This window comes from Ovis aries, chromosome 1 (genome assembly GCF_016772045.2).
Source record: "Ovis aries strain OAR_USU_Benz2616 breed Rambouillet chromosome 1, ARS-UI_Ramb_v3.0, whole genome shotgun sequence".
Classification (NCBI taxonomy): Eukaryota; Metazoa; Chordata; class Mammalia; order Artiodactyla; family Bovidae; genus Ovis; species Ovis aries.
This window is the reverse complement of record NC_056054.1, coordinates 66,544,234-66,605,181: the sequence shown is the minus strand read 5'-3', so window position 1 is coordinate 66,605,181 and position 60,948 is coordinate 66,544,234. Positions and strand designations below refer to the sequence as shown.

Below are 60,948 nucleotides of genomic sequence, written 5' to 3'. Positions count from 1 at the left end.
GTAGGTAATTAATAGATAATTATTGAATAAATTGTCTTATTTATTCCTCAGACTATTTTAAGTTCTTGATCTAATTAAAATTCATTTAACTAGCTTAACTTCTTTAGGGAGTCATGATTGTTGAACGGTTAAAAAATCAAAACTTTCTTCCATATAGCATGCCCTTTCTCTCATCTAGTACACTATTAGGCCACGTGGGCATGCATGGATATTTCCTCACACTGGGAAATGAAATTAGAATTATGGAAAGAATTTAACTGTTAAAGATATGAGTTGTTAGATGGTACACAAAAGTAAGCATCCTTGAAGTAGAGAAAGCACCATGCTCTATTCTAGGGCACCTACAATCCTATGAGTCTAATATCATAACTCCTGGGCTGCTTACATTATCTGCTGTCACTGAATGTTGCTTTCCCCCCTTCTGTTGCAGGTTTCCATCTGGGCTCCACAGTGCAGTTTGAAACGAAGGGCATCTGGACGTGGTGTGTGCCTCACCCCTCCAAGGAGAGCCACACCCTGGTCCTTCTGGACACTGAGGGTCTGGGGAATGTAGAAAAGGAATTTTTTAAAGTTAAAATATAAAAAATAAAATAAATAAAATAAAATTGAAATATAGTTGACTTATATATATGTAATATATATGTTCAGATTATTTTCAACTAGGTTACTATAATATATTGAATATAATTCCATTTATACAATAAACCCTTACTGCTTATATATTTTATGTATAGTAGTTTGTATCTGTTAGAAAGGCAATGCAAAAGAATGCTCAGACTATCGCACAATTGCACTCATCTAAAACGCTAGTAAAGTAATGCTCAAAATTCTCCAAGCCAGGCTTCAACAATACGTGAACTGTGAACTCCCTGATGTTCAAGCTGGGTTTAGAAAAGGCAGAGGAACCAGAGATCAAATTGCCAACATCCGCTGGATCATGGAAAAAGCAAGAGAGTTCCAGAAAAACATCTACTTCTGCTTTCTTGACTATGCCAAAGCCTTTGACTGTGCGGATCACAATAAACTGTGGAAAATTCTGAAAGAGATGGGAATACCAGACCACCTGACCTGCCTCTTGAGAAATCTGTATGCAGATCAGGAAGCAACAGTTAGAACTGGAAATGGAACAACAGACTGGTTCCAAATAGGAAAAGGAGTCCGTCAAGGCTGTATATTGTCACCCTGCTTATTTAACTCCTATGCAGAGTATATCATGAGAAACGCTGGACTGGAAGAAACACAAGCTGGAATCAAGATTGCCGGGAGAAATATCAATAACCTCAGATATGCAGATGACACCACCCTTATGGCAAAAAGTGAAGAGGAACTAAAAAGCCTCCTGATGAAAGTGAAAAGGAGAGTGAAAATGCTGGCCTAAAGCTCAACATTCAGAAAATGAAAATCATGGCATGTGGTCCCATCACTTCATGAGAAATAGATGGGGAAACAGTGGAAAAAGTGTCAGACTTTATTTTTGGGGGCTCCAAAATCACTGCAGATGGTGATTGCAGCCATGAAATTAAAAGACGCTTACTCCTTGGAAGGAAAGTTATGACCAACCTAGATAGCATATTCAAAGGCAGAGACATTACTTTGCCGACTAAGGTCCATCTAGTCAAGGCTATGCTTTTCCTGTGGTCATGTATGGATGTGAGAGTTGGACTGTGAAGGAGGCTGAGCGCCGAAGAATTGATGCTTTTGAACTGTGGTGTTGGAGAAGACTCTTGAGAGTCCCTTGGACTGCAAGCAGATTCAACCAGTCCATTCTGAAGGAGATCAGCCCTGGGATTTCTTTGGAAGGAATGATGCTAAAGCTGAAACTCCAGTACTTTGGCCACCTCATGCGAAGAGTTGACTCATTGGAAAAGACCCTGATGCTGGGAGGGATTGGGGGCAGGAGGAGAAGGGGACGACCGAGGATGAGATGGCCAGATGGCATCACGGACTCGATGGACGTGAGTCTGAGTGAACTCCAGGAGATGGTGATGGACAGGGAGGCCTGGCGTGCTGCAATTCATGGGGTCTCAGAGTCGGACACGACTGATTGACTGAACTGAAGTGAACTGAATTTATCCCATCCCTCCCTCCCTTTCCCCTTTCATATCCATAAGTTTGTTTTTTATGTCTCTAAGCCTGTTGATCTTTTGTATATAGATCATTGATGTTATTTTTTTAGTTTATACATATAAGTGGCATCATAAAATATATGTCTTTGTCTGACTTAGTATGAAAATCTCTGGGTCTGTACATGTTGCTGCAAATGGCATTCTTTCTTTCTTTTTTGTTGCTGAGTAATATGCTGTTATATATGTGTGTGTGTATATATATATATATATATATATATGTAGGCTTCTCAGGTGGTGCTTATGGTAAAGAACCCCACTGCCAGTGCAGAAGACATAGGAGATGTTGGGTTTGATTCCTGGGTGAGGAAGATCCCCTGGAGAAGGGCATGGCCACCCACTCCAGTATTCTTGCCTGGAGAATCCCATGGACAGAGGAGCACAGCAGGTTATAGTCTATAGGGACGCAGAGTCAGACATGACTGAAGTGACATAGTGTGCGCAGGCGCGTGCGGGTACACACACACACACACACACACACACATATATATGTGAAAGTGAAAGTGAAAGTTGCTCAGTTGTGTCTGATTCTTTGTGACACCATGGACTGCCCATGGAATTCTCCAGGCCAGAATACTGGAGTGGGCAGCCTTTCCCTTCTCCAGGGGGTCTCCCAACCCAGGGATCAAACCCAGGTCTCCTGCATTGCAGGCAGATTCTTTACCAACCGTACTATTAGGGAAGCCCCATATACATATTATACACATATATAATATATATGTATGTAATATGTATAATGTATACATATGTAATATGTATTATGTATACCTATGTATAATGTATATTATACATATTATAATATGTAATATGTAACATGTATAATTATATACATATATAATCTATATATTTTATGCATTTATATATTTATATTTACATATATTTATATATACATGTAAAATTACATACCATGTCTTCATAAACCAATTATCTGTTGATTAGGTACATGGGTACTTGGGTTGTTTCCATGTCTTGGATATTATAAATAGTGCTATTATGAGCTTTGAGATGCAAACATCTTTTTGAATTAGATATTTCAAGATATATGCCTAGGAATGGTATTGCTGAATCATATACTAGCCCCAGTTTCAGTTTTTTTTAAAGAAACCTCCATACTGTTTTCCATAGTGTTTGTACCAACTTACAATTCCACCAACAGTATGGAATTGTAACTTTTCTCCACATTTGTTATTTGCAAATTTTTTGATGATGGCCATAGCCGACTAAGGTCCATCTAGTCAAGGCTATGGTTTTTCCTGTGGTCATGTATGGATGTGAGAGTTGGACTGTGAAGAAGGCTGAGCACCGAAGAATTCATGCTTTTGAACCATGGTGTTGGAGAAGACTCTTGAGAGTCCCTTGGACTGCAAGGAGATCCAACCAGTCCATTCTGAAGGAGATCAGCCCTGGGATTTCTTTGGAAGGAATGATGCTGAAGCTGAAACTCCAGTACTTTGGCCACCTCATGCAAAGAGTTGACTCATTGGAAAAGACCCTGATGCTGGGAGGGATTGGGCCTAGAAGGAGAAGGGGACGACAGAGATGAGATGGCTGGATGGCATCACTGACTCGATGGATGGGAGTCTGAGTGAACTCCAGGAGTTGGTGATGGACAGGGTGGCCTGGCATGCTCTGATTCATGGGGTTGAAAGAGTCGGACATGACTGAGCGACTGAACTGAACTGAACTGAACTGATTCTAACTAATGTGAGATGATACTTCATGGTAGTTTTGATTTGCATTTCTCTGATACTTAGTGACATTGAACATCTTTTCATGTGCTTTTGGCCATCTGTATGTCTTCTTTCTGGAGAAGGAAATGGCAACTCACCCCAGTATTCTTGCCTGAAAAATTCCATGGGCTTAGGAGCCTGGTAGGCTGCAGTCCATGGGGTCACAAAGAGTCGGACATGAGTCTTCTTTGGAGAAATGTCTACTTAGATCTTCTGCCCACATTTTGATTGAAATGTTTGTTTTTATGATATGAGTTGTATGAGCTGTTTGTATATTTTGGAAATTAAGTGCTTATTGGTTGCACTATTTATAAATACTTTCTCCCAGTCCAAGGGTTGTTTTTTTCATTATGTTTGTGTTTCTTTTGTTGTGCAAAAGCCTTTAAGTTTGATTAGGACCCATTTGTTTATTTTTGTTTATATTTCTTTTGCCTTGGAAGATTGGTCATGTATGGATGTGAGAGTTGGACTATAAAGAAGGCTGAGCACTGAAGAATTGATGTTTTTGAATTGCGGTGTTGGAGAAGACTCTTGAGAGTCCCTTGGACTGCAAGGAGATCCAACTAGTCCATCCTAAAGGAGGTCAGTCCTGGGTGTTCATTGGAAGGTGTTCAGCGATGTTGAAGCTGAAAGTCCAATACTTTGGCCACCTGATGCGAACAACTGGCTCATTTGCAAAGACCCTGATTCTGGAAAAGATTGAGGGCAGGAGGAGAGGGGGACGACAGAGGATGAGATGGTTGGATGGCATCACCAATTCGATGGACATGGGTTTGGGTTGACTCTGGGAGTTGGTGATGGACAAGGAGGCCTGGCATGCTGCGGTTCATGGGGTCACAAGGAGTCAGACACGGCTGAGAAATGGAACTGAACTGAACTGAACTGAACTGGGAGATTGGGCCAAGAAAACATTGCTATGATTTCTGTCGGAGCATGTTTTGCTTATGCTATCTTATAGGGGTTTTATGGTACCATGTTTTATAGGTCTTTAAATGATTTTGAGTTTATTTTTGTATAAAATGTGACAGTGTTCTAATTTCATTGGTTTACATGAGGCTGTCCAGCTTTGCCTACATGAGTTTTTAAAGAGACTATCTTTTCTCCTTGTATATTCTTCCTTTCTTTCTTGTAGATAATGAGCCATAGTTGTATGGGTTTATTTGGGGGCAATTTTTTTTCCCATTGATCCATAAGTCTGTTTTTGTATTAGTACCACACTGTGTTAATAAGTGTATATTTCAGCATAGTCTGGAAGGGTTACATCACCAGCTTTATTTTTTATTTCCTTCTATATCCACATTAGTGAGAGGTTTTTTTTTTTTTTTTTAATCATGACTGGATGTTGAATTTTATCAAACACTTTTTTCTGCATCTATTGAGGTGATCATGTGGATTTTGCCATTTTAATTACAATGTATCTTGGTTTAGTCTCTTTGGGTTCATCTGTTTGGAGTCTTCTTTCCTTCCTGTACCTGAATATCTGTTTCCTTCTTTAGGTTTGGAAAAATTTGAGCCATAAGTTCTTCAAATGCTTTTTAAATCCTCCTTTCTCTTTCTTCTTAGATCCCTACTCTGGGTAGATTGGCATGCTTTATATTATCTTATAACCCCATATATTGCTCTCCCCCCCCCAACCACCATTTTTCTGTCTGCTGTTCTGACTGGGTGATTTTCATTATTCTATCTTTCATATCACTTACCTTTTTTTTTTTGTATTATTTAGTTTGCTATTTATTGCTTTTAGCTTAGCTTTTATCCTGGCAAATGAGTTTTCTAATTTCAGCTGGTCCCTCTTTGTAGTTTTTAGTTTTTTGTTATAGGGGTCTGCATTTTTATTGGTAGTCTTTCCTGATTCCTTTAGCATTTTTATTGCCTTCTTCTTGAACTCAAAGTCTGGTAGACAGTGAAACAAAGAATTTCATTGTTCTTTCAGGGGAATTCTCTTGATCTTTTAATTGGGAGTGGTTCTTCTGCTTCTTCATTTTACTTTTCTCTGAACGAATGAGAACTTCAATGAATTGAGAAGAATTCAGAATTCAGTTATCTGCTGTGGTCTAGAAGGGCCGTTTTTATGTGGGAGAGTTCCTGTGTGGCTGGCATGCGTCTAATGTTTCTGGTGAGAGTGCTGTTCTTCGCCCTGGTGCCTCCATCTTTCCTCGATGAGTGGGGCCCGTTAAAGGGCATGTGATTAGTGTTGTGGTGAACAGAGCCTGCACTGGATGTTGAGTGTGGCCTTCTCTTTGCTCTGTGGTTGTCACGGCCCTGCTGGGGGCAGAGTCTGCTCCCCAGTTGTTGAAGTTGAAGCCATCTGTTTCTGAGATGTGGCCTGTGTTAGGAGGGGCTGGGAGAAAAGCCAATGAGTATTCCTCTGCTGGACCTTTCCACCAGGGAGTACACTCTGTGGTGCTGCCTGCCATCCACTGCTCTGGCTTACAGGGAACACTGTTCTTGGCACTGCTCTTGGCCCTGCCTCAATGATGGAGATGCAGGCTATCAGCCCAGGTGCCCCTCAGGTGCTGTGCTGACAAAACCAGCAGTGCAGATCTGTCACCATAGATTTTCTGAGGTCAGGCCCCAGGACTGCTGTCATCACATACCTGGACCTGCTGTGGAGGCGGTGGAATCAGCCCAGATCCCAGGTTCCCCCTCAGTGTGCAAGCACCCACAACACTCACAGCTGCTGGCATCAGACCCACCCCAGCCATGGGAGCACCAGTAATCTACTTGGATGTCCCACAGGTGCTGAGTTTACAAGCAGTGTAAATCCACAGATCACAGGGCTGCTGGGACAAGGGTCAGATTTCAGCCCTGCCTCTGCCTGTGGTCAACTCACAGGTACTGATGGGTTTCCAGAGCTCTTAGAGATGGAGGTCACCCACTGTAAGCAGGCAGGGATTGTGGCTGTGGTGGTGGGCCCTATGTCTCAATATCCAAGCTGTAACAATAGGGCTTCTATGGGGGATCTGGGCTCCTCCCTGCAAACACTCTTGTGTTTGCAGCTTGTACCACATTCCTGCCCCTTCAGGCTGTATTTATGAGCCAGTCCCAGTCTTCTCCTCAAGTCTGTCCACCGAAACCCGAGTTTCCTTACCCGGCCTCTGTGTGCACCAGCCAAGGCATACCTCGGGAGGGGGAATGCAGTGATGGGCATGGACCCTCTGTGCTGGTCTCCCTCTCTTCTGCCTGCTGCAAGCTTGCTGGTGCTCTCTCCTCTGAGCCTCCAAAACTCCCTATCTGTCCCAGTTGATCTCCTGGCTGGTTAAGGGTGTTCCCAGGGTGAGGGAACATTTCCTCTTTCACAGCTTCCTCCTAGGGCTGCAGTTCCTATCCTGATTCCTTTTTTTCTTTCTTCCTACTTGGCACTACTTGGTTATGTGGTGATCTTTCTTACAGTGTTGATTGTATGAGATCTTCTTTCAGGGTTCAGTAGGCAGTCTGCCAGAACTGTTCCACAGCAGATATATTTTTGAAGTGTCTATAGGAGGAGGTGAGCTCCACATCCTTCTATTCCATTGTTTGTTCTCCCTGACATATTCATTGTTTTTATTTGATACACTACTGCTAAGTTGCTTCAGTCGTGTCCGACTCTGTGCGACCCTGTAGATGGCAGCCCACCAGGCTCCCCTGTCCCTGGGATTCTCCAGGCAAGAACACTGGAGTGGGTGGCCGTTTCCTTCTCCAATGCATGAAAGGGAAAAGTGAAAGTGAAGTCACTCAGTTGTGTTCGACTCTTAGCGACCCCATGGACTGCAGTGCACCAGGCTCTTCTATCCATGGGATTTTCCAGGCAAGAGTACTGGAGTGGGGTGCCATTGCCTTCTCCATAATGATTATCAATTTCATTGCTGAGGTTCACTGCTAATATGTAAACCCTTTGAATATATTGTCATCTTCATTGTATTTGTTTTTCAAGTGTTTTAAAATGTTTGTAAATATTATGAGATAGTCTTCTTGAGTGTATTCATTATCATATTTATCTGCTTTTTATAACTAATAAAGATAAGTAATGTTTAGTAACAGTACATAGACATTTAATTTAATTAGATCTATTCTGAGCTTTCAGTTGTGACTAGGAAAGTATACATTGTGACTTACTTTTTGTTAAATGAATATGTGATGTTGCTTATTACTGAACAATGAATTGTTTAAGGCACTCTATGTTGTTTTTTACTCTCTCATTTTATCCCATTCAGGAAAAAAAAGGAGGCTCTTTGTGGAATGTATTATCAGAATTCCTTTTTAGATGAGGAAACTGAGGGCACAGGAAATGTCAATGTAATTGACAAAACTCAGATTTTACTTTTAATTCTGTTTTCAAGGTTTTTTCCTTTGTATCAATACTTTACTATCTGAAATAACAAATGGAAAACTGATTAAAGAAATAAGAATGAATTTCTGAAGAGAAGACTGCTAGTGCTTGCTCTAATATGTTTTCCAGGGTGATCTTTGCCCTAGCTGTGCTTCTGAGCAGTTCTCTGGTAAACAACAGCATGAGCACCATCAACAATGATGCACTGGAGAAACTGCAGTATCCTTCCCAGTTTTATTGAGAAATTGATGAGAATGGAGACCGAATTGGATTTCCCTTCCCTGTGGCTGAGTTGCCTTTGTGGAACAGTGGGGACCAAGGGCAAAGGAGAATGTTTATAATCATTTTTATGAGGAAAATGTGGGAATTGTGTGTAGAAATTTCTTTTTCCTTAACCAAGTCCTAGCTATGTGTCAGAGCTCACAGAAATCACCAGGGCCAAGTCCACTCCAAACTGGATGAAGTAAAAAATTCCACAGAGTATATGAATTACTTTCCAGACTTTATCTGGGCTGTATGGGATTTCACCCTGAAGTTGAAGGTACATGTTTATCCTATCACAGAAGATGAGCACTTGGATAATGCCTTGAAGCTGATTAGAGGTATCAGAGCATGATCTAGGCAGTGAGTAGTCAAGTAGAGGGTGGGATCTACTAAATACTGTCCATCATCTCTGGGGTTGCTTTTATATTCGAAACTAGTTCAAGGGCCATAGAAATGGTGACTGTGATCTAGGTTGTTATTCCTTGATAAGTTCTAGTGACTACAGTTACGCTCACCCAAGAAGAACAGGGCTTAACAAAGTGAAATTATTCAAAACTAGTTTGTACTTAAGATAATTTGTACCTTAACATTCAGATACAATAGGAACTAAGACTTTTCAAGAACCAGATGCTTGCTTCCCTTATTATGCTTCTCCTTTCAAAAGCAGAAGAGACATTACTTTGCCAACAAAGGTCCGTCTAGTCAAGGCTATGGTTTTTGCAGTAGTCATGTATGGATGTGAGAGTTGGACTGTGAAGAAAGCTGAGCGCTGAAGAATTGATGCTTTTGAACTGTGGTGTGGAGAAGACTCTTGAGAGTCCCTTGGACTGCAAGGAGATTCAACCAGTCCATTGTGAAGGAGATCAGCCCTGGGATTTCTTTGGAAGGAATGATGCTAAAGCTGAAACTCCAGTACTTTGACCACCTCATGAGAGGAGTTGACTCATTGGAAAAGACTCTGATGCTGGAAGGGGTTGGGGGCAGGAGGAAAAGGAGACGACAGAGGATGAGATGGCTGGATGGCATCACTGACTCGATGGATGCAAGTCTGAGTGAATTCTGGGAGTTGGTGATGGACAGGGAGGCCTGGCGTGCTGCAATTCACGGGGTCGCAAAGAGTCGGACACAACTGAGTGACTGAACTGAACTGATTATAGTTGAGAAAAACAATGATAATTGTTAGGCCTAAAATAATAATGAAAGATATATTTCCTTAGTTTTTATTCTTCTCAAGGAAGGGTATAACTTTCTGGAGTGTGGATAGGAAGGCCATAACTTTCTAAAGTGTGGATAGGAAGGCTATAACTTTCTAAAGTGTGGATAGTTGTATCTTCTACAACAAGTGATTTTAAACCTTAAAAAACCTGATGATTTTTCAACCTATACTTTTTCATTATTTCTAACAACCTGATCTTTCATTTTATTTTCCTCATCATATAATTCTTTTAATTCTAACATATTTAGTCACCATTTAGTCATATTTACTTACTTGGTCACTATTTTAAATTAGTAAGTCATTGTAATGAATTACATTTAAAGGTGGGTGAGTACTGGAAAAAACTGCTGTGCTTATGGGGTAGTGGTAAGTTCTTCAAATTACATTTAGGTTCCTTTTAGTCTTCAGAGTTTCTACCCAAAATGGCTAGTCTTATTTGTATTATGTGAATTTAATCAATGAAGTTTTCCTTAACTGAACACGGTATGTATGCCCCATGTTAATCATTACTCCATTACTTTTGTTTGTAGTTTCTCTTCATTTTGTTCCTAAGGTTTACTTCCAAGATGAATTGGAGTAAACCAGAAATTGATATTATTATCATTCATTAAATCTCTTATTTGATAAACATCTAATGAACTGAGTACCATGTGTATTTATGTGCTTTGAAGATGTAAGTTTCTTATTCGGAGCTGCTGTTTCCAAAAATTGCTCTCCAGGGATATGCCATCCTTGGGAGTTTCACTTTTAATTTTTATGTATATGTCAGAGGAGTTCTATGAGAATCAGTTCAGTTAAGTTCAGTTCAGTGCAGTCACTCAGTCGTGTCCGACTCTTTGTAACCCCATGAATCGCAGCACGCCAGGCCTCCCTGTCCATCACCAACTCCCAGAGTTCACTCAGACTCAAGTCCATCGAGTCAGTGATGCCATCCAGCCATCTCATCCTCTGTCGTCACCTTCTCCTCCTGCCGCCAATCCCTTCCAGCATCAAAGTCTTTTCCAATGAGACAACTCTTCACATAACGTGGCCAAAGTACTGGAGTTTCAGCTTTAGCATCATTCCTTCCAAAGAGATCCCAGGGCTGATCTCCTTCAGAATGGACTGGTTGGATCTCCTTGCAGTCCAAGGGACTCTCAAGAGTCTTCTCCAACACCGCAGTTCAAAAGCATCAATTCTTCGGCGCTCAGCCTCCTTCACAGTCCAACTCTCACATCCATACAGGACCACTGGAAAAACCATATTCTTGGCTAGATGGACCTTAGTCGGCAAAGTAATGTCTCTGCTTTTGAATATGCTATCTAGGTTGGTCATAACTTTCCTTCCAAGGAGTAAGCGTCTTTTAATTGCATGGCTGCAATCACCATCTGCAGTGATTCTGACACTGTTTCCACTGTTTCCCATCTATTTCCCATGAAGTGATGAGACAGGATGCCATAATCTTCGTTTTATGAATGTTGAGCTTTAAGCCAAATTTTTTGCTCTCCTCTTTCACTTTCATCAAGAGGCTTTTTAATTCCTCTACACTTTCTGCCATAAGGGTGGTGTCATCTGCATATTTGAGGTTATTGATATTTCTCCTGGCAATCTTGATTCCAGCTTGGGTTTCTTCCAGTCCAGCATTTCTCATGATGTACTCTGCATATAAGTTAAATAAGCAGGGTGACAGTATACAGCCTTGACATACTCCTTTCCCTATTTGGAACCAGCCTGTTGTTCCATGTCCAGTTGTGACTGTTGCTTCCTGACCTGCATACAGATTTCTCAAGAGGCAGGTCAGGTGGTCTGTATTCCCATCTCTTTCAGAATTTCCACAGTTTCTTGTGATCCACACAGGCAAAGGCTTTGGCATAGCCAAGAACGCAGAAATAGATGTTTTTCTGGAACTCTCTTGTTTTTTCCATGACCCAGCGGATGTTGGCAATTTGATCTCTGGTTCCTCTGCCTTTTCTAAAACCAGCTTGAACATCAGGAAGTTCACAGTTCACATATTGCTGAAGCCTGGCTTGGAGAATTTTGAGCATTACTTTACTAGCATGTGAGATGAGTGCAATTGTGTAATAGTTTGAGCATTCTTTGGCATCGTCTTTCTTTGGGATTGGAATGAAAACTGACCTTTTCCAGTCCTGTTGGCCACTGCTGAGTTTTCCAAATTTGCTGTCATGTTGAAATTAGAAGACTCCAAAGATAAAAAAATTTCCCCACTTATAAAAATTTTAGTTGCCTTATGCCAAGACTCTACTGTTTTCTTTCTTCTTCAAGTCAGAATTCCAAAGTTAAAAATTCCAACATATCCAGGGAGTGTATCAGGCATCTTTTTTCCAAAATGGAAATGTTTCATCTTTGACCAGCCATACATGAAAAGGAATTCCTAGCCCATATTGAGGAAATTTTGGAAAGACAAGTGGATCCTAAATTCAAGGAACAATCAAATAATTTCTGTTCATGTATCTTGATCCATGCAAGGACCAAGACCCTCAGGGAAGGGGTGAAGGTCACTGGAAATGGTGAGTTTGCTTTTTCAAAGTTATATTTCTGTGTGGCCTGTTATGTGTTGACTATTTATAATATGTTTTCTTTAGTAGTTTTGTTTCATATGTAGAAGTGTGTAGTTATTTTAAAAAGTGTCATGCCTCAGAGATAAATATGTAAATGTTTTAGAAATTCGTTGTCATTTTGGGATCAACAAATTCCTTTCCAAAACCCTTGTCACTGCTATCTGGGGTTGCTGAATTTAAGAAAAATCCCACCATTGGTAATAAAATCACTAGCTGGGTATGAAAATAGAGGACATTGTCTTCTCAGGGAAAGTTCTATACTATGTCTTTTTCTCAAGGAGACTTCTTAATAATTTAAATCAGTCCAAAGTAACTATTAGTTTCTGAGTCCCTGAAAATCCATGAACAGTTTAGGAATTAGGAATAAACATTATTTTTATTATCCTGTAGAATTTATTTGTGCAGTTTCTGTTCTTCTTTTAATTTGTGTTAACCTGAAATAATTTTTCTCAGATACCTCTAATTATGTTAGATGAAGATAGATATTTAATATTTTTAATGTTATGAACTAGAGAATAATAAAGATTGTGAAAATGAAGGTGATGACAGTGGAAATAAGTAGGGGTGTGTGTGTGTGTGTGTGTATGTGTGTGTGTGTGAATGTGTGTGTCTGGTTTAAGAATTGTAATTTCACAACCTTGAATCTCACTGAGTGAGAACTTGATATTTATTCATATTTCTACTTTATTCAGGGCTGGCTACTCTGGTGGTAACTTAGGTGGATGCTGTTAATACTGGAACAATTCCTTGTTTGGAGAATGCAGTGACAACTCTGGCCCAGCTGGAGAACTCAGAAGTTGTGCAGAAGGCAGCTGATCACTACAATGAGCAGATAACCCAGGGAATGAGCCTCCCTGCAGACATGCTCCAGGAGCTGCTGGAAGTGCAAGTAACCTGTGAAAGGGAAGCCATTGTCATCTTCATGGGGGTGCTCCTTCAAGGATGACTGATAGAAATTCCAGAAGAAGCTCATGGTACTTTGTCTTAGTATTTGTCCTTTTTGATTCTTACCCTTCTAGAGTGATGCCTGGGGTTTATCTGCTATTCAGGGAAAAGTAGTCTGGATTCTCATGAGAGAGAGAGAATGCTAGAGAACTATCTTTGCTTCTTTTTCCTTAAAGCTTGGGAAAGTTTTCAGGATCTCTCTGATTTCTCAAGCAAAAGTAGCGTTGAGCATTGATTTCTCCTTTAGTGATTGTCGCATGGTTCCGGAACTCCACTAAGTCATTCCTGAGATGGTTGTTCGCTGGGTATAATCATTCCTGTTCCTAGATAGGAGACAGAGGTTGAGATAGTTGGATGGTGTCACCGACTCCATGGACATGAGTCTGAGCAAACTTCAGGAAATAGTGAAGGACAGGGAAGCCTGGTGTGCTGCAGTCCATGGAGTCACAAAGAATTGGACATGACTGAACAACATTCCTTGATACTTGATTTCCATGGGCAAACTATCTTAACAAAAGCAAGTTTGTTATATTTACTTTCTTTATTAGTTGTCTTTCTATTTACTTTCTTTATTAGTTGTCATTGTTTTATTGAAGACAGAGCCATGGGATGCTATAGCTACTAGGAATGATAGAGAATAGATAACCGCAGTATTTCACAGATCATACTCTTTCAGTGTGTGCATGCCTGGTTAGTCTCTTCAGTTGTGTCCGACTCTTTGTGGTCCTATGGACTATAGCCCACCAGGTTCTCCTGACCATGGGATTCTCCGGGAAAGAATACTGGAGTGGGTTGCTATGCCCTTCTCCAGAGGATCTTCCCAACCCATGGATTGAACCCACATCTCTTATGTTTCCTGCATTGGAAGGCAGTTTCTTTACCACTTGTGCCACCTGGGAAGCCCGCAGAGGTTTCAGAGTTGGGAATAAACATCTGTATTTTGGCTACATTGCTTGTCTGGCTCCACTGGAATGGTTTTCTCATGAGGACCACCTTAGACCAATTCTTCTACCATATTCCTTGGAAATTTATCTTCTCTGTTCCTTGCTTCTGGTGACATTCCTCTACATTTACCCTGTAGGCATTTAAAAAGAATAAGGAAGTTTTACTGCTGCAGAATGAAGAGGCATTTACTAAATACTGCCAAGCTAAACTTGATCTACTTTCAAAGGCCCTAATGAAAAGTATTTCAGAAGGAAGTTTCTCTGCTTCTGGAGGGAACAAACTCTACAGGAAAGCAATGGAAAGTTTGCAATGGGACAATTTCCATGCACCCAGGAAAGGAGTGAAGGTGAGGAACAAGGGGAGCATGGGGAGCCTACAGAATAGAGTCCGGGGGTCTCCTGAAAATCTGAGAGCAAAACACCATGTGTGGGTAATGAGAGAGCATAAGAAAATCATGACAGCTTTAGTTTTTAAGGCCCACTACATGGTATTTATCCCTTAGGAGAAATGTCCATCTCCACCCCACCGAAATGGATTTCTAAAATCACAAGAGACAGAACAGAAATTATTCATTTCTTCATATAACAAAGTAACATTTTATATGTCACGTTGAGGATTTATGATGCAAAGTCAGAATCTTTGTATTCAAGGCTGGATCAAAATGCAAGAGGAAGTCAAATAAATAAACAATTGCATATAGAGGGATAGCACTTTACATAACTGTGATCCTGGGCTTCACTGGTGATGGTGATAATAAACCTAATGATAATAGCACAACAGAGTATATTGAACCATTATTGCCTAGAGGCATACTGCTAAGCTGTTTCTCTATACAGTTTAATTTAATTCTGGTAAAAATGTTCCATAATGCTTATAAAAAATCTACTTTTATAGATGTTACAGATCTAGGAGGCACACGGTGGCTAAATAACTTGCCTAAAGTTACACACCTCACAAGAGGCAAGAGAGAACAGCAGCATATATTAGAGTCTGATTTTCACATTGGGCACATAGTTTAGGAAAATTCCCTGGAAAACGAGGGGGATATAAACTGAAATGTTTGTATATGTTGTTGAAGTTGAGATGTTATTCAAAGGGAAGAGTCCCAAGTAAATGTGCAAACATATGAGACTGTGAGTTTGTACAACTGCATGTAATTCTGACTCCTTGATTCCTGGAGCAGATGAAAGGAAATAACACTGGTCAGGGGACTGGAGGGTTGCCATTTCCTACTCCAGGGGAGCTTCCCTAGCAGCTGAGCAAAATTCACACCCTAATGGTGTGTGAATGTTAGTAAGGTTGGGAACTATTCTTCCTCTCACTGTCCAGATCTAACTCAGAAGATATTCTCTGCTGTAAATATTATCCTTTGATGATCTAACACTGCTGCTGCTGCTAAATCACTTCAGTCGTGTCCGACTCTGTGCGACCCCGTAGACGGCAGCCTACCAGGCTCCCCCGTCCCTGGGATTCTCCAGGCAAGAACACTGGAGTGGGTTGCCATTTCCTTCTCCATGATGACCTAATAAGAGAGAATAATTATATGTGTCAAACAGATAATTTAACAAAGTTCTTAAATATAAAATCTGATTTTTGAAAAAATAAGATTTTTCAAACCTTGCATTTTCCTCTTACGTTCCTGTTTCAGGTTCAAATCAAGGTTCAGATCAATCTGCTTATTGAAGGATTTAGTGGGAAAGCTGAGGGGATGAAAGCAGAGATGAATCATATCAGAATCAATTGAGAAGAGTAAAAAGGATAAAGCTCCCTGGATTTCACAGAGCTTGGACACAATTGCCACTGAAGCACTTGCAATTCTGTATGCTCCTGCTAAACTAATTGGCCAGGGTCTGAAGGACCTGAACTCACTGTTTAAATAGGATTAGCTTTTACAGACAAAGGTACAGAACAGTTTACAAAGTCTAGAGATAGAGACAAACACTTCTAGAAGCTATCTTGATGATTTTATTTCATATTAGTGGGAAATAATGAACTGTTGAATAAATCATGTTAAGACAACTTGACAGCCACTTAGAAAAAAAAGATGATATATTATTTATATATATACATATGTGTATATAATGGCAGAGTAAATTCCAGTTTTCCTACATTCAAACATGAAAATTAAAATTATACAAGTTGGTTAACACAAACAATTGTGAAAATCTCAGAATGTGGTAGTCTTTTCTAAGCAAGACACAAAAGCCAGACTACATCAGTTCAGTTCAGTTCAGTCGCTTAGTCGTGTTCGACTCTTTGTGACTCCATGAACTGTAGCACGCCAGGCCTCCCTGTCCATCACCAACTCCTGGAGTTTCAGTTCAATTCAGTGCAGTGCAGTCACTCAGTCGTGTCCGACTCTTTGCGACCCCATGAATCGCAGCACGCCAGGCTGCCCTGTCCATCACCATCTCCCGGAGTTCACTCACAGTCACGTCCATTGAGTCCGTGATGCCATCCAGCCATCTCATCCTCGGTCTTCCCCTTCTCCTCCTGCCCCCAATCCCTCCCAGCATCAGAGTCTTTTCCAATGAGTCAACTGCTCGCATGAGGTGGCCAAAGTACTGGAGTTTCTGCTTTAGCATCATTCCTTCCAAAGAAATCCCAGGGCTGATCTCCTTCAGAATGGACTGGTTGGATCTCCTTGCAGTCCAAGGGACTCTCAAGAGTCTTCTCCAACACCACAGTTCAAAAGCATCAATTCTACGGTGATCAGCCTTCTTCACAGTCCAACTCTCACATCTATACATGACCACAGGAAAAACCTTAGCCTTGACTAGACGGACCTTAGTCAGCAAAGTAATGTCTCTGCTTTTGAATATGCTATCTAGGTTGGTCATAACTTTTCTTCCAAGGAGTAAGCGTCTTTTAATTTCATGGCTGCAGTGACCATCTGCAGTGATTCTGGAGCCCAAAAAAATCTGACACTGTTTCCACTGTTTCCCCATCTATTTGCCATGAAGTGATGGGACCGGATGCCATGATCTTCATTTTCTGAATGTTAAGCTTTAGGCCAACTTTTTCACTCTCCTCTTTCACTTTCATCTCAAACTCATATCCATTGAGTCAGAGATGCCATCTAACCATCTCATCCTCTGTTGTCCCCTTTTCCTCTTGCCTTCAATCTTTCCCAACATCAGGGTCTTTTCAAATGAGTCAGTTCTTCACATCAGGTGGCCAAAATATTGGAGCTTCAGCTTCAACATCAGTCCTTCCAAGTGCATAAAACTGAAATAAATCCTTTATGTTCAAAAAACCAAAAGACAAAAGGCTCTCTGAAAATGCATCTTCAACTTTTATCATCAGTTCAGTTCCATTCAGTCGCTCAGTCATGTCCGACTCTGCGACCCCGTGAATCACAGCATGCCAGGCCTCCCTGTCCATCACCAACTCCCGGAGTTCACTCAGATTCATGTCCATCGAGTTGGTGATGCCATCCAGCCATCTCATCCTCTGTCATCCCCTTCTCCTCCTGCCCCCAATCCCTCCCATCATCAGAGTCTTTTCCAATGAGTCAACTCTTCGCATGAGGTGGCCGAAGTACTGGAGTTTCAGCTTTAGCATCATTCCTTCCAAAGAAATCCCAGGGCTGATCTCCTTCAGAATGGACTGGTTGGATCTCCTTGCAGTCCAAGGGACTCTCAAGAGTCTTCTCCAACACTACAGTTCAAAAGCATCAATTCTTCAGCGCTCAGTTTCTTCACAGTCCAACTCTCACATCCATACATGACCGCTGGAGAAACCATAGCCTTGACTAGTCGGACCTTTGTTTGCAAAGTAATGTCTCTGCTTTTGAATATGCTATCTAGGTTGGTCATAACTTTTCTTCCAAAGAGTAAGCGTCTTTTAATTTCATGGCTGCAATCACCATCTGCAGTGATTTTGGAGCCCTCCAAAATAAAGTCTGACACTGTTTCCACTGTTTCCCCATCTATTTCCCATGAAGTGATGGGACCAGGTGCCATGATCTTCGTTTTCTGAATGTTGAGCTTTAAGCCAACTTTTTCACTCTCCAGTTTCACTTTTATCAAGAGGCTTTTGAGTTCCTCTTCACTTTCTGCCATAAGGGTGGTGTCGTCTGCATATCTGAGGTATTTATCATAGGAAAAGCTTAAAGTTTCACATTTAAACAACGTGAAAGAGATTATGTGAGTAGCAGTTAACAGAAAATAACTAAAACATATTCAAACTTATTCATAATTAGTAAATAATACAATCCTTCACTTCTCAGGTTGACAAAAGTAAAAATATTTGATAACAAGTTATGTTATGTGAAAAAGTGTGGAAAGAAAGGCTATCTCATATAGGAGTGTGAGTGAGTGCAGTTGCTCAGTCATGTCTGACTCTTTGTGAACCTATGGACTGTAGCCCACCAGGCTCCTCCATCCATGGAATTTTCTAGGCAAAGAGTACTGGAGTGGGTTGCCATTAGTATGAACTATAAAATTTCTGTTGAGAATTGATCTTTATATATCTTATGTTTATTATGTGTATGACTTGATATAACATGTTCACTTTTAAGAAAATATACGCACACAATTATACACACACACACATAAATGAGAGAAATTGTGGTGTTAATAAAAATAAATAATAAAAGCTGTAATATAAAGGTAAAATTAGTACACAGATGTAGTAGATGTCTATGTAGCCACTGAAATAATTTGACAACAGAGTTTATATATACTATTATAGAAAAAACTTCAAGATATATTTTAAGGTGAAAAAAATGAGTTGTCAAAACTTGAGTCTAGTGTAGTTTTTGTGGATAAAAAAGAGGAATTCATGAAAACTGGTGACATTGGTTCTTTCTGGGGAAAACTGGGTGGGATCAGGTGGAGGAAGGACACATAGTTTACATTATATATTCTACCTTTGAAATTTTGTAATAAATAAATTTATATTAATAATAATAATAAATAAAAAATGTGTAAAAACAATATTCATAAATAAAGCAGAAATTATAATAAAATACTAATAATCAATACTAATGGGATGTGAAACTGACCACTAAATGATGAATTCTTCCTTGCTCCAAGAAATGACGTCAGCCAGGCTAAGAATTGAGGACTGGAAAACACAAAATTTGCATCCTAATATTTTTGTTTCATTTTGGCCTTGATTCTTTAATTCTTATATTCACTTCTAAACTAAGGTAAAAATTTTCTGGTGATCCTTTGAAATGGTGCAGTAGCCTTCATTGTTTATCTCTGAAGGGAACTTTAAGGTTTTAGAAGGAAAACTAGCTAAAAAAAAAGAATGTGCATTGTTGAGAGGGATCTGTCATTCTTAAAACATTCCATGCTGACCTTCCTGCTATGTGTCAAGGCAGGTGGGATGACGTGCCGCCTCAGAACTGGACTCCTGGTGGTGTTAACAAGGAGAGATGAGAGACCCTGTCACCTGGAGGTGAGGCGTTCGCTTTTACACATCAGAAGCCAGGTGGATGCAGTGATAGTTGTGTGGCAATGCTGAAGTGACAGTGGAGCCTGACCACAGAGAACTCAGAAGAGGATGAATAAAACATGGTCAAGTGAAATAGGGAGGAAACAATTAATGGATGGAGTCAAGGATAGCTTATGGGGCTGCTGTTGCTGCTGCTAAGTCGATTCAGTCATGTCTGACTCTGTGCAACCCCATAGACTGCAGCCCACGAAGCTCCCCCGTCCCTGGGATTCTCCAAGCAAGAACACTGGAGTGGGTTGCCATTTCCTTCTCCAATGCATGAAAGTGAAAAGTGAAAGTGAAGTCGCTCAGTCATGTCCGACTCTTAGTGAACCCATGGACTACAGCCTACCAGGCACCTCCTTCCATGGGATTTTCCAGGCAAGCGTACTGGAGTGGGCTGCCATTGCCTTCTCCACTTATGAGGAGGTGATCGATTTATAGCCCCAAAGAAGTTTTTCAATCCCTAGTCTTGATCTGAGCCAGTTTCAGATCAGGAATGCATTACCTGGAGGATCTGGATCCTCAGGAAGAAGGATCCTGAGACTCCAGGACAAGAGAAATAAAAATGAGTTTTTCTATCTCCCTCTGGGGGACTATTTATTCAAGTAGATATGCAGTCAGGAAATGAGACATTTAAGGACTTGACTCAGGATCCAACTTGGCATTTTTACCCTGATACCAGAAAGAGGCACACACTCCCCTGTTAAAGTAAGGGCACATTGGTTTAGGTAATAATGAGTAATTACTAGAGTCCTTATCCAGGCATAATTAACTTCTGTCTAGTAATTATTTTAAGGTGGTAAGTATTTCAGTATTTTTTCAATAAATATTTTCAGTATTTTAACACCTTAAAGCTCATCTGAGGTCAGAGACCATTTTTCTGTTCATCCTTTCAAGTTATGTGCATAAAATGTGCATCAATTCTTCAGCATGCAGTTTTCTTTATGATCCAACTCTCATGTCTATACTTGACTACTGGAAAAACCATAGCTTTGATACATAAACCTTTGTCAGCAAAGTGGTGTCTTTCCTTTTTGATACTGTAAACTAAGTATATAGATTAAGAAATATATTAAAAGTGCTTCCCTAACCAAATTACCCAGGAATCCCAGCTAAGAGAAAAATGCTTGAAATATACTTGTTTTATACAGTTTTGCTTACATTTGTGCTATGGATTTTCTATTTTTCTTGTTGCCAAGAAAACTGAAGCCAACTGAGAGAGAGGTATAGAGAAGAGAAGCTATAAAGGCCTTCCAACATGGGAAGGCCTAAAAGAAGCTGTAGAAATGTCTTTTTAGGATGTGGCCATTGAGTAACTGACTTTTTCTAATCTTCACCACACACCTGTATTCCTGGTATGACCAGTGGATTTGGTAAGACTCTGATAACTCTAAAAATACCAGGAATTATTTATACTTTCAATTTCAGTGAAACCACACCATTTTACTGGAAGAAATGAGTAGTTTAGTCTTTTTTACCTTTGATAAATGAAGGACAAAAAGGTGAAAGGAGTGAGTGAGCAACGGGTGAGAGGCAACTGAGAAGAATTCTTGGACCTGTGGTGTGTGGAGCAGGTACGTCTATATCTTTCAGTGCAACTTCAGCTTGAACTCCAAGTTGATTTCAGATTAAGGGTAACGATTGGATAGGGCAGGAAGGCACATTGCCTATTGTCTGGCTTGCAAGAGTCTGTGGTTGGCTTTAGTTCACAGTAAGCTCAGCCTCTCCATTTAGAACAGTACAGGCTGCAAAGTGATCACCAGAAACACTATGTCCTATCTGAGAAAGTCAACTCAGGGCAGCAAGTGGGGTGGAAAAACTCATAGGAACCTACCTGCCTATCTTGCTTGTCAAGCTCTGTAGGTGGCATCAATTCAGTCACTCAGTCGTGTCCGACTCTGTGACCCCATGCACTGCAGCATGCCAGGCTTCCCTGTCCATCACCAACTCCTGGAGCCTGCTCAAATTCATGTCCATAGAGTCGGTGATGCCATCTAACTGTCTCATCCTCTGTCATTCCCTTCTCCTCCTGCCTGCAGTCTTTCCCAGCATCAGAGTCTTTTCCAATGAGTTGGTTCTTTGCATCAGGTGGGCAAAGTATTGGAGCTTCAGCTTCAGCATCACTGCTTCCAATGAATATTCCGGACAGATTTCCTTTAGGATAGACTGGTTGGATCTCCTTGTTGTTCATGGGACTCTCAAGAATCTTCTCCATAGACTTCACAAAACAAGACAGTCTCCTTTAAGGAGGTTGCAAGCAATTATAAGCTAAAGGGATAGTTTCTTTTAAATATTTAGATTAATCATACTTAAGGAAGCTTCAAGAGTGAGAGCTCTGTAAATCTCTATGTGGAGGTAAGCGTTGTGCCCAGATCCCTGATCTTTATTTGTTAAAAATTACTATTGTTCAAAACCCTCTTGCTCTCTCTCCCTCTTGCTCATTTGCTCTCACTGGCACTTGTGATCACTCTCTATCTGTTGGTCTGTTTTTCATAATTACATTGGAGTTATTTGTAACATTTATTCAACATGAAGAATGAATCCTGTCCAGTGATTGTTCTGTAGATCGAATTTTGAAGATCAATCCTAAACAGGATTGAAAAGCTTTGTTAATTTGAAGTTAAAAGTCCTCTGACTCATACAAACTAAGAAGCCACAAACCTGGATTCTGTAAAGTTGTTTGCAGTTGCTCCTCTCACATCTTCCTACAGATTCCTTTAGTCTTCACTGGAAAGAATGACTTAAGACAATTAGTTATAATAACTGTTAGAGGCTCATGTTTTACCTTCCCATTCTTTGCTTCCTCAACTGAGGAATCAGACAAAAGAAGATGGTGCAGGAACAGTGCTTGAACTCAGCTGCTTTTTTGATCTGATAGAAAATTTTATTTGTAGACTTTTTCTTCTTGGTAGCCTAGCATTTGCAGATTGTGTTAAAATGGACCCAATGAACAAAACTGTTCGGTGCAATTATTTTGAATAAATCTCCACCTAACACAACAAACATATGTTGCATGCTATACTAAGAAATAGGATTATAGTATCAATTTTATCCTCAAAATATCCTCCAGGCTGGACCTATAATTTTATTCACAGTACTCCTATACTTCTCTTTAAAAACTTAGGTTTAACTAGGTAAGGATCCCTATGTAAGGACATACAAGTAATAACTGAGGAAACTGATATTTTTGATGGTATTAAATGCATATTCAATATTTGACCTATAAATATAAGACTGAATATTTGAGACATTTTAGTGTAATATGTTTACATATTCCAATTATGTGACATGCATAGATATTGTAGAAAATCAAATTAATATAAGTAACAAACACAAATATGCCAGGAGACTTATGGTTTAATTGCATCATTGGTACTTAGTTTTTAAAAGTAAACATTGCTTTAAAAAGCAGTTACACGGAGGGACTTCTGTGGAGATCTAGTGATTAAGATTCTGCACTTTCTCTGCAGGTTCGAACTCTGCTTAGGTAACTAAGATCCCACATGCTGAGGGGCATGGCCAAAAACTAAGTTAAAAAAAAAAACATTATGAGGAAATCACATATTTCTTTCAACTCAATTTATCTTTCTGTAACATTTTGCCAAATTTTTTTTCTCTAAATATGTGCATATGTCTCTCAGTATAATATAAAATGATATTTGCATAATTTTTTTTTCTTATTCTTATCCTCATTTGTGGGAGTTGCAAAAAACCTGACCCTTCTCAGCTAAGGATTATTCAGGAGATTCTCCTGCCTTCCCTTTTTGAAAGAGAGGTTGAAGCTTTCAGTTCAGTTCAGTTCAGTTCAGTTCAGTTGCTCAGTCGTGTCTGACTCTTTGCAATCCCATGAACTGCAGCATGCCAGGCCTCCCTGTCCATCACCAATTCCCGGAGTTTACTCAAACTAATGTCCATAGAGTCGGTGATGCCATCCAGCCATCTCATCCTCTGTCATCCCCTTCTTCTCCTGCCCCCATTCCCTCCCAGTGTCAGGGTCTTTTCCAATGAGTCAGCTCTTCACATGAGGTGGCCAAAGTATTGGAGTTTCAGCTTTAGTTATCAGTCCTTCCAACGAACACCCAGGACTGATCTCCTTTAGAATGGACTGGTTGGATCTCCTTGCAGTCCAAGGGACTCTCAAGTGTCTTCTCCAACACCACAGTTCAAAACCATCAATTCTTCAGTGCTCAGCTTTCTTCACAGTCCAACTCTGACATCCATACATGAATACTGGAAAAACCGTAGCCTTGACTAGACAGAACTTTGTTGGCAAAGTAACGTCTCTGCTTTGCAATATGATATCTAAGTTGGTCATAACTTTCCTTCCAAGTAGTAAGCGTCTTTTAATTTCATGGCTGCAGTCATCATCTGCAGTGATTTTGGAGCCCCCCAGAAATAAAGTCTGACACTGTTTCCACTGTTTCCCCATCTATTTCCCATGAAGTGATGGGACCAGGTGCCATGATCTTAGTTTTCTGAATGTTGAGCTTTACGCCAACTTTTTCACTCTCCTCTTTTACTTTCTCAAGAGGCTTTTTAATTCCTCTTCACTTTCTGCCATAGGGGTGGTGTCATCTGCATATCTGAGGTTATTGATATTTTTCCAGGCAGTTTTGATTCCAGCTTGTGCTTCTTCCTGCCCAGCATTTCCCAAGATAAACTCTGCAAAGAAGTTAACTAAGCAAGGTGACAATATACAGCCTTAACGTACTCCTTTTCCTATTTGGAACCAGTCTGTTGTTCCATGTCCAGTTCTAACTGTTGCTTCCTGACCTGCATGTAGGTTTCTCAAGCTTTAGATTGGCCTAATTACCACACAGCTACTGCCTTTTTCACTTATCATTCTTCTACACCTGCAGATAAAAAATGAGCACTTAGGAACCAATAAGCAGTAGAGTGCACATTTGGTGTATGATAGTCACTAGAAAGCTACTGCACATTATTGATAAAGGAATTCTAAAACAGCCAATGTGTTTGAGAAAGATTATTCCGCCAAGTAATGTGTTACTCTAGACTGGATACACTTAACATAAAATTTATCATTTTATCATATTTAAAAGTACAATTCAGTAGCACTAACTACATTCACATTTTTGTACAACTATCACTACTGTCCATCTCCAGATATTTGGGCTTCTTTTATAGCTTAGTTGGTAAAGAATCCGCCTGCAATGCAGGAGACCCCGGTTTGATTCCTGGGTCGGGAAGACCCACTGGAGAAGGGGTATGCTCCTCTCTCTAGTATTCTTGGGCTTCCCTTGTGGCTCAGCTGGTAAAGAATCTGCCTGCAGTGTGGGAGGCTTGGGTTTGATCCCTGAGTTGGGAAGATCCCCTGGAAACGGAAAGGCTATCCACTTCAGTATTCTGGCCTGGGGAATTCCATGGACTGTATAGTCCATGGGGTTGCAAAGAGTCAGACATGATCACTACTGTCCATCTCCAGATATTTACATCATTCCAAATAGAATTTCCCTGGTGGTTTATACAGTAAAGAATCTGCCTGCAATGTGGGAGATACGGATTTAATCCCTGGGACAAGAAGATCCTCTGGAGAAGGGAATGGCAACCCACTCCAGTATTCTTGCCTGGAGAATTTCAAGGACAGAGGAGCCTGGAAGTCTACAGTTGACTAAGTGGTTAACACTTTCAATTTTATCACCATTGTCCATTTCCAGATATTTACATTATTCCAAATAGAAACTTGGGCTTCCCAGATGACTGAGTGGTAAAGAATCTGCCTGCTAATGCAAGAGACATGTGTTCCATCCCTGGATAGGGAAGATGCCCTGGAGAAGGAAATGGTAACCCCCTCCAGTATTCTTAGCTGGGAAATCCCATGGACAGAGGAGCCTGGTGGGCTACAGTCCACTGGGTCATTCACAACTTAGTATCTACACAGCAGCAACAACGAATGAAAACTCAATACACTTAAAAAATAATGTCCCTCTCCCGCAGACCCTGCCCCAGCCCATGGTGAATACTATCTTACTTTCTGTCTGTGTTAATTTGACTGTTTTAGCTACCACACATAAGTGGAACCATAAAATATTAGTCTTTTTGTGTCTGACTTTTTTCAACTAGCATCATGTCTCCAAGATTTATCAGTGTAACATGTATCTGAATTTCATTTTTTTTACAGGTGAATAACATTCCATAGTATGATATGTTGCCTTATGTTTATTTATTAATCCCTTGATTGACATTAGGTTTGTTTTCCCCTTTTGGATATTGTGGACACAGTTGCTAATGGACATAAGTATATAAATATCTGTTCAAGTTCCTTCTTTTAATACTTTTGTTTGTGTACCTTGAAGTGAAATTGCTGGATCAAATAGTAACTGTTTTATTTTTTCCCCCTTTGGATGATCCATTATAATGTTTCCTGCAGTGACTGCACCCTTTTATATTCCCACCAGTGAAGCACATGTGTTCCAATATCCCTGCATGTTGGCTAGCACTTGTTTGCTGGCTGGTTGATTGGTTGGTTTCTTCATAGTAACCTAATGGGTATGAGGTGATAGCTCATTGCGGTTTTGATTACATCCACCTAAGGATACGTAATGCTGAGCATGTTTGCATGTGCTTTCTGGCCATTTGTGTATTTTCTTTGGAAAAATTTCTACTTGAGTCTTTTGCCCACTTTTAAATCTCATTATGGTTGTTGAGTTTTAAGTGTTCTTATATGTTCTGGGTATTAACTCTTTATCAGATGTATGGTATGGAAATATTCCCTCTTATTCTGTGGTCTGCCCTTGTTACTCTTAATGATAATGCAATAAAGTTTTAGTTTTGATGAAGCCCATTATATTATTTTTGACAATTTTTGCCCATGCTCTGGTGTCATATCCAAGAAAGCCAAACCTAATGACATGAAGGTTTTCTCTGTGCTTCTTCTAAGATTTTTAATAGTTTTAGCTCTAATATTTAGGTCTTTGATACATTTTGAGTTAGGTTTTATATATGGTGTTAAGGTGATTGTCTATCTTCATTCTTTTCATGGTCTATTTTGATTCTTTTTTCAGTCACATTTGTTGAAAGGACTGCTTTCCAGATTGGATAGTCCTGGCACCCTTGTTGAAGATCATTTGACTATGTATGGGAGGATTTATTGCCAAACTCTTTTTTCTGTTCTCTTAATGTATATGTCTGATTTTATGCTAGAACCACACTTTTTTTGTTTATGCAGCTCTATGGTAAATTTTTTAATCAGAAAATGTGATACTTCCAAATTTATTTATTTTTTCAAGATTCTTTTGTCTATCCAGGATTCTCTGAGATTCTATATTCATTTAAAAATTCAAAGACCTTTATTTTTGTGAAAAAAATATTGTTCAGATTTGACAGGAGTTTCATGGATCTGTAGGTAATTTTGCTGATTATTTGCATCTTAATAATTTTAAGTCTTCTAATCCATGAACACAAAATGATGTTCTGTTTACTTATGATTTCTTTCTGCAAACTTTGATAGTTTTCATTGTGTGAGTCTTTCACCTCCTTGGTTAACTTAATTCCTGAGTATTTTATTCTTTTTTATATTATTGAAAATGAAATTTTCTTAAATTCCTTTCTGTTTTTCATTTGTCAATGTATAGAAAGACAACTGATTTTTATGTGTTTACACAATATTTTACAGTATTGCTGGATTCATCTGTTTGTTTTAATAGTATTTTGTGAAATCTTTAGAGTTGTTTCCTGTAAGATCATGTCATCTGTAATAGACATAATTTATCTCTTCCTCTCTAATTTGTGTGTTTTTCATTTCTTTATCTCTTCTAATTGGTCTGGCTAGAACCTCTAATACTATGTTGAATAAAAATGGCAATAACAGGATTTCTTGTCTTGTCCCTGATCTTAGAGGAAAAGTTTTTAGTATTTCATCATAGAGTATGAAGTTACCTGTGAGGTTTTCATATACAGCTTCTATTATGTTGAGGTAGTCTCTTTCTATTCCTAAATGATGAGTGTTTTTAATCATAAAAAAGTGTTGAATTTTGTCAAATGCTTTTTCTGCATTGATGAGCCTGTAATCTTTTTCTCTTTTATTCCTCTAATATGGTGTTACATATTAATGATTTTGTGTGAGGAAACATCCTTGTATTTCAGGAATAAACACTGCATTGTCACGATGTATAATGTTTTTAATATGTGGCCAATTTTGGTTGACCAGTATTTTGTTGAGAATTTGTGCATAAATCACTATAGAATATATTCTTCTAGCTTTTCCTTTTCCTGTAGTATTGTCACATGGCTTTGGTATCATGGTAATACTTTTCTCATAGAATGAGTAAGGGAATATTTTCTCCTCTTCACTATTTTGTGAAAGACTTAAGAAGAGCTGGCATTGTTAGTTCTTTAAATGTTGGAATTCACCAGTGAAACCATCTACTTGTAGCTTTTCTTTGTTGGAAGTTTTTTGATTCGATCTCCTTTCTTATTATAAGTCTATGTAGATTTCTTGTTTCTTTATTATTCAGCCTTGGTAGGTATTATGTTCTAGGAATTGGTCAATTTCATCTAAGTTATCCAAGTTTATTGGCATATATCATTCATTCACAGAATAATTATAATTATGTTTATTTCTGTAGAATCTGTAACTGTGTAACCACTTTGATATTTGTTTTTCTTTTTGTCATCCAGTCATCTCTTTTTTCCCTAGTCAGACTAGCTCAATATTTGTCAAATATTTTTATCTTTTTGAGAAAATAGTTTTTAAAAAATATTTTCTCTTTTGTTTTCTATTGTTTATTTTTTTTTTTAATTTATGCTCTAACTTTTCTTATTTCATTTGTTCGGCTAGCCCCAGAATTTTTCTTTTTCTATTTAAGTGGTAAATTTAGGTTGTTGATTAATGGAGTCTTTTCCTCTTGTTGTAATCATTTAAAGTTACAACTCTCCATATTAACACCATCTTACTATACACTGTAAGGTTTGTTATGTAGTGCTTTTATTTCATTTGTCTCAGAGTGTTATATAATACTTTTTAAGATTTCATCTTTGACCTATTAGTTAAAAGCGGTTTGTTTACTTTCCCATACTTATTCCAGTTTTACTCCTCCTGTTTATTTCTAGTTTCATTTCATTGTAGTCATAAAAGGTATTTCGTATGATTTGTCTTTTAAACATTTATTAAAATGCATTTGTTTGATAACATGTATTCTATCCTTCAAAATACTTCATCTGCACTTGGGAAATGTGTATTCTCCTGTTCAGTTGGGTGCTTGTTGTTGTTCAGTTGCCAAGTTTTGTCTGACTCTTTGTGACCCCATGGAGTGCAACACACCAGGCTTCCCTTTCCTCACCATCTCCCAGAGTTAGCCCAAGTTCGTGCCCAATGAATCTGTGATGCCAACCAACCATCTCATCCTCTGTTGCCCTCTTCCAGTTGATTTATAGAGTTGTTCATGGCCTCTGTTTTGTTACTGATCTTCTGTCTGGTTTTTCTACCCATTACTGAAGGTAGGACATTAAAGTCTCCTGCTATTATTGTTGAGTGGTCTGTTGCTCAATTCTCTCACTGTTTGGTTCATATATTTTGAAGCCCAGATGTTTGGGGCATGTCACCTTAAAATTGTCTTATCTTAATGATGTGGTGACTTGGTCTTCTTTGTCTCTTGAAACAGGGTTTTTGTACATCCTTTTTTTAATCTCATATCGTTATAGCTACTGAAACTTTTTCCATTACTTTTTGCATAAAATATCTTTTTTCAAACTTTCAGTTTCAGTCTGTGTGTATCTTTGGCTCTAAAGTGGATTGCTTATAGACTGTCTATTAGGATAACCTTTGTTTTTTTGATATGCTTCTGCAAATCCATGCTTTTATATTGGAGAATTAACCCACTTACATTTGACTGCAGGAGTTTCACACATTTTACATTTAAAGTAATTACTGATAAGGAAAAATTTTTTTTGCTATTTCGCTATTTATTTTCCATGTGTCACTGCTTTTTATCCCTCGTTTTCTTCATTTCTGCCTCTTTCATGATTAGCTGATTTTTTTTGTAATGATAGTTTTTACTCTCTTCACCTTTCCTTTTGCATATATTCTATAGATTCCGCTCCCCCCCCCCCATGGCTATAAGGATTACATGTAACACTTTGCTATAAAATTTATTTTGAATAGACACAGACTCAAGTTCAAATGCATGCAAAAACTCTACTCTTTTATTGCTCTGCCTTCTCTCCTCTGCTTTAAGTTTTTGTTGACAAAAATTATATTTTTATGCATTTTCTATACATTAACAAAGATTTGTAATTTTTATGTATTTATTTCTATATGCTATAGAAAATACAAAGTGGAGTTATAGCAGAAAATTACAATAATCTTGGTTTTATATTTACTCACATATTCCCTTTCCCAGAGAACACTAAATATTCATATGATTTCCAGATATTGTCTAATATTCTTTTATTTCAAACTGAAGGATGCTTGTTTGCATTTCTTATGGGGCACACCCGTATGAAATGAATATCATAATAATGAAGATCACCACTTTTGTCAATTTGGGAATCTCTTAATTCCTCCTCATTTCTGAAAGATGATTGTGGTGGAAATAGAATTCTTGATTGACTGAATTTTACCCCCTTTTTAGCACTTTAAATATGTAATTCTATTGCCTTTTAACCTCCAAGACTTTTGCTGAGAAATTGGCTGATTATCGAATTAGAAGAGATGGGTCGTTTCTCTCTAGTTGCTTTCTAGATCCTCTTTTTGTTATTTAACATTTTCTTTATAATTGGTCTCAGCGTGAGTCTCTATGGATTTATCCTATTTGGGTTGTTAGGCTTCTCGCATTTGTAGATTTTTTATTTTTCACCAGATTAGGAATTTCTCTGGCCATTATTTAGCAAATAATCTCTCTGCCCCTCATCCTACCTTCTCCTACCTTCTCCTTACATAATGCTTGTATCAGTCTACTTGACTACATCCCATAAATCTCTTAGGCTATATTCACTTAAAAAAAAAATTCTTCCTTCCTTCTGTTCCTGAGAATTGATAATTTCAAATGTCCTGTCTTCTGGCTTTGCTGATTATTTCCTTTGTTTGATCAAATCTGATTGCCTCTGGAATATATATAACTTCAACTATTTTCCAGTTTCAGAATTTCTGTGTGGTTTGTTTATAATTTGTCTCTGTTGATTTTCTGATTTTGTTCACATTTTGTTTTCCTCCTTTCTTTAGTTCTACGTCTGTTTTCTTTTAGTTTGTAAGCACACTTATTAAAGTCTTTGCCTGGGACATCCAATGCATGTGTCTCTTTGGAGATGTTTTCTACCAGCTTTTTTTTCATTTGATTATATTTTCTTGTTTATTTATATGCCTTATGATTTTATTGTCGATACTGAAAATTGAGAATTTACAAAAGGATCCACCTTCCCTGTTCTTTGTATACTGACTTTCTGTCAAGAAGTCTTTCTCTAAGCTAGTGCTTGATTTTGAGTATTGAGAATAAACTAAAAAGATGCCTTATGGCCTTTACTGAAGGCCACAGGCTTTCCTGAACATGCATCTTTTATGGGTCTCAGTGTGGCTATTTCAATTTTTCCATATATGTTTTGCAATTAAATATCTTAATATCCTGAAGTGTCTCTCCTTGGCACTTTTGATCACTTGTTTTTTTGTCTCCACCCTGAAAAGGTAAAATTCCATTTCTCCTCTCAAAATTACTGTTCACTTCTGGTCACTAGATGTTCAGTTCAGTTCAGTTCAGTCGCTCAGTTGTGTCCGACTCTTTGCAACCCCATGAATCGCAGTACTCCAGGCCTCCCTGTCCATCACCAACTCCCAGAGTTCACTCAGACTCACATCCATCGAATCCGTGATGCCATCCAGCCATCTCATCCTCTGTCGTCCCCTTCTCCTCCTGCCCCCAATCCCTCCCAGCATCAGGGTCTTTTCCAATGAGTAACTCTTCGCATGAGGTGGCCAAAATATTGCAGTTTCAGCTTCAGCATCAGTCCTTCTGATGAACACCCAGGACTAATCTCCTTTAGGATGGACTAGTTGGATTTCCTTGCAGTCCAAGAGATTTTCAAGAGTCTTCTCCAACACCACAGTTCAAAAGCATCAATTCTTCGGTGCTCAGCCTTCTTCACAGTCCAACTCTCAAATCCATACATGACCACTGGAAAAACCACAGCCTTGACTAGAAGGACCTTTGTTGAAAAGTAATGCCTCTGCTTTTGAATATGCTATCTAGGTTGGTCATAACTTTCCTTCCAAGGAGTAAGCGTCTTTTAATTTCATGGCTGTAATCGTCACCTGCAGTGATTTTGGAGCCACCAAAAATAAAGACTGACACTGTTTCCACTGTTTCCCATCTATTTCCCATGAAGTGATGAAACCAGATGCCATGACCTTCGTTTTCTGAATGTTGAGCTTTAAGCCAACTTTTTCACTCTCCTCTTTCACTTTCATCAAGAGGCTTTTTAGTTCCTCTTCACTTTCTGCCATAAGGGTGCTGTCATCTGCATATCTGAGGTTATTGATATTTCTCCCCGCAGTCTTGATTCCAGCTTGTGTTCTTCCACTTCAGCATTTCTCATGATGTACTCTGCATAGAATTTAAATAAGCAGGGTGACAATATATAACCTTGATGGACTCCTTTTCCTATTTGGAACCAGTCTGTTGTTCCATGCCCAGTTCTAACTGTTGCTTCCTGACCTGCATATAGGTTTCTCCAGAGGCAGGTCAGGTGGTCTGTATTCCCATCTCTTTCAGAATTTTCCGCCGTTTATTGTGATCCACACAGTCAAAGGCTTTGGCATAGTCAATAAAGCAGAAATAGATGTTTTTCTGGAACTCTCTTGCTTTTCCCATGATCCAACGGATGTTGGCAATTTGATCTCTGGTTCCTCTGCCTTTTCTAAAACCAGCTTGAACATCTGGAAGTTCATGGTTCACGTATTGCTGAAGCCTGGCTTGGAGAACTTTAAGCATTACTTTACTAGCCTTTGAGATGAGTGCAATTGTGCGGTAGTTTGAGCATTCTTTGGCATTGCCTTTCTTTGGGATTGGAATGAAAACTGACCTTTTCCAGCCCTGTGGCCACTGCTGAGTTTTCCAAATTTGCTGGTATATTGAGTGGAGCACTTTCACAGTATCATCTTTAAGGATTTGAAATAGCTCAATTGGAATTCCATCACCTCCACTTGCTTTGTTTGGGTAGCATAGTTTAAGGGTAAAAAAGAGTTTCAGATTCACATCCCACCTCTATGACTGCTTAGTGAACTTGACCGGGCATATTATCTTACCCTTCCTGAAGCCTCCTTGTTTTCATGGAGATAGCACACCACTCATTTTGCATGGTTTTACTCAGAAATGAATTAGACAACTGTAACATATGTGCTTCTTAGAAAGAAATTAAGCAATAAAGCTGTTACTTCTACTACTATTTACTGAGCAAACATGAAAAGACAATATAGTGAAGTGGCTTAACAAGAGGGTTTGGAATGAAGAATGATTTGGTTCAGGTTATTTATAGTTTTGTGATTTGGGATAATACATTTAATTTTTCTTTGCCTCAGTTTGTATAAAATGGCGGAGAAATGTCTGTTATGAAATATCAGTTATTTAACCTATGTAGAGTGATCAGCACTGAGCATGGAACACATGCTGTGTGTGCACTGGGTATTAAATTCCAGGGCCTTCATGTTCATGAATCTGTAAGATGAGTCATTTTCTTCACCTACAGCATGCATAAAAGAGGAGCCGCGTCCTATGTGTCTGTCCACTATTTAAGGAAATTAAACCTAAAAATTAATATGCTTCCTATTCTGCTGCTGCTAAGTCACTTCAGTCATGTCCGACTCTGTGCAACCCCATAGATGGCAGCCCACCAGGCTCCACTGTCCCTGGGATTCTCCAGGCAAGAACACCGGAGTGGGTTGCCATTTCCTTCTCCAATACATGAAAGTGAAAAGTGAAAGTCAAGTCACTCAGTCATGTTCGACTCTTCGTGACCCCATGGACTGCAGCCCACCAGGCTCCTCCATCCATGGGATTTTCCAGGCAAGAGCACTGGGCTGGGGTGCCTTCCTATTCTAGGTTTCCCAAACTGACACCCAATCCTGAGATACATTCCATTATATTTAAGGATCTAATAGACACCTTTTTCAACACTAAATGGTCTCTAAGATATCTTTCAAAGCTATTAATGTGAAGGTTCTAGAGAAATTGTGTCAAACCCATCTTCCCTCCTACTAGGATAGCTTCCATAAGTTCTTTTTATGGCTGTTGAGTCATTGCTTTGCTCTCAGTGCTTTCAGTTTCATATTATTGTAAACCTATTAGAGAAGTTGCTTTATTTCTGTCTGTTTGCTAAAGGAAAGCAGGCAAGACCCAGGATATTGAACTGGTAAAATAGAAGTCTAAACATCTAGTGAGAGAAAGAGAAATTTGTTACAGAACCATTCCATCTGAGCACAGGAGAAGAAAACAGGTAAGAACTCTAGCTTTTCCTCAAAGCAGATTCTTCTTCAGTGCTAAAGGAGCCCTGCTCTGGGAGCAGAAGCCCATGGTAAGATTAGTGCAGGGGTGGGAAGGGATCTGTAATGGTTAGTTTTCTAATAAATGATCAGCATCAAAACTGTAGGTCATCCTGATTTGGGACATTGGTCAAATGAGATCCAGGGTTTAGCATGGGCCATCCCATCTCTGGGTCATGACTATGCTTGTGTGGAGTTAAGCACCAAGGACACAGGGCAAAACTGAGTTTGGAATGAATTAGGATTGTCCTTCTCTTTGCTGATGTTGAGTGGGGATAATGATTGTATTATCATTTTCTTTGATACAACTTGCTCAATACTGATTTGCCTGCAGCTAAGAAAGGGAAAGGGCAACAGTTATGTTATTTATTTATTTTTTCTCATGAGAAGGAAAGAACAGTAAATGAGGTGCAGTGGACCTGTTAAAGGGAAAAAGCTGAAATCCAGAGAAAGATGTAGATTTATGAAGACATCATACTCTTCAGTCCTACCTTTGCACTTTGTTTTAAAGTCAACATCTTCCTTTAGAAACAGCCCAGGTTCACTAGGTTCAATGTGTTGGTGCCAACTCGAGGATGCCTTACACCTTAGGACAGAATTCAGTCCCACCACTTTATTAAAAGCTTTGTCTTTAAAGAATCTACTCTGGAGCAGTGCTAAAGTCACCATTGTTGTTCACTTTGCCCTCTCTGGGTTCTCAAGCAGCTCTGATTTTGCCTCCTGGAGACTCTTCCCCTGACTTCCTTAGCTTGGAACTAGCCCTATTCATCACCAACTGTCTGACACCTGTCTCTCTTCAGTTTCCTGCCCTTGGTTCCCTTCCCACTCCTCTCTCCTCACCCCTACCTCTCTTCATCTTTTTCCTGCTTCTACTTCTCCTCTACAAGATGGGAGAAAAGAACAAAACAGAAAACTTAGATTGTATGGCTGGAAATATAGCTATTTTCTTTCAATAACTTTCTTCTCTAGCTCTGTTACTCTCTTCCTGATCTTTTAATCTTTATTTCACTTTTTTCTCCCCTCATATACACACCTGAGTTTTAGCAAAATACAGTCTTAGCAATTGTGTAGTTTATCCCCACTTAGTTGGAGGCTAATTTATTGTGATTTAGGTCATACCTGAATGGACTAGTGGTTTTCCCTACTTTCTTCAATTTAAGTCTGACTTTGGCAATACGGAGTTCATGATCTGAGCCACAGTCAGCTCCTGGTCTTGTTTTTGCTGACTGTATAGAGCTTCTTCAAATTTGGCTGCAAAGAATATAATAATCTGATTTTGGTGTTGACCATCTGGTGATGTCCATGTGTAGAGTCTTCTCTTGTATTGTTGGAAAAGGGTGTTTGCCATGACCAGTATGTTCTCTTGGCAAAATTCTACTAGCCTTTGCCCTGCTTCATTTCGTAATTCAAGGCTAAATTTGCCTGTTATTTCAAGTGTTTATTGACTTCCTACTTTGGCATTCCAGTCCCCTATAATGAAAAGGACATCTTTTTTGGGTGTTAGTTCTAGAAGGTCTTGTAGGTCTTCATAGAATCATTCACCTTAACTTCTTCAGCGTTACTGGTTGGGGCATAGATTTGGATTACCATGATATTGAATGATTAGCCTTGGAGACAAACAGAGATCATTGTATCGTTTTTGAGATTGCATCCAAGTACTGCATTTTGGACTCTTTTGTTTACTATGATGGCTACTTCATTTCTTCTAAAGGGACTCTTGCCCACAGTAGTAGATATAATGGTCATCTCATCCCCTGTTTGACCACTTCCAATTTGCCTTGATTCATGGACCTAACATTCCAGGTTCCCATGCAATATTGATCTATACAGCATTGGACCTTGGCTTCCATCACCAGTTACATCCACAGCTGGGTGTTGTTTTTGCTTGGCCAGTATGAAAAGACAAAATGATAGGATACTGAAAGAGGAACTCCCCAGGTCAGTAGGTACCCAATATGCTAAGGGAGATCAGTGGAGAAATAACTCCAGAAAGAAGGAAGGGATGGAGCCAAAGCAAAAACAACACCCAGTTGTGGATGTGATTGGTGATAGAAGCAAGGTCCGATGCTGTAAAGAGCAATATTGCATAGGAACCTGGAATGTCAGGTCCATGAATCAAGGCAAATTGTAAGTGGTCAAATAGGAGATGGCGAGAGTGAATGTCGACATTCTAGGAATCAGTGAACTAAAATGGACAGAAATGGGTGAAATTAACTCAGATGACCTTGTATCTACTACTGCAGGCAGTAATCCCTTAAAAGAAATGAAGTAGCCATCATGGTCAACAAAAGTCTAAAACGCAGTACTTGGATGCAATCTCAAAAACGACAGAATGATCTCTGTTCGTTTCCAAGGCAAACCATTCAATATCACAGTAATCCAAGGCTATGCCCCAACCAGTAATGCTGAAAAAGTTGAAGTTGAATGGTTCTATGAAGGCCTATAAGACCTTTTAGAACTAACACCCAAAATTGATGTCCTTTTCATTATAGGAGACTGGAATGCAAAAAAAGGAAGTCAAGAAACACCTGGAGTAACAGGCAAATTTGGCCTTGGAGTACGGAATGAAGCAGGGTAAAGGCTAATAGAGTTCTGCCAAGAGAACATACTGGTCATGGCAAACACCCTCTTCCAACAACACAAGAGAAGACTCTACACATGGACATCACCAGATGGTCAACATCAAAATCAGATTGATTATATTCTTTGCAGCCAAAGATAGAGAACCTCTATACAGTCAACAAAAAAATGACCAGGAGCTGACTGTGGCTCAGATCATGAACTCCTTATTGCCAAATTCAGACTTAAATTGAAGAAAGTAGGGAAAACCAATAGTCCATTCAGGTATGACCTAAATCCAATCCCTTATGATTATACAGTGGAAGTGAGAAATAGATTTAAGGGTCTAGATCTGATAGATACAGTACCTGATGAACTATGGGTGGAGGTTTGTGACATTGTACTGGAGACAGGGATCAAGACCATCCCCATGGAAAAGAAATGCAAAAAAGCAAAATGGCTGTCTGAGGAGGCCTTACAAATAGCTCTGAAAAGAAGAGAAGCGAAAAGCAAAGGAGAAGAGGAAAGATATAAGCATCTGAATGCAGAGTTCCAAAGAACAGCAAGAAGAGATAAAAAAGCCTTCCTCAGCGATCAATGCAAAGAAATAGAGGAAAACAACAGAATGGGAAAGACTAGAGATCTCTTCAAGAAAATTAGAGATACCAAGGGAACATTTCATGCAAAGATGGGCTCAACAAAGGACAGAAATGGTATGGACCTAACAGAAGCAGAAGATATTAAGAAGAGGTGGCAAGAATACACAGAAGAACTGTACAAAAAAACGATCTTCACGACCTGGATAATCACGATGGTGTGATCACTCATCTAGAGCCAGATATCCTGGAATGTGAAGTCAACTGGGCCTTAGAAAGCATCGCTACAAACAAAGCTAATGGATGTGATGGAATTCCAGTTGAGCTATTTCAAATCCTGAAAGATGATGCTGTGAAAGTGCTCCACTCAATATGCCAGCAAATTTGGAAAACTCAGCAGTGGCCACAGGGCTGGAAAAGGTCAGTTTTCATTCCAATCCCAAAGAAAGGCAATGCCAAAGAATGCTCAAACTACCACACAATTGCACTCATCTCACAGGCTAGTAAAGTAATGCTTAAAGTTCTCCAAGCCAGGCTTCAGCAATACGTGAACCATGAACTTCCAGATGTTCAAGCTGGTTTTAGAAAAGGCAGAGGAACCAGAGATCAAATTGCCAACATCCGTTGGATCATGGGAAAAGCAAGAGAGTTCCAGAAAAACATCTATTTCTGCTTTATTGACTATGCCAAAGCCTTTGACTGTGGATCACAATAAACGGCGGAAAATTCTGAGAGAGATGGGAATACCAGACGACCTGACCTGCCTCTGGAGAAACCTATATGCAGGTCAGGAAGCAACAGTTAGAACTGGGCATGGAACAACAGACTGGTTCCAAATAGGAAAAGGAGTACATCAAGGCTGCATATTGTCACCCTGCTTATTTAACTTACATGCAGAGTACATCATGAGAAATGCTGAAGTGGAAGAACACAAGCTGAAATCAAGACTGCGGGGAGAAATATCAATAACCTCAGATATGCAGATGACAGCACCCTTATGGCAGAAAGTGAAGAGGAACTAAATAGCCTCTTGATGAAAGTGAAAGAGGAGAGTGAAAAAGTTGGCTTAAAGCTCAACATTCAGAAAACAAAGGTCATGGCATCTGGTTTCATCACTTCATGGGAAATAGATGGGGAAACAGTGGAAACAGTGTCAGACTTTATTTTTTTGGGCTCCAAAATCACTGCAGATGGTGACTGCAGCCATGAAATTAAAAGACGCTTACTCTTTGGAAGAAAAGTTATGACCAACCTAGACAGCATATTGAAAAGCAGTGACATTACATTGCCAACAAAGGTCCTTCTAGTCAAGGCTGTGGTTTTTCCAGTGGTCATGTATGGATGTGAGAGTTGGACTGTGAGGAAAGCAGAGCACTGAAGGATTGATGCTTTTGAAGTGTGGAGTTGGAGAAGACTCTTGAGAGTCCCTTGGACTGCAAGGAGATCCAACCAGTCCATTCTGAAAGAGATCAGCCCTGAAATTTCTTTGGACGGAATGATGCTGAAGCTGAAACTCCAGTACTTTGGCCACCTCATGCGAAGAGTTGACTCATTGGAAAAGACTTTGATGCTGGGAGGGATTGGCGGCAGGAGGAGAAGGGGACGACAGAGGATGAGATGGCTGGATGGCATCACTGACTCAATGGACGTGAGTCTGAGTGAACTCCGGGAGTTGGTGATGGACAGGGAGGCCTGGCGTGCTGCGATTCATGGGGTCACAAACAGTCAGACCCGACCTAGCGACTGAACTGAACTGATCTGTCTCTTCATTCTTCCTGGAGTTATTTGTCCACCAATCTTCAGTAGCATATTGGGCACCTGCTGACCTGGAGAGTTCATCTTTCAGTGCCCTATCTTTTTGCCTTTTCATAATGTTCATGGGATTTTCAAGGCAAGGATACTGAAGTGATTTGCCATTCCCTTTTCCAGTGGACCACATTTTGTCAGAACTCTCACCCTGACCCATCTATCTTGGGTGGCCCTACACGGCAGGGCTCATAGTTTCATTGAGTTAGACAAGGCTGTGGTCCATGTGATTAGACTGGTTAGTTTTCTGTGACTGTGGTTTTCATTCTGTCTGCCCTCTGATGGAGAAGGATAAGAGGCTTATGGAAGCTTCTTGATGGGAGAGACTGACTCAGAGGGAAACTGGGTCTTGTTCTGATGGGCGGGGCCATGCTCAGTAAATCTTTAATCTAATTTTCTGTTGATGGGTGGACCTGTGTTCCCTCCTTACTATTTACCTGGAGCCAAACTATGGTGGACATAATGAAGATAATGGTGGCCTCCTTCAAAAGGTCCTATGCATGTACTGCTACACTCAGTGCCCCCAACCATGCAGCAGGCCACCACCAACCCACGCCTCCACTGGAGACTCCTGGACACTCACAGGTAAGTCTGGGTCAATCTCCTGTTTGGTCATTGCTCCCTTCCCCCAGGTCCTGGTGCACGCAAGGTTCTGTCTGTGCCCTAAAAGAGTCTATTTCCCAGAATAGAGTTCCAAAGAATAGCAAGGAGAGATAAGAAAGCCTTCCTCAGTGATCAGTCCAAAGAAATAGAGGAAAACAATACAATGAGAAAGACTAGAGATTTCTTCAAGAAAATTAGAGACACCAAGGGAACATTTCATGCAACGACAGGCTCAATAAAGGACAGAAATGGTATGGACCTAACAGAAGCAGAAGATATTAAGCAGAGGTAGCAAGAATACACAGAAGAACCATACAAAAAGATCTTCACAACCCAGATGATCACAATGGTGTGATCACTCACCTAAAGTCAGACAGCCTGGAATGCAAAGTCAACTGGGCCTTAGGAAGCATCACTATGAACAAAGCTAGTGGAGGTGATGGAATTCCAGCTGAGCTGTTTCAAATCCTAAGAGGTGACGCTGTGAAAGTGCTGCTCTCAATATGCCAGCAAATTTGGAAAACTCAGCAGTGGTCATGGGGTTGGAAAAGGTCAGTTTTCCTTCCAATCCCCAAAAAAGACAATGCCAAAGAATGCTCAAACTACCGCACAATTGCACTCATCTCACATGCTAGTAAAGTAATGCTCAAAATTCTCCAAGCCAGGCTTCAGTAATACATGAACTGTGAATTTCCAGATGTTCAAGCTGGTTTTAGAAAAAGCAGAGGAACCAGAGATCAAAATGTCAACATCGCTCGATCATTGAAAAAGCAAGAGAGTTCCAGAAAAACATCTATTTCTGCTTTATTGACTATGCCAAAGCCTTTGACTGTGTGGATCACCAAAAACTGTGGGAAATTCTTAAAGAAATGGGAATATCAGACCACCTAATCTGCCTCTTGAGAAATCTGTATGCAGGTCAAGAAGCAACAGTTGGACCTGGACATGGAACAACAGACTGGTTCCAATAGGAAAAGGAGTCTGTCAAGGCTGTATATTGTCACCCTGTTTATTTAACTTCTATGCAGAGTATATCATGAGAAATGCTGGGCTGGATGAAGCACAAGCTGGAATCAAGATTACTGAGAGAAATATCAATAACCTCAGATATATAGATGACACCTCCTTATGGCAGAAAGTTAAGAAGAACTAAAGAGCCTCTTGATGAAAGTGAAAGAGGAGAGTGAAAAATTTGGCTTGAAGCTCAACATTCGGAAAACTAAGATCATGGCATCTGGTCCCATCACTGTATGGCAAATTGATGGGAAAAGAGTAGAAACAATGGCAGACTTTATTTTTTGGGAGCTCCAAAATCACTGCAGACAGTGATGGCAGCCATGAAATTAAATGATGTTTACTTCTTGGAAGAAAAATTATGACCAACCTAAATAACATTAAAAAGCAGAGACATTACTCTGCCAGCAAAGGTTCATCTAGTCAAGGCTATGGTTTCTCCTGTAGTCAGGTATGGATGTGAGAGTTGGACTCTAAAGAAAGCTGAGTGCCAAAGAATTGATGCTTTTGAACTGTGGTGTTGGAGAAGACCAGTCCATCTTAAAGGAAATCAGTCCTGAATATTCATTGGAAGGACTGATGTTGAGGCTGAAACTCCAATACTTGGCCACCTGATGTGAAGAACTGACTCATTTGAAAAGACCCTGATGCTGGGAAAGATTGAGGGCAGGAGGAGAAGGGGATGACAGAGGATGAGATGGTTGGGTGACATCACCGATTCGATGGGCATAAGTTTGAGTAAATAAACTCCGGGAGTTGGTAATGGACAGGGAGGCCTGGCGCATTGCAGTCCATGGGTTACAAAGAGTTGGACGTGACTAAGTGACTGAACTGAACTGAATTTGTTGTGAAGCTAATGAATTTTAAGTTTTAGAGCCCCTTGTTTCTACAAGCCCACAGCAAGCTTTTGGAAGAGCTTTAAGCCATGTATTTCACAAGGTTACAGACTTTTATAATATTTGCTGAAGTCAGTTCCACTTATAGGAAAGAAGTTTGAGAAAATCTGTGGACTATTATTTCAGTAGAAATAAGGATAGCTAATGAGAAAATGCATTTCAAATCATTAAAAATTGTTCAGAGACATATATCAATTGATGAACCTTTATTCATGAAATTCTTTATTCATAGTAAGAATTAATGAATAAAAAATAAATATTCACTCTTCACACAAAGTTAGGAAATGCAACAAATCTCTCTGAATCCTATTCTGTTTTACATTTAATGTCTAGTATAAATTGCACCTCAGTGCAGGAGACCACAGTTTGATTCCTGGGTCAGGAAGATCCACTGGAGAAGGGATAGGCTACCCACTCCAGTATTCTTGGGTTTACCTGGTGGCTCAGCTGGTGAAGAATCTACCTGCTATGTAGGAGACCTGGGTTCGATCCCTGGGTTAGGAAGATTCCCTGGAGAAGGGGAAAGCTATGCACTCCAGCAGTCTGGCCTGGAGAATTCCATGGATTTTATAGTCCATGGGGTCACAAAGAGTCGGACTCAACTGAGCGATTTTCACTTTCATAAATTTTTAAACGTGAATCCAAACAGAAGATTTCAATGGTAAATTAAATGAAAGATTTTGTTCATGAAGGTGATTGTATGTTGATAAGTCACTGTCATATCAATATTTTTAATGAGCTACTTTGATAACACTTTTCAAAAGGAAACAGATTTTATCTCATATATCTCACTGTTGACATAAATGGCCAGGGTTTTTTGTGACTGGCCAAAAAATTACCAGATGCATTAGGATCATCTTTCTCTTTGCTGATGTTAACTGTGTTAACTAGGCACACAGTTATATTGTGGGGATTTTGACATTCCTCCTTCTGAATGAAAAATAACCTGATGAAAACTCTTAATCTGTTTAGACTGGAAATTCTAATTCACCCCATCTCTTCCCTTGCAGGCAAGGCGACATGGCCTCAGAGGCCCACATACCAGGCCCAGAGTGCCTCATTGAGAACACTAATGGGCAACTGCTGGTGAATCCAGAAGCTTTGAAGATCCTGTCTGCCATCAGGCAGCCTGTTGTGGTGGTGGCTATCGTGGGCCCCTACCGCACAGGCAAGTCCTACCTGATGAACAAGCTGGCCGGGAAGAACAAGGGTGAGTGGCCCCAGCAGAGCCCAGCCAAGTCCCTTCTGTCCACCCACACTCCCAACATGCAGCACAGTGATGTGAGGAGAGAAAGTTAGAGACCTGGGAGGGACATTGAAAGCTAGCTTTCAGTCCACAGCTATGTTCTTATCATCACTACGACCTGTATCAGATCACAGCTCTTTGCACTTTGTCTTAGTTTCTTTCTCCAAAGCACAATTTTTCCCTTTCCTAGAAAGACAGATGTGGTAATAAAAAATAAATAATTTATGTAATAATAAACCACAAGACATTTACAGAAATATTCATGTAGTGGGAGCATTTCTATTGATCTTTAAGATGTAAAATGTTTAAATCTGTATCGGTGATTCTTATTTCTTTTCCTGTTTTTAACTGTTGTTAAGTTACACATGGGCTTCCCCAGTGGCTCAGCAGGTAAAGAATCCACCTGCAATGCAGAGATGCCAGAGACCCGGGTCTGATCCTTGGGTAGGGAAGACGCCTGGAGGAGGGCCGGGCAAGAATACATGCCAGTATTCTTGCTGGGAAAATCTCATGGTCAGGGGAACCTGGTGGGTTACGGTCCATGGAGTTGCAAAGAGTCAGACACAGCCGAAACGACTGCGCATGCCCTCATGCAGGATACACATACATGAAATTTACCACAAAATTTACCATTGTAACATTTTTAAAAATTCCGTGGTATTAAGTACATTCACACTGTTGTGTAAACATCACTAACATCCATCTCTGTAAATTTCCCCCAACAGGAATTCTATACCCCAATAAACAAAAATGCCCCAGGCTTTGACAACCACAATTCTATATTATCTATAAATTTGACCAGTCTTGGAATCTCATGTAAAGAATCATATATTATTTGTCCTTTAGTGATAGGTTTATTTCGCTGAGTGTGATGTCTTCAAGGTCCAACAATGTTGTACCATGTATCAAATTCTCTTCAATTTTAAGACTGAGTAATTGTATGTGATACCCATTTGCTTATCTAGTCATCCAATTTATGGACATTTGGGCTGTTTCCTCATTTTGGCTACTGTGAATAATGTTACTAAGAACATGGGCGTTCAAATATCTGTTCTGTCCCTGCTTTCACTTCTTTTGGGTATACACCAAGAAGTGGAATTGCTGGATCATATGATCTTCTATGCTAAGCGTTTTAAAGAACTCACCATATTATTTTCCACAGAAACTCTACCATTTTACATTCCCACCAGAAACACACAATGGTTCTAATTTCTCCACATTTTCCCCAACATTTGTTATAGTCTTTTGATAATGGCCATCCTAATGGGTATGAAGCAGTATCTCATTGTGGTTTCTTACAGTAAAAAATTTTTTAATATTATCAAATTCATTCAGTGTCAAATTTTCCAACTTCATTATAAATATCAATTAATTTTCAGGATTCACATAAGCTATATGCTATGTTTTGTTGCTTTTTTTTGAAGTACGGTTTACTTACAATATTGTGTTAGTTTTAAGCGTACAGCAAAGTGATTCAGCTATATACACATATATATTTTTTCAGGTTATTTTCCATTGCAGGTTGTTTTAATACATTGTGGTTTTGCTTAGTGCTTCCCTAATGACTAGTAATGTTGAGGATCTTTTCATGTGTTCATTGGTCTTTTGAATAATTTCTCAGGAGAAATGTGTATCAAGTCATTTGCTCATTTTTGAATTGGGTTGACCTTTAATTTATTTGTGTTAAATTGTAAGACTTATTTATATATTCTGCATATGAATCCTTTATCAGATTTATGACTAGCAAATATTTCCTCCCAATTTGTGTGTTATCTATTGAACTCTCAATAGTGTCCTTTAATCGGAGAAGGCAATGGCACCCCACTCCAGTACTCTTGCCTGGAAAATCCCATGGGTCAAGGAGCCTGGTAGGCTGCAGTCCATGAGGTTGCTAAGAGTCAGACACGACTGAGCGACTTCACTTTCACTTTTCACTTTCATGCATTGGAGAAGGACATGGCAACCCACTCCAGTGCTCTTGCCTGGAGAATCCCAGGGACGGGGGAGCCTGGTGGGCTGCCGTCTATGGGGTCGCACAGAGTTGAACACCACTGAAGCGACTTGGCAGCAGCAGCAGTGTCCTTTGATACATAAGTGTTTTAATTTGGATGAAGTCCAACTTATATATTTTTATTGCTATTTATATTTTTGGTATTTTTCCAAGAAATCTTTGCTAAATGCAATATTGTGAAGTTTTCTCCTGTATTTCTTCTATGACCTTCGTAGTTTTATTAATAGCTCTTAAGGTCTTTGATCCATTTGGGTTAAATTTTGTAGAAGGAAAGCTTTGTCTCTTTCTGTTGAATATTATGTTGGCTGTGTGTTTTTTTTTTATATGACTCCTATTATGTTGAGATTTTCCTTAAATTTCTAGCTTGTTGATTGTTTTCCTCATGAAAAGGTTTTGCATCTTTTCAAGTATTTGATATTCTAATTTTCCTATTTCTCTGATTATAAGTAAGATTAATACTTGTTGTGGTTTCAGTTTTCCTAAACTTGATTTTGTTAACTTGCATCCCAACTTCCAGAACCACCTGATAGTAGAATTCCACCCTCTCTTTTCCCCATGTCCCCTTGCAGGCTTCTCTCTGGGCTCCACAGTGCAGTCTCACACGAAGGGCATCTGGGTGTGGTGTGTGCCTCATCCTAAGAAGCCAGACCGTACTCTAGTTCTACTTGATACTGAGGGCCTGGGGGATGTGGAGAAGGTAAGGAATGAGGTTCCAGTTTGGACTAAGCCCTCGTGTCTGAATGTCCTCTACACTTTCAATTTTCCTTTAAATAAGACCTTTGTTTAATCATGTTTTTTCATTTCTGTTTATATGCTATGAAACCAAGTTAGGAACCAGGGGTTAGGAAAATATTCACAAGGAGAATCCTAGAAGAAGAGCATAGTGGTCAGTAGACAGTATCCTAATTAACAAAAAGCTATAAGCTAAGCCTGGAGAAGGCAATGGCACCCCACTCCAGTACTCTTGCCTGGAAAATCCCGTGGATGAAGGAGCCTGGTAGGCTGCAGTCCATGGGGTCGCTAAGAGTTGGACACAACTGAGTGACTTCACTTTCACTTTTCACTTTCATGCATTGGAGAAGGCAATGGCAACCCACTCCAATGTTCTTGCCTGGAGAATCCCAGGGATGGGGGAGCCTGGTGGTCTGCCATCTATGGGGTCACACAGAGTCTGTCACGACTGAAGCGACTTAGCAGTAGCAGCAGGATAAGCTAAGCCAGATAACACAGATGCATAAAGGGAGTACAGATAAACTCAAAGTGATGAATTTTATCCTGCAAAGAACTTTAGTTAGGGATTTAGGTTTCAGAGCCCCATACCCTTGGCTTTAACTTTAAAGTCTGTCAGTAACTCAGTGACTTTTTAAAATTATTTGACCTTTTAATCTCAGCTTTCTGATCTGTAAAACAGGTGTATTAGATCTACATTTGCCTCATAGTATTGTCTGGAATGTTTATAAGAAATGGGAAGTGTTAGGTGAACAACAATATCCAACTGAGATAGAAACAAGTATTAGTACCCTAATATTAAGACAATTTTTTCTGTAAAAATAAAGAGAAAAATTAAATTTAAATTACGTTTAAGACCTTTGTCTGCCCACCCACAATGACTATTTGCTTTGCAGTTATCTACCAATTATCATAAGAGGGTCTAATGAGAATCAGGGTAAAACAAAACACATCAGAAAACTATTCAAAGCCATCTTTGCTTGGATTTGGTTTTCTTTGTCACCAGTCTGGAAGAAAAAAAAAAAACAAACACAAAACTCTAGTTACATGAGCATCCTTTTACTACTGCTGATCAGGAAAGTGCCATAAGAATGAAACACAGTCCTGGTGAAATGTGTTCTGATTTCCAGGGTGACAACCAGAATGACTCCTGGATCTTCGCCCTAGCAATACTCTTGAGCAGCACTTTCGTGTACAATAGTGTGGGAACTATCAACCAGCAGGCTATGGACCAACTGCAGTATCCTTTTGGGATCCAAACCACATCAAAGTCAGAGGGGAGACCAAACTTTAAAAAACAGCTGACTAACTATGAATCCTGGTGAAACAAACATGAGAAATATAAAAAAGAATTCAACGGCAAGGGGAAAATCCTATACCCTACTGAAGAACTGATACTTGGGATCCTTGGGTTAAGAACAAGGGATCCTTGGGTTAAGAACAAAGGAGAAACAAAGGTTTTGTATGTGGAACTAATATAGGATTGGGGAGGAGTTACTGTCCATTCATGCCAGTTTTCCTTATTTTGCTACTCAGCTATGTGACGGAGCTGACAGATAGAATCAGGGCAAGATCCTCACCTGATGTGGATGGGGTTGAGGATTCAGCTGACTTTATGAGCTTCTTTCCAGACTTTGTATGGACACTGAGGGATTTCTCCCTAGACTTGAAAGCAGATGGAGAAGCCATCACAGCAGACGAGTACCTGGAGAATTCACTCAAGCTTAGGAAAGGTAAAGGGGACTTAGAATTGGTAAACAGATGACAAAACACTAAAAACTATTGTTCCTTAGTTTTCTGTCAACAGTCGTCTTCTACTTATAGTTTCTATTGCTTCTCAAGGGGTGATTACTAAGAAGTAATGCTTGTTTACTATCTGAATAATAGATTTGGCTTTAGATTATTTTTCTCCCTGTTCTAAGAATAAACTTCTTTTTCTTTCACCTTGCCCTGTGCTGTGATTAGATTGATATAATCCATGCTTAGGGCGTGTGGTGCTGTAATTAGCCAAAGAGTAGGAGTAGAATGGTCATTTATTTGAAGAAAAGAAATACAAGCATGAACCCTGCACAGTTCAGGGTTGGTAAAGGATTGCCACAGGCAAATGTTGTTCAATCTAGCCTGCCAGTTGGTTTTGTAAGTAAGATCTTATTGGAATAATGTCATACCCATTTATTTATAGTTTCTCTATGACAGATTTTAGGCTACAATAGGAGATTTGAGTACTCAGAAAAGAGACCATCTGGCTTGCAAAGTCTAAAATATTTACTGTTTGACCTTTTATGGGAAATATTTGCAAGATCCTACATTAGGCGAATTCCTTTTTTCTTCCTCCAGGTACCAGCCCGAAAGATGAAACTTTTAATCTTCCTCGACTCTGTATCCGAAAGTTCTTCCCAAAGAAGAAATGCTTCATCTTTGATCGGCCCACTGATAGGAAGAGATTGGGCCAGCTTGAGGAACTGTGTGACGATGAGCTGGATTCTGAATTTGTGCAACAAGCTGCAGCCTTCTGTTCCTACATCTTTAGCAATTCCAAAACTAAAACTCTCTCAGGAGGCATCAAGGTGGATGGCCCTCGTGAGTCCTCTTCCCAGTCTTCACTCTCACTGTTAAGACTAGAGGATGGTGTGATAGCATCCATGTAGCTTCAACTTTGAAAAGTGCACATCTACTGCTATTATCGTGATAAATTCTAGGTGGCACCAACACTTCTGATGGGTTTATTAGTCAGACTTCATAGTTGAGAAAAGACACAAAAGGCAAAGAATAAAAGCTCTGAAAGCGGACAGTTGTCCTAGTAAACTGGACCTGCCCTGTCCAACATGGCTGTCCATGGACAGGTATGTCTATCTAAATTTAAACGTAGCTAATAAAAAATATAGAAATTTAACATTCTCATCACACAGCTATGTCTCAAGGGCTCACACCTATGTGAGGCTAGTGTCTCCCACCCTGGACAGCATGCACAGAATACTTCCAACATCACAGAAAGGTCTCCTATAACGCTCTGCTAGAATAAGCAAAATGGAGGACTCATTTTGATTTGCTCCACAAATATTAATCAAATGTTTCCCATGGACTTACCAGGGTTGATAATACAGACATAAATGAGAGAGAGATGGTTTCTGGCCTAACAGTACCTGCAGATGAAGTAAATGTACTCAATAAACACAAAGGGTTCTCAACCACTGAAGTATGTATACTACCTGAGGATCTTGCCAAAGAGAAGGGTCTAAGTCAGTCAAACTGGGGCAGAGGCTGAGAGTCTGCATTTTTAGCAAGTTTTCAGCTGATGCTGTAAAATAAATGGTTGGTAATAAACAACATTAGAATTAGAATAGAGAGTTCCTCACTCTGCCTACAGTAAACATCATCATTGTTCTCTATTGTAGGTCTAGGGACCCTGGTGCAGACCTATGTCAATGCCATCAGCAGGGGGGATCTGCCCTGCATGGAGAATGCAGTCCTGGCCTTGGCTGAGATAGAGAACTCGGCCGCAGTACAAAAGGCCATTGCCCACTATGACCAGCAGATGAGCCAGAAGCTCCAGCTGCCCACAGAAACCCTCCAGGAACTGCTGGACCTGCACAGGGCCAGTGAGAAAGAGGCCACTGAAGTCTTCATGAAGAGTTCCTTCAAAGACATAGACCAATTATTTCAAAAAGAATTAGTGGTAATTTTTTTCTCCGGTTTATATATATTAGGCTCTTGTAAAGTATTACTAAAAAATGAAATACGTGTTTATTTTGTAAAAAGCAATTTTGCTAGATAAACATTATTTGTTATCATAAGAGGAACCAGTTTTATATATGATATACTTTATTACGAGGCATTGAAACTTTTTTCTTTCATGAATAAACTAATAATCTTCCCTATAATTTCATTACATGCATACAAGTAATAATCAGAACATCTAATCAAATCACAGACTCATTTTTATCAGGCTGATTGGATATTTTTGCCGTGGTCCAGCCCCGGTGGATCCAGGGAATTCGAAGGGTGGACGGCGTTGGCATGGAAAGACTTGTTTATTGATTGATATAAGATTAGACTATAGCGTAGTAGGAAGATTAAGTGGAGGAAGAGGGCTGAATAGCTTGGTTTATGTGGAAGGCCAATAAAATTCCAGACAAGGAATTTGCACCATCTACGTTGGGCCACTGGCGCCCGCTTGACTATCTAAGGGTGCCTTGCCTTAAGCTCCCTTTCGTGCGGGTCTTAACAGCCAGGGCAAGTAAGTAGACCTGGCGAGCCTCCGCGCCCCAGGTGGAGATTCAGCCTGAAGTTAAAGTAAAGAGCAGAGAGAGGGAAGGGAGAGAAGAAGAGAGAGAGAAAGACACGGGGGAGCCAGAGTCCCAAGAAACCAGGCCGAGAGACTAGTTCGAGAAACTGGTCCGAGAAGCTGGTCCCGTCCTTTATTGTTCAGAAGGCCTTTTATACGTTTGATAAAATATGGAGATCAATGGGTAACACAAAATTATGTAGCGTTCGCAACCCAGATTCTTTCCGTATATCATTTTGTATACAAAAGGTCTCAGGTGATTTACATTATCTTTTGGCCAACAGGCTTGTTAACAGTTTTTGGCTCTCTTCCTTAATGAATGTTAACTTTGTTTCCCCTGAAGTGTTTTTCTTTAATCTACATCTCCTTAAAGCACTAAAGTTACATCTCTATAGAACAAAGGTGCAGTGGGTTATAACAAAGAAGGTACTTAACTCAAAGATCTAATGTTGCTAATACCAGGTCTACTACTTGTTTTTCTATATACCAACTATGTCTAAAAATAAAGGATATGAAAATTTGGCAGCAAGTATTGACTCAACAAATGAAACCTTTAATCAGTCCTATTCTAAAGATTTTGACTCCTCGGAAGCCCCTACATTCCTAGGATGTTTTAAGCTTCCTGTGTCTCCTGAGGTCAGGAGGCCTCAAACAATCACAAGCGCAGCTGTACGAGTCCTGCAGGCAGGCTAGAAAGCCATCAGAGGGGTTTTTGGATTGAAACACTCTTTCAAATGCAGAAGACTAAAGCCCTGAATTGACTTTTTCCAGAAAATGTCAGAAGAGTGGAAAAGCAGAGCACAAAAACCAGCAGATTTTTGTTGGGGTACATGCTTAGGAATTTCCAGAGGGGTCCCTGAAGTCTGAGCACTCCTTGCGTATATCAGCTTCCTTCCTCATGACCTTGTCACGGGCAGGATTCCTCACACTGGCTTCCGGCATATTTTGGCCAAAAGAAAAGAATATTTTATTCTTAGTTATCCATGAGCAGGTTTATATTGAGTTACATTTATTCCACATGTAATCATTTGTCCAGTTGGAAAATTAGGAGTTTTCTCCAAAGATGAAGGATGTAGCTAGTAATCTCTGCTCCGAAGGTTACCCTCATGGAGAAAGGGGCTTCTGTAGAAAGTCAGGATCAAGAGGAAGGATATGATTTTGCTGCATTTCTGTGAGTTCTTCTAGTGGTCACAGACATTTTTTACTTTTGTGTTTTTGAGAAGCTTTTCCAGAAATTTGGAGGTCAAGCTAACCTCTTTTAATTCCTCTGTTTATTAATACTTATATTTTACATTAAAGGCCCAGCTAGATAAAAAGCGAGATGACTTTTGTAACCAGAATCTTAAAGCATCAGAAGATCATTGCTCTGCTTTACTGAAGGATATTTTCAGTCCTCTAGAAGAAGATGTGAAACAGGGGATTTATTTGAAACCAGGGGGCTATCGTCTCTTCATTGAGAAGATGCAAGAGCTGAAGAAGAAGTATGTTCAGGAGCCCAGAAAGGGCATACAGGTAACCAAGTTTGATTCTGGGAAGCTACTGATGCCTCCTTGAGGTGACAGTGTGATGACGTGTGTTGTACACAGATGTGCAATTACAGGACCAACATCATTCAGGCTCTCATTCTATAAACATGTACAGGGAGCCTGTTACACCAGGTATAACCAATGTGCTTATACAAGAGCATACCCTAAGTTAGCAATTGAGTTATCAACTGGATTACCAGATGTATCCAAAATTTCAAATAATGTCATCATGTATCTCTCCACCTGTGGCTGCCCCCAGCCCTACACTTCCCTCCCTCCCATTCTCCCTCTACCCACTTTATTCAGATCCACTTTCTCCACGATGCCTTTATTCTCTAACAAGCTCACCCCATAAGGGACCACAGCACCAACAGCTCCAGAATCAGAGCCCTCAGTTTACAAGCACAGAGAATCACCATTTACATGTATATCAACCTCTTAAAAAGGATTCTGCTCAGGAGGGCACCTTGCTTGGCCAGTCTGGAGCATGTGCTCAGCCCAGTGACAGGGAATCTGATCACCAGGCACACCAGGGCCAAGAGGAGCAGTTCCTAGAAGGAAAGGTGGAAAACATGAATAAGTATTTACAGTCATTTCCTACTACTATCCCCATTATGTCCGGGTCCCAGGCTGAGGAGATTCTTCAGGAATACTTGAAGTCCAAGGAGTCTGTGACTGATGTAATTCTACAGACAGACCAGACGCTCTCAGAGAAGGAAAAGTCGATTGAAGGTGAGGAGCAAGTCAAGAGACTAGACAGCCTCGAAAGCTCTTTAGAGTTCTAACTAATTCAGCTACATGAATCGAGGAGCCTTAAACTATAGCAACATGAGAAAAGATGTCTCTTATTTGCTAATATCTTTTCTGAGTAGGGTGTATGCAGCAGGTAGCAACAGTGATAGGGAATTGTAGATGGAAGAAAGAAGCAACTTGGTCTCCACATACATTTTTATTTTCCCCCTTCCTCCTGACAGTGGAACGTGTGAAAGCTGAATCTGCACAGGCTGCAGCAAAAATGTTGGAGGAAATGCAAATAAAGAACCAGCAGATGATGGAACAGAAAGAAAAGAGCCATCAGGAACATGTGAAACAACTGACTGAGAAGATGGAGAGGGAGAGGGCCCAGTTATTGGAAGAGCAGGAGAGAACTCTTGCTCTCAAACTGCAGGTATTTAAGTGCAACACCGTGAGGTTCCTGTTATTCTGTTTTCCCTCCACATTCCCTGGTCACAAATGTGGCCCCACAGTGAGAACTTGAAGGCCAGAAGAAGGACCTTGCATGCTTACTTGTCCTTTTCAATCCCTGTTTGTCTGCCTGAACTGGTCCCTACAGTGTCTTGTTACTAAAAGATTTTACTTGCAGTTATGTCATACCTAGTCTTTTATCACTGTATCTGTCAATCAAGGTAGCTGTTATCTGCTAGGCATTAAAAAAAAAAAAGGTCTTATCTGTATCAAAGCAAGACCTGTCATGTCCCTAATACTTAGGAGATGAAAGAGAGGTTCACACAACACTAAATAACTTTTATAGGGTCACAATGCTTGGGAAGATATCTGAACTGTCTTCACCACTTAGAGGGATCCATGATTTTTTTTTTTTTTTCTGTCACATCTGGTATGACCTTTAGCTATAAGAAATCCTTCATAAGCAGAAGGACTCCTTAACTCACACTGCTGTGTCTATCTGTCACTCCTACTGGTTTCCTATGCCCTGCTCCTAGTATGTGTTGAGCTGTGCAGAAATCCAGTATGGTCAAGTCTGGGACCCTGATTCCCTCACCTATATTTTGGTCCTTCTGCCACCAAGTTGTGGAAGCTTAGGCCAAATTTCCTGTTCTAAGATTCAGACAATGTATCAGATTTTGGAAATCCTTCTATTTCTGTGTTATGTGTGCATGTGTGTGTATTAAAAAATAAAAATGCATAGATAAGACTCAAAGCCAAACATTTCACTAGGTTGTCCACAAAGATTGTATACAAACAATGGGAGAAAAAATTAAGACTGCTAATTGAGATTTATCAACATATCAGGATGAACTTATATCAGGAGATACAAGTCAAAAATCTTTCTTAACTCAGGGAGACTCAGGAAAAGCAATCACAGAGATAGAAGACTTAAGATAAAGTATAATGAAAATTAATGATAGAGAAAATTTCAAGAAGAAATTAAATATTTTTGAGTAACATCAAAACTTACATTATCATATGTAAAATAGATAGCCAACGGGAATTTGCTGTATGGCTCAGGAAACTCAAACAGGGGCTCTGTATCAACCTAGAGGGGTGAGACAGGGAGGGAGATGGAAGGGAGTTTCAAAAGGGAAGGGATATATGTATACCTATGGCTGATTCATGTTGAGATTTGACAGAAAACAGCAAAATTCTGTAAAACAATTATCCTTTGATAAAAAATAAATAAATGAAAAATTAAAAAAAAATCCTTGAATGTGGAAACTAGATAGTAGTTAGAGATTTACTTAATGATATACACTATTCAATTTCCATTTGTATATTTTTAGGAACAGTCCCGACTACTACAGGAAGGATTCCAAGAAGAGACCAGACGACTTTATAATGAAATACAGAATCTCCAGAAGAAGATGAATAAACCAAAGAAGGGGTGTTTCCTAGGCTAAAGAATTAAAGAATAGAGCTTTCCTGGTCACTGTTATTCAAGGCATTACTCAAGAAGTTTAAAACTAAGAAAAGCATCACCATAGTTGATAATATTTAGGTTTCACATTTTCACTACACTAAAATTTGCAAAGACATGCAGTTCTATAATTGAAGTCATGTGCTTCTTCCTCACAATATTGTAAACTGTGTAGCAAGATGCACTTTACCTCTGTGCCAGCACAGGAGGTATCGTAAGTTGGTACCACCCTGGAACTTCTTCTTCCAGATGACCACTAGTTAGACAAGTGGATACTGAGCAAAGTCTTAGGTCAAAGTCTTGGGACATAGTTGGTCATGAGTTTGACCAAATGCACAAGAGGTTGGGAAGAACCATTCTAGCTTCTAGTAAAGGCAGTATATGGTGTACCATTGTTTCAAGACAGCACCATCTGTGAGTAGTGATGTGACTCCTGGATACCTGGAATGGGCAGTGCTTACTGGTGAATCCCAAGCTAAGGCAAATCACCTTGTATAGTGATCTAGAAGGTCTACAGAATTTCCACAGGAAGATGGAAGAAACCATTAGCATGATTATAACTTGGATCATAAATAAATGAGCTAAAAAAGGAAACTTTCCCTTCTTGTTCATTTCACCCAGATTATAATTTTGATTACTCTAATTAATAACTTTAATGGGACACTTTAGAACTTTAAGTGACACTAGACTAAACATAGTAACAGGAAGACAATTATACATTGTCTTTGTAGCCATTTAAAACTTGCAAAGATGAGCTTGAAATGATGACAGATAATGTGTTAGAAAACTGAGCTAAATTAATTATTAAATTGTTCATTACCCTGAAGTTTAGGCTACTGTTTCCCAATTCTTGAGTCACATCCCCCAAGAGAATATGGGTTGTTTCTGACTTTTTTGATCAGTAAAATAATACTATTGGTATTACTTAGGACTTTATCACAACTGTCAAAAGCCCTAGGTAAGTGCTTAAAACTTCTTAGAGCAATGAAGAATTATTTCAGTTTGGAAGTAAAAATGTAAAATGTTGAACTTTACATTTCTGATTTTTTATAGTTTTTCACCAAAAAAGTATAATATTTTCATTTATATAGCCATGATTGGCTAATGTTTTTGGAAAACCTGGGATAGTAACTATTCATGAGTATGTCCTCAACTCTGCCATAAAGCAACCACAGATGAAACACAAATGGATGGTATGCCTGTTTTCCAAGAAACCATTGTTTTAAAATTCCGCTGGCACTCAGAAGCCATAATTTGCAGACTCTTGCTTTATATAATAGAAACATTCATCAAAGTTTTTCACATCTGCTTTATGTTCCTTGCATTTGTAAGGAATATAGGGATTACATCACATATGTTAGTATTGTGAAAAAGATTATGCAGTGTTTCAAAATATTACATGATGAGAGAAAAGCAGGGAAGCAACTAATGCCACTGAATCTACATTAATAAACCTGCTTGTTCTGGTTGCCTTGGGACCTTTTTTTCCATTGAATCTTCCCTTCATTTCCCATCTGCATGGAGAATGCCTCCTTCCACAGTTAGGCAAGTGCTGATAAGTAGCAGTTTTTTACTCATAATGCAGCTTCATAGGGGACCGCGTGAGACTCAAGCATATTAAGTGGAGTATTTATGTAAATTCACTTTGTAGTTCCCACACTGCACTGCAACAAAGGAGTAAACCAAATGCATTCTTATCAGTTAAACTTCATGGTAGAAAAGAATAACTCTACATTCGAAACCTAGTAGTGGTTTCTTTGTTAATCATTTAAAAATAAGAAAATTAAAGCTAAACAAAACTAACTCCCTTTCTAGTTTTGTGCCATGAGTTTCTATACCAGATTATAAGCTATATCATTAAGTAAACTAAACTCCATACATTGCAGAATTAATGTAACTTCTATAACCTATACATTTTTATCTGCCTCTAGAAGATCAAGCAGGTATTCACAAACAGAATTTATGAGAAGGCTGAGATGAGAAATCTATATTCCTATTTGCCATCATGCAGCACTTCCTTTTCCTTATTTGTGTCCATGTTAAGAGGAGGCCAATGAAATGGAGAAGCTGGCACCATAGGACGGTGAACACTGAGTCATCACCTGAGTCCAGTTCTGAAACAGATTTTCAGTAGCATAGCAGTGAAGACTGTCTTGAAACCTCATTTCAGAACCCATAATGAGGCCATGAATGTCCAGACAAATAGGCAGGATTTGTTAGACAACAGAATTGTTCATGTATTAGCGATGTCCCTGTGGTGCATAAGGGCTTCCTATGTGGTAAACAACCTGATTCCCAATGCAGGAGACAAGAGTTCAATCCCTGGGTCAGGAAGATCCCCTGGGGAGGGGTATGGCAACCCATTCCAGTATCTCATGGACAGAGGAACCCGTCGGGCTACACACTCTACAGGGTCACACAGAGTCAGACACAACTGAAGCGACTTAGAATGCACGCAACACATGTGACGCATCAAATGAAAGACTGAGAAAGCAAAGGACATATGATGGAGGCGTGAGAACCCTAACATTTTGGGGGTGAGAAGAGGCAGGATGGGACATGCAGGCATTGGCTCTAGGAGTTCTGAGACAAGCTTATGTCTCATTTTTGTGGAGTACTTAACATGTCCTGGGCATTGTTTTAAGTCCTCAGTGGCCAGAAGTGAAAAAAGTGGATAAAATCCTTGCCCCATGCAACTCTAGTCTGGGGTCAGGCAGGTGATTATGAAACAAAGATAGTCAAAGTCCATATAGGTGTTCAGTTCAGTTCAGTTCAGTTGCTCAGTCATGTCCGACTCTTTGCGACCCCATGAATTGCAGCACTCCAGGTCTCCCTGTCCATCACCAACTCCCAGAGTTCACTCAGACTCATGTCCATCAAGTCAGTGATGCCATCCAGCCATCTCATCCTCTGTTGTCCCCTCTCCTCCTGCCCCCAATCCCTTCCAGCATCAGAGTCTTTTCCAATGAGTCAACTCTTCGCATGAGGCAGCCAAAGTACTGGAGTTTCAGCTTTAGCATCATTCCTTCCAAAGAACACACAGGGCTGATCTTGTTTAGAATGGACTGCTTAGATCTCCTTGCAGTCCAAGGGACTCTCAGGAGTCTTCCCCAACACCATAGTTGAAGAGCATCAATACTTCAGCACTCAGCTTTCTTCACAGTCCAACTCTCACATCCAAACATGACCGCTGGAAAAACCATAGCCTTGACTAGACGGATGTTTGCTGGCAAAGTAATGTCTCTGCTTTTCAATATGCTGTCTAGGTTGGTCATAAATTTTCTTCCAGGGTGCAAGCATCTTTTAATTTCATGGCTGCAGTCTCAATCTGCAGTGATTTTGGAGTCCCCAAAAATGAAGTCTGACACTGTTTCCAGTGTTTCCCCATCTATTACCCATGAAGTGATGGGACTGGATGCCATGATCTTCGTTTTCTGAATGTTGAGCTTTAAGGCAACTTTTTCACTCTCCCCTTTCACTTTCATCAAGAGGCTTTTTAGTTCCTCTTCACTTTCTGCTATAAGGGTGGTGTCATCTGTATATCTGAGGTTATCGATATTTCTCCCTGCAATCTTGATTCCAGCTTGTGCTTCATCCAGCCCAGCGTTCCTCATGATGTACTCTGCATAGAATTTAAATAAGCAAGGTGACAATATACAGCCTTGACATACTCCTTTTCCTATTTGAAACCAGTCTGTTGTTCCATGTCCAGTTCTAACTGTTGCTTCCTGACCTGCATACAGATTTCTCAAGAGTCAGGTCAGGTGGTCTGGTATTCCCATCTCTCTCAGAATTTTCCACAGTTTTTATGATCCACACAAAGGCTTTGGCATAGTCAATAAAGCAGAAAGAGATGTTTTTCTGGAACTCCCTTGCTTTTCCATGATCCAGCGGATGTTGGCAATTTGATCTCTGGTTCCTCTGCCTTTTCTAAAACCAGCTTGAATATCAGGAAGTTCACGGTTCATGTATTGTTGAAGCCTGGCTTGGAGAATTTTGAGCATTATTTTACTAGCATGTGAGATGAGTGCAATTGTGCAATAGTTTGAGCATTCTTTGGCATTGCCTTTCCTTGGGATTGGAATGAAAACATGACCTTTTCCAGTCCTGTAGCCACTGCTGAGTTTTCCAAATTTGCTGGCATATTGAGTGCAGCACTTTCACAGCATCATCTTTCAGGGTTTGAAATAGCTCTACTGGAATTCCATAACCTCCATTAGTTTTGTTCATAGTGATGCTTTCTAAGGCCCACTTGACTTCATTTCCAGGATGTAAAGACATTAGGTAAAAATGTTAGATAAAACTTTTTATTTATTGGCACTTGGTGGATGATTTGATTAAATTTAGTAAATAAGTACCATATAGCTTAGTTCCAAGCCTTTGGGCTCAGTGCTGTAGACATCAGTGACCAAATTAATGGTCATGCTTTCAAAATGTCTTTAGTCTAGTTGACAAGACCACATGTGTGCTGTCAGATTTAATAAAGTGTGATTGAAAAAGAAACAGGTTGGAGAGAGGAAGAAGATGCACTTAAATGTAATGCCTGACAAAAAGTCAGTGTTTGTTCTACTAGAAATATTTTAAGATGAAGTTTTGTTATTTTAGCTTTGTGCTAGTGGATGAAATAAATTATGTCTTTTATTTGCCTTACTTTGATAATTATTTGAATATGATATCTAAATTTATGTAGTTTTCCATTTCTGCCCAAAGAGGAGTTGGAAATCGTGTGTTTACTTTTTATTAAACTTTTAATTTTGTAATGGGGTATAGCCAGTTAACAAACAATGTGGTGATAGTTTCAGATGAACAGCAAAGGAATCCCCCAACTGACCTCCCATCCAAGCTGCCACATAACATTGAGCAGAGTTTCATGTGCTATACAGTAGGTCCTTGTTGGTTATCAATTTTAAATCTGTGTTTATCCCATCCAAACTTTTTAACTATCTCTTCCACCTGTTTTTCCTCCTGGCAACCATAAGTTTGTTCTCTAAGTCTGTGAGTCTCTTTCTCTTTTCTGAGTTAATTTGTATAATTTCCTTTTAGATTTCACATATCAGAGATATCATATGATATTTTTCCTTCTCTGTCTGATTTACTTCACTCAGTATGACAATCTATAGGGCCATCTATATATCTACAAATAACATTGTTTCATTCTTTTAATAGCTGGGTAATATTTGTGACATTGTACAAGAGAGAGGGATCAAGACCATCCCCATGGAAAAGAAATGCAAAAAGGCAAAATGGCTGTCTGGGGAGGCCTTACAAATAGCTGTGAAAAGAAGAGAGGTGAAAAGCAAAGGAGAAAAGGAAAGATATAAGCATCTGAATGTAGAGTTCCAAAGAATAGCAAGAGAGATAAGAAAGCCTTCCTCAGTGATCAATGCAAAAAAATAGAGGAAAACAACAGAATGGGAAAGATTAGAGATCTCTTCAAGACAATTAGAGATACCAAGGGAACATTTCACTCAAAGATGGGCTTGATAAAGGACAGAAATGGTATGGACCTAACAGAAGCAGAAGATATTAAGAAGAGGTGGCAAGAATACACAGAAGAACTACACAAAAAAGATCTTCACGACCTGGATAATCACGATGGTGTGATCACTCATCTAGGGCCAGACATCCTGGAATGTGAAGTCAAGTGGGCCTTAGAAAGCATCACTATAAACAAAGCTAGTGGAGGTGATAGAATTTCAGTTGAGCTATTTCAAATCCTGAAAGATGATGCTATGAAAGTGCTGCACTCAATATGCCAGCGAATTTGGAAAACTCAGCAGTGGCCACAGGACTGGAAAAGGTCAGTTTTCATTGCAATCCCAAAGAAAGGCAATGCCAAAGAATGCTCAAACTACCGCACAATTGCACTTATCTCACATGCTAGTAAAGTAATGCTCAAAATTCTCCAAGCCAGGTTCCAGCAATACATGAACTGTGAACTTCCTGATATTCAAGCTTGTTTTAGAAAAAGCAGAGGAACCAGAGATCAAATTGCCAACATCTGCTGGATCATGGAAAAAGCAAGAGAGATCCAGAAAAACATCTATTTCTGCTTTATTGACTATGCCAAAGCCTTTGACTGTGTGGATCACAATAATAAACTGTGGAAGATTCTGAGAGAGATGGGAATACCAGATCACCTAACCTGCCTCTTGAGAAATCTGTGTGCAAGTCAGGAAGCAACAGTTAGAACTGGACATGGAACAACAGATTGGTTCCAAATAGGAAAAGGAGTACATCAAGGCTGTATATTGTCACCCTGCTTATTTAACTTCTATGCAGAGTACATCATGAGAAACGCGGGACTGGAAGAAACACAAGCTGGAATCAAGATTGCTGGGAGAAATAGAAATAACCTCAGATATGCAGATGACACCACCCTTATGGAAGAAAGTGAAGAGGAGCTAAAAAGCCTCTTGATGAAAGTGAAAGAGGAGAGTGAAAAAGTGGGCTTAAAGCTCAACATTCAGAAAATAAAGATCATGGCGCCCGGTCCCATCACTTCATGGGAAATAGATGGGGAAACAGTGGAAACAGTGTCAAACTTTATTTTTGGGGGCTCCAAACTCACTGCAGATGGTGACTGCAGCCATGAAATTAAAAGAAGCTTACTCCTTGGAAGGAAAGTTATGACCAACCTAGATAGCATATTCAAAAGCAGAGACTTTACTTTGCCGACTAAGGTCTGTCTAGTCAAGGCTATGGTTTTTCCAGTAGTCATTTATGGATGTGAGATTTGGACAGTGAAGATAGCAGATTGTGGAAGAATTGATGCTTTCAAACTGTGGTGTTGGAGAAGACTCTTGAGAGTCCCTTGGACTGCAAGGAGATCCAAACAGTCCATTCTGAAGGAGATCAACCCTGGGTTTTCTTTGGAGGGAATGATGCTAAAGCTGAAGCTCCAGTACTTTGGCCACCTCATGCGAAGAGTTGACTCATTGGAAAAAGACTTTGATGCTGGGAGGGATTGAGGGCAGGAGGAGAAGGAGACGACAGAGGAT

The 60,948-nt window shown here is 39.7% G+C and overlaps 1 protein-coding gene and 1 pseudogene across 2 annotated transcripts; both read left to right on the top strand.

The window, feature by feature from the left end:
• Positions 1 to 280: 280 nt before the first annotated feature.
• LOC101121583 (guanylate-binding protein 6-like) lies at positions 281 to 15,834 on the top strand (annotated as a pseudogene).
• A 5,217-nt stretch (positions 15,835 to 21,051) lies between these two features.
• Positions 21,052 to 55,425, top strand: LOC101105481 (guanylate-binding protein 1-like). Of its 2 annotated transcripts, none has more exons than XM_060411503.1 (12): positions 21,052 to 21,112; positions 36,516 to 39,569; positions 42,508 to 42,707; positions 45,324 to 45,451; positions 46,614 to 46,723; positions 47,020 to 47,216; positions 47,821 to 48,063; positions 48,879 to 49,159; positions 51,068 to 51,280; positions 51,924 to 52,026; positions 52,269 to 52,462; positions 53,814 to 55,425. In XM_060411503.1, exons 2-12 carry the CDS (start codon positions 39,481 to 39,483, stop codon positions 53,928 to 53,930), a joined length of 1,875 nt encoding a protein of 624 aa, XP_060267486.1. In that variant the 5' UTR covers positions 21,052 to 21,112; positions 36,516 to 39,480; the 3' UTR covers positions 53,931 to 55,425. The 2 variants fall into 2 exon arrangements, with proteins under 2 accessions (XP_060267486.1, XP_060267489.1); XM_060411506.1 differs by lacking the exon at positions 21,052 to 21,112 and adding an exon at positions 33,849 to 33,977.
• Positions 55,426 to 60,948: the final 5,523 nt, after the last annotated feature.

Excerpts from the sequence above, each read along its gene's own strand:
- LOC101105481 (XM_060411503.1), top strand. The coding sequence starts at position 39,481 with ATGCATGTACTGCTACACTCAGTGCCCCCAACCATGCAGCAGGCCACC. Across the intron at positions 47,217-47,820 it reads TTCACTCAAGCTTAGGAAAG|GTACCAGCCCGAAAGATGAA; the intron begins GTAAAGGGGACT and ends TTCTTCCTCCAG. Across the intron at positions 52,463-53,813 it reads CTCTTGCTCTCAAACTGCAG|GAACAGTCCCGACTACTACA; the intron begins GTATTTAAGTGC and ends GTATATTTTTAG.